Genomic DNA, 72,089 nt, shown 5'->3' with positions numbered 1-72,089 from the left:
TAACTTTTAAACAAGTATTTTAATTAGTTTAAAGTAGTCGTATGCTAGCATGTCGGATGGAGCATCACTGACTGGCTTAAACCACTATGATGGCATAATGTGCATTTATACAACAATTATAAAATAATGCATTGACATAAATGAAATTTACTTTTGATACTTAAGTACTTTTAAAAACAATTACTTCTGTACTTTTACTTAAGTAAAAATCTGTTTTTAGAACTTTCACTTATAACGGAGTAATATTTGACTAGTAGTTATTTTACTCAAGTAATAGAGTTGTGTACTTTGTCCACCTCTGCAGTGCAGAACACAACATCATAGGCTATATGAAATGAGTCCGTCTCTCTGTAAAACTGCACCTGTCACAGAAGCATTAAATATCAGATCAACTGTTTATTTTAATCGCAAAAAAACGGTTTACACTAAAATGATAGAAGTTTTCTTTTCTTTAGTTTCTGTTTTTAATTTAAATGATGCATATCATTTACATCAAAAAGAGTAAAATTTGACTTAAAGGCACAATATGTATGTTTTTTGGATTACAATATCCAAAAACCACTAGAACAATGTTATATATTTTGTTGACTTGTGTACTTACATTATCCCAAATGTTTCCAATAATGTTTAAAGGAACTGTATGTAAGAAATGTATTTCAATTAATCATAAAATGGCCCTGATATGTCACTAGACATTAAGAAATCATGTTAATTTCAAATATTTATATCACTGACAACGGTTGTCCGGCCAAGATATTGTCATTTTAAAAGTGAAGTTGCAGCCCTCAACTGATGTTGATGTTGACATGTTGTGTTTTGGCCTGAAGCGCCACCCTCCGCCTATCTACCAATCACGAAGTCAGTAGTGTTTCTGCATTCGGGTTGCCCGCTCTGCTCTAGTTACCACAGCTGCAGCTACAAACTTTTTGGATAAACAATGTCTAACTTTACGAAACCTAAACGACCTCGTTATGAATCAGAAAAACGTTGTGACAGTGTCCGAAATAAAACAAGGATTTGAGATGCCTTTGAAAGATAGAGACGGCTGAAAACGGAGAATAATTTGAAGACTGATGCCAACGTTGCTAATTTTCTCCTGGACAGGTAAGGTTCATCTATGTTTGGCTAACTTGTACTTAATGTAAATGGACATTTCAAATATTCATGACAGTCGAACAAAGATATGCATGTTCGTGCAAAGTAACGTTAGGTTGGCGCAGATGGAGGAGGTGGGTCATTGAATTGAAAAGGTAACATTAAGGAATTGTTTGGTAAATAAAAACGGCGAGTCGTCATTGCTAACATTAGTAATGCATTATCAGAGCCCGTTTCTCTGTCATTATGCTGGGACGCTGAGGAAAACAACATTAGCACGCCTATTAGCACTGTGTAAACGTATTTGAGACAGTAGCCTAACGTTACCTCAGTAAAAATGATTCCTCATTCGTTCTTCGCATATATAGTGGACAAAACATGCTGCAAGTTGACCTGTATGACCATTGCTAATGTTATTTAGCTTTGCTGTAATTTTACTATAGTATTTTTTCATGTGGGAATGTACTGTCACATACGAGCGTTCATATTTATGATTATATTTGGCTAATCGCCATTAGTACATTTTTGCGATTCATAATTACTTCACAAAACATCGCTCTTGAAGCATAAACATAATTAACAGAAAGAAAAAAAACTTACTGTGTACGACTCGTCACTTGCCATTGAAAGCTCCGTGTAGCAGCCAACGTTCCTGCTGGATCCTGCAGCCTATCTGGCAACCTCGAGTCAGGGGGAGGGGGAGAGGGGATACACCGCTCTACAGTAATTTGAAAGTGATTGCAGTACCAGTTTTGGCCACAGTCCTACATACAGCTCCTTTAAATCCAGAGAAATAAGCAATTTTAACCAAGACACGGACCGTGTCTGTGCACCTATCAATGACATCATACCCTTGATTTGTTTATTTTGTAAATGGAACTGTGTTGAGCCATATAACAATGATTAGTCTTATTATTTAAATCTCGTTTTCTTGATTTACCGCAAGTACCATGTTTTACCATGCCTAATATCAATCTATCTTACTGCAGTGTGCAACAAGTGTCTCATAGTAGCCGCAGAGCGAATGCACAGAGTAGCATTATAACATAACTTTCAACACACTCAAATGTATTTAATATGATAAAACAGCGCTGTGTTACCCCACATACGCATGACCGGAAGAGTGTGGCATAATAAAAGCTGCATAATCAAGCTATGCCTTTGTTTTGAATAAGCGACCTCTAGCAGCGGAAAATTACATACATATTGTGGCTTTAAAGCAGGGGTCTCCAAACTCGGTCCTGGAGGGCTGCTGACCTGCAGAGTTTAGCTCCAACCTCAATTAAACACACCTGAACCAGCTAATCAGTGTCTTACTAGGGCCTTGTAAGACACTGATTAGCTGGTTCAGGTGTGTTTATTTGGGGTTGGAGCTAAACTCTGCAGGACAGTGGCCCTCCAGGGCCGAGTTTGGAGACCCCTGCTTTAAACCATGAATGAAGTATGTTGTACTTTTTCTGAAATTACCAACCATCTGGCAAGTTTCACCAATGCCACTTTGTATTTATTTATTGCTTGTTTGGGGGGGGGGGAAATCCCACTCAGTTACATCATACTCAATGATGTAATGTAACTTTTAGGCATGTTTACAGCAGTGAAAGAATATTTTACTGAATTCAATTAACTACAACAGTAAAAAAAAAACAAGTGCATTATCTATTTACCTTTTCATTTGTTGTTTTACATCAGCGACAGTCTAAAATGTATGAAGATGTCAAGCTAAGTGGTCCCTTTAGCAACAGGAGCCTATAAATTTCAGGGCTTAATTTCTCTCGCAAATAAAGTTTTCTCTTTAAGTGTTGAGAGAGTCGAACCCTTCAGTGTAACGGTAGTGGGAATCGAAAACCAGAAGTTTAAAGCAGCTCCTGAGATCCGCCTCAGGCAGCTCAATTCGACCTGAGGTGTTACATCACCAACAAAACCTTCGATTTCTCTCCCTACACACCTCTCCCTCTTTATTTTGCCCTCTTTTTGTAACTCAACGTGGCGCCTCTGTCTGATTTGATGAAGTGAGCTTTGAGGCATCCGGCGCAAGACGTGCAACAAGCAGCAAACAGCGTGTAAACTAATGTCAACAGAAGCCCTCGCCGCCACTCCTCACCTTCACACTGATGAAACACGCTGAAACTGCACCTAGACTAAACAGACAAGCTCTGCTATGTTTTGCACTTCGTCTTCTTCGTGGGGTTACGGTCATACGGTTTTGGTGGTGTTTTCAGGACTAAAGAAGAGTTATATTGAGACATTATTGCATTCGAAGCGTCTGATTTGACTTGTTTTTTATTTGTTGTGCGTAGTGAAACATCACAAAGGTCTTTGGTGTGTCAAAGAAATCCGCTCACAAGTCAGCTCAGTGTGCACTTGCTTATTCCAAGGCTCCAGACTAAAAGAAAATGACAAGGGAGCCATTGGGCCCAAAAATGAAACTTTTAACGGCCAAATTTCTTACTTTACTGAATTGCTCTATAAAGATGGTTGTTCAGAAACACTTCAGTTCAGTGAGTGCATAGCTTAGCTTTTAACAATAGTCAATGCAATAGTCAATGTATTTTTACCATATAACCTTCACTCATTTTTACAAGAATATTTTTACCTGCTTGAAAAAAGTTAAATATTAAACATGTTATACATCTTACAGTTTTACTCTTAATAGGATAAGTTCCCCTTACAATTAATCAACCTCGCAATTAGACTTAATTATGCTGAACAAACATTAACCAACAATTTAAGCAATGAATATTAATTTTATTTAAATATTGATATTTTTAATATACATCTTGCATGTTGTCATATGAACAGTCAGTAAACTGTTCCTAAAACCCAAAATAAACATTGCGAACCAGTTCCTGGTTCATTTCAAATCGTACTCTTCAAAACAAATCGGAGTTCAGCGAGTAACGGCTCTAAAAACAATTCACAGGCCATTTCGTATATCTTTTCATTTAAAAGAACCGATTTATAAGGTAATTAATTTGTTCATGAATCGGACATCGCAGCTCGCGCTGTTGCATACAGGGAACTCAATCAATTGTGCACTTTAAAGATGTAAATAATGAATTCATTAAATTAAATAAGTTATTAAATAAATAATAAGCCACCTCACAAGATGATATCTGACGCAAATGCATATTCACACAATTTTTGCAGACTAATTGCATCTTTAGTGCATGTGCGAGTGTTATGTGAACAATGAACTATCCATGATGCCCATTTTATAAACAAATGACTCTTTAATGACTAGATTTTAAATTGTTGTCACAAATGGTTTTGTATTTTTTGCAACCATTTATTTACAGTCTGGAGCCCTGTTATCTGAACCAACGGTTCCGCTCAGGCTAAAATAAGGCTAAAATCCTGCTATTGATATAAATGCGTTTTTAATTGTTTGTACTTGCACAATGTTACATGCACTCCGCATTAGTTATTCCCACTGGATATATTTGCAGTTTTCTTCTCCACCCCCTTTTTCTGTACTCCAGTAGAGCAGTATATCTTTCTCTCGTCCCCTGCTTTGCCCTGACCAGAACATGCAGTATTGTGTCTTAATCAGTTCTAGGCTAATTCCGACCTAGCAAAGTCGCATTCCTCAACATGTCCAGCTACGTGTCCCCATGCACCTTCTACCAATCCACGTCCCCCCCAACTACACAAACTGCGAATGTCTTGTTGCTGTACTTAATACCCAGGGGTCTCCACCCCTGCAAAGGTACCACACTGTGAAACAACAAACCCCATCAGTAACCAGCACACTGTACTGTATGGCCGCCCCACCCCGCTCACGTAGATTCATCTCGTCTCCTCGCGCCCAGCCCTGATCATCAGCGGTCTGCATTACGGTGATTTATCGCTTCCCGCGCTGCGGAACAGCAATAGATCACGCAAGCGGCGGGGGGCCTGGGGAGGTAGAGCGGGAACATGGGACACAGGGGCCTGCAGAAAAACCCACCTATGATGAAGTGCTCTGTAACAAACAGCAGCGCCCCGTAGTCACTCTATCAGAGCAGCCATTCCACGCACCCTTAATGCAGCTTCATTACGCACGCCTCCGTTTTGTACGCCACTATGTTTTGTTGACCTGTGGTTTCTTCCACACGGCAATCTTTAAATATTTAATATGCATACCATTGCAGGATGTTGTCTGTTTCTCCTGTGTCTCTAGTTACTTTTTTCGTGTTTATTCATGATACATTGTTTCTTCTTATTGCACAATATTGTGTTAATAGATTGTGGGAGAACTACTGTTGTCCACTGAGGCTTTCTGTACTGCATTCATTGACTGAGCGCATCTTAAACGACTCCTATACAGCGAGTCTGATGGATATGGAAACTCTGTGGGATTCTCATGCCATTCTCCTTAGCCTATGGGGGGCTGGATCACACAAAGCGTGATGCAATTAAACAACACAATAGTATTTGCTAACAATTTTTTGCACACTAGTCACACAAGGGTATGAGACTACGGAAGCACATTTACCATTGTTTGGTGAATTTTCACAGGTGAAATCCAGTTATTTCAATCGGAATCTACACACTCAGGAATTTCGCGTGAGGGCACACGCAGATTTCACAACAGCTTCAAGTTGATCACACAGATTCACCATGTTGACCAACAGAAAGCTGCTTGGTTTGAAAGTGACTTCTGTGTGAGCTTCATACATCACAGCCCTATTGACAATAGACAATGAACCCTTTTTGGTGGCATAATTTAGCAGTTTTTGTGAAAAATGTAAATAAATAAATAGACAAATTGTGAGATATAAAGTCCAATAAAATTATAAGACATACATAGCCACAAATAGAAATTCACAATAAGTCACAATTCACGAGAAAATTGTTGGCTGTCAACCGATTAATCGCATCAAAAATAAAAGTTTGTGTTTACATAATATATGAGTGTGTGTGCGGTGTATAATTATTATGTATATTTGAAAACACACTCATTTGTGTATATTTAAGAAACATTTGCATGTATATACTGTACATTTATTTATATTATATAAATATATGATATATAAATATAACATTTTATATACATGCATGTGTGTGTATGTATACATACATAATAATTATATACAGTACACACACATATATTTTGTAAACACAAACTTTTATTTTGGATGCAATTAATTGCGATTCATCGTTTGACAGCCCTACAAAAAACTAAAAACTATCTGGTACTTACAACTCTGACGATGTCACTTTGTTCAGAAAACACCTGCAAAAACATAAATGTAAGAAAGAAAGTAAAGTTTGTCAAGACAAAAGGTGATTAATAAAAAAGTACATGCAAAAAAAACAATTGTAACTAAGACTGGAAAGTACATCTTAAACAACAAATTCTTAGAAGTAGAAAAATTACAGTTAGAAAACCCCCAAAAACGTACCAAATTAGAATGGGATGAAGGTCTGTGCCAAGTGCTTGAATGCTGTAGGAAGAAAATTTGGTTCAGAACAATATCACATTTGAATACAACATCAGTTTGTAAAGCCAACATACTTCAGAAAAAAGAAAAGCCTGTATTTGTAAAACTGCTGGTACAGAAACCACAATGGCGCTCTCAGTGGACACCTGTTCTCTTACTCTGAGATGGTGGAGTCTTCAGCCCTTTGACATGCTGTAAACTCTTAGTACAGATGGGATTAGGTTATTTAAAATGCAATATGCCTATCCCATCACCGTATGGCCTGGCGAGCAAATCGCCCACCTTGCGTATGGACTGTAAATCGAGAATAAAGAGGGGACCCAACATCTGTCTCCCTCAGACGAAAGATGGTAGAAACCTGTACGCATGACATGACCATTGTTAGTATGTGCAGATGAGGCGGCTCAGCTAAATTGCTAACAATGAGTGGAGCAGAAATCCCCTCATACAGGGGGCCAAAGGCACACAACACTATTATCATAGTCATTTAAATAAAGTAATCTCATTTTCTGCATCAGCTAGAGGGGCGACCAAATTTACTGACATGCATGTGTGTGTGTGTGTGGTGGCAGATGAAGTGGTAACTGTGTTGGAAAGGGAGGTTGGAGGTTTGGGGTTGAGGGTTATGTGGGATTAGTACTCTTGAACCATTCTGTAGACATTTCCATCTTGTGATACTGTTAAGGGGTGTTTCAGTGTGTGTGTGTGTGTGTGTGTGTGTGTGTGTGTGTGTGTGTGTGTGTGTGTGTGTGTGTGTGTGTGTGTGTGTGTGTGTGTGTGTGTGTGAGCGAGTGGCGCTGAGGTGTGAAGGCGTAATATCAGATCTGACAACAAAAGGATAGTGGAGGTGGAAAAAAAAAACACAGACGCAAGCTGTTTCTATTCTTCTCGTCTTCCGGTCCAGTGGAAAAGTTGATGAAGTTTAAATGAAGCAGAATTAGGAGATCAAGCGGGCAGGCGCGTGCTGATACTATCCGTAAGCCCTCTCCCACAGGATTCCACGGAGCCAGGAATTGAGCGCAGGCCAGCTGACTTGGATGAAATGGAGAGAAAGAGCGGGGAAAAGCTGGGAACGGAGGGAGAGCGAGGGTGATGGAAGGATGAAGCATTCTCTAAATGTGATAATCTCCAATCACCTCTAACATCAATTCTGTCAAGGCCTCGGTTAATGAGCTCACGGCTGCCGGAGCGTCATGCCGCTCTCCCTCGTCTCTCTGATTCCCCCACCCTTGCTATCATCACTGTTATTCTTTTCATTTAATCCTCCTCTCTTCAGCTGATTTGAGCAGGAGGGATGGGAGAAGCCTATTACGCAGGCCTTACTGCTCTCGTCTATCTAAATGCTAACGACGTGAGCACCTTACGGAGGGAGAGAAATGTGTTCGGAAGAACGGGGGCTAATCTGATGATGACTTGAGCGCTCTTCCGTTGCGTTTTATCAAATTATTTGCGGCGACGGAGGGAAGGCGGCGTGTTTTCTTCCCCGCGTGCTGACACTTTCTCTCGGAGGTCACTGGCCCTCATCAACACGCTTGTTTCCACTCGAGCTACTCTGGCCCTTCTGCGGCGGCCGAATCGAGCGCCTTCGTTTTTCAACCAGTTCTCACCCTCTCATATTCGTCTCTCTTTTAATATCCACTACTTAGATATTGATGGAAAAATCACGAGTGTCTTTTATTCCTCTCGTCATTTCTACATGGACTTAGACGGGCTGAATTGATTGGCTGTGGCTGGTGTAGTGGGTTGGAAAGCTTGGGGTAAAAGCTCTGGGTCACCTTGCAACCAAAGCTGTTTTTCTTTTTCATCCAGGAGTCACTGTGTTCGCAAACACATGGTGTTATTAAGGTTAAAAAAGGCACCTTTTTTTTACTGAATCATAAACTTTAAAGCATTTCGAGTGAGTAAATGACATGAGAACTGCATATAACAGAATAACAAGTACACAAACACCCTTCCATGCTACTTGTAGACTTAAAACACAAAGAAATCAGACGGATTTCTGTCGGATCCTAAAAATGTATTATCTTCGAGCCTGAGGGCAATAAATACATCTAAAATCTAACTCCTCTCTCATAGCCTCATGGGATAGTAAAGTATCCATCCATTGCACATATCAGAATCTAGGCAGAAACCGTAAGATATATCAATTTATTTATTTTTCGTGCAAATTTATTTTAAAACCAAAACTGAATAAAAAAACAGAGAAGCTATTAGTTTTTTTCTATCCTCTCATTGCATGCATTATTTCTCTGTTATTATTTTTCAGCATGCCAAAACAAAGGCCTGCAGTGGAAGATGTCCTTTTACGTCCTTTATTGTAAGTTTGGCTGTCCCCAGTGCACAATTCCTCCTCTCCACTGAATCTCCTGTATCAAGGCTGCGTTTGATGATTTCACACAGGCCAATAAAACCGCAGTCAGTAAGATAGCGACTGAACTATCAATCTTTGTAATGCAATCGGTGGATGGTGCACCGTGTGTAAATGTTTGCACAGGCATTCATCCAGACCTGCCGTCAAACCCATTGCATTGAAAAGAGGATCTATCCGGGGCAGCCAGGTCCTTCTCTCTCTTTCTCTTTCCTTTCTTCCTTTCTCTCTCCCTCTCTTTTTTCAACAGCAGCATGGTATTGAGCCTGATGAGCGTATTGTCTTTTACAGCTCTGTGCATTTTTCATATAGGCTCTGCTTTTATGTTTCATCTACGCCAGCTCAAGGGAGAACAGCTGTGTGGGCCCTAGATCTTCTGTAACTGACAGAGAACTCATTTCACTGGAAGAGACGGGTCAGGATGTAGTGAGGTTTTTTTTTTACCGTGCTACCTGCGGGATCTGATACAATCGGATCTCTCTGCCTTCGAAAAACCTCAACCAGCACCATGCACACAGCCAGATAACTGGAATAATAAACAGAAAAATCTGATCTGTGTCAACAGAGACTCTGGATTTGTGCAATATTTTTCAACGTGTTGGGTCCAGTTTTGACAGCATACATTTTGAGTGGGGCAGTTTAGAAGACACCTAGAAAAGATGCATTTAACATGACCTATAAGGTACATAGTTCGGAGCAATCATGAAAAAAGAACAAATGGAAAGTAGGCAAATTAATAAAAGGATAGACTTGAATATGCCATGATAAATGCTGCCCTGTTTTTTCTTTTTTGTTACTGTTAAAATGGTAAAACAAAACAAAACAAAAAAATCGAAATTAAATGGCAGGTTTTGACATTAACAGGGTTTTCACAAATCCAAAACATCCATACATACAAACTGTAGAAGTTGAACACACTTTGGTGTTCAGCAAAATTAATAAATAAGTAATATGAACATGAGCTTAAATTAAAAATTAAAAATATAAAAATAAAAAATAAAAGTAGAAACAATATAAACATGGTAATGCAATACAATGAGGCATTCTTTCAACCTAAATTACTCATTAATTAAAATCTTATATTTAAATATATTGCATTGAACTAAATAACCATATTATATTAATAAAATATATTATATACTATATATATTAAACACACACACACATATATATATATATATATATATATATATATATATATATATATTATATATTATATATATATATATATATATATATATATATATATATATATATATATATATATATATATATATATATACACATATATACATACATACATACATACATATATATATATATATATATATATATATATATATATATATATATATATATATATATATATATATATATATATATATATATATATATAGATATGTTAATGTTAAGATAATGTTCTTAAGAATTTTCTATTCATCAAAAAATCTAGAGGGGCAAAAATCCCAAAATTATTAAGCATCAAAAATGTTTTCAACATTGATATTAAAAAATGTTTCTTGAGCAGCAAATCAGCATATTATAATGAATTATAGTATTGATGCTGACAATTCAGCCATTCATCACAGCAATAAATTACATTTTAAAATATATTAAAATATAAAACAGTAATTTTAATGTATTGCTGTTTTTACTGTATCTTTTATCAAATAATTGCAGCCTTGGTGAGCATAAGATATTTATTAAGAGACTTCTACAAAAACATAAAAAATCTTACCGACTCCACACATCCGATCCTTATCTAAGATGACCAACATTATCTATCTGAGCCATTTTGCTAAGTGTACATCATTTATGGCACTTTCTTTTTAGTATAACTACAATCAAACATACAGGAACATTTAAATGTTACATAGCTGTATTGAAAGCCATATATTTTTAGTATGAAACCACAATAATTGCACATCACGTATCTGTACTGTTGCCCCTACAGTGCCAAATGTAAGTTACAAATGACCAAAAGATCAAACAAGTCTCATTTGTTTGAGGAGTAATACCTCCCTCTTGTGTGTTAAGAGCGCAATTGCACTGAGATACTTGTTTGCTCTCTTTCATGTTAGTTTACCTGTTTTTCCATTAGCGAATTCAGAGTTGCAGAACACATGAAGTGTGATGATCCAACCAGGCTTTGTGTACATCAACGTCATGGCCCTGATTAATATTCCTGGGGGAAAAAACAACAACAAAAAAAACATTAAAAAAGGATAAAGGAAACAACATAGCATTTTGTTCTACATAGGAACAGTGTGACTTGTGTAGAGCATCAATAGAAAGTGCATCTATGATGCTCCTGTTGTCTCCATCGAACCGTGTTCAGAAGCCCGTGAACAGCAGATGATTTTATATGCACCAGAATTGATTTGCGCACTTTTATAGACCTCAAAACCTTGGAGGGATTCTGTCAGCAATCATTAAGGTGGTACAAGACAAAAACAGAGGATCACATGAGAGAATGTGCGATTTACTGAGGAAGAAAGAGAAAAAGAGCTCGAGTGAGAAACCGAGATAGGTAATGCATCAGGCGTGTTTTGTAACTCATCCTCCGTGACTACATGGAGCTCAAGAAAAATCTTTAGCTCTGAAGGAAAAGGTCAAATCCGAGGTAGCCGCTGGTGAGGGAAGAGCATTTTTTCACACATGAGAAGGCAGCGTAAGGCCCTAACAGGCTGCTAGCAGTCAGTGATGTGCACTTCTCCCAGCTTGGTGCTTTGTCAATGTGCTGTGACTAAGCCAGGGGGGTCCCATATCCTCTCTCCTTAGCCTAATTAAAAGAGGATTAGCCGCCATGGAGTCCCAGACCACTCCAGCGAGCAGCGCATCCGTTCCCCTTACTTTCTCAGGATAATCGCACCTCTAGGATCGACAGGAATGGTGAGAGGGGCTGTCTGGATTGACGCCCAGAAAACGAAGGGCGTGAGAGGAATGACAGTAAGCTCCGGTCACTTTGACCATGAGAACATGACTCGTCCACACACCCCTTCATCTCCTTAAAGCCCTCTATTAATATTGAGTGTTACAGTTTAAAAAGGGACATTTATTAACTGGCACAACACACAATGTACTTGAGAACAAATTAACACTCATTTGTGTTTCTCCAACAAAACAGAAAGAGCATATGTGGAATGCTCATCTTGAAAATAACAACATGCTATTATACATGCAAGGGATATTGATTCACTATATAAAATATAGAATGAAAAAAAAAAAACAATGATGCCTATACTTGAGAGTATATGGTGCTGTGTGTCTCAGGGCAAATCGTTATGCTTTAGTCATGTTTTCATAGTACATATCAAATTTGGTCCCAATGTAGTGGAAATGTTAAAAATGATATTGAAGAAAATTTATGACAAAAATATGTACTTTGTATGCACAGGGACCCATATTTGCCATTAAATGATAATATAAGATATTGATTAATCAGTAGAAATCAATCATGACTGAAGACTGGAGTTATGATGCTGAAAATTCAGCTTTGCCATCACAGGAATAAATTATATTTTAATATATAAGAAAATAGAAAAAAGATATTTTAAATTGTAATAATATTTCACAATATTGCTGTATTTTTTATTAAATAAATGCAGCCTTGGTCAGCAAACAGATGAATATTGAAGCAAAATGGTATATATAAAAAAAAAAAACTATATTTGAAAATTCAAAATGAATTCTTTAAATACCTGATTATGAAGTGATATATAATTGTATTTTTAATTTGTTCATCACCTTTTCTCAATTGCTCTATTACAAATTTCCCAGAGCAAGGATATGGAACCAAATGTGATCTTCTCTGCACTAGCTATTTTGGCACTTAATTTTGCAGCTTATCTGTTACCGTCTCGCGAATTGCTTCTTTTCTTCTCAATGAATGGGAATGAAAAGTTATGAATAGGAGCAATACCGTATGCACACACATCACTCCACAACACTAGATGGCAATAGTATTCTTGTTTAAGTCAAATATTGCTTGCAATTTGGGATCCTCCTCTAAGGGCGCAATTGGGCTCAAAGTCAAATGCTTTACATTAAAACCTTTCCCCCCGTGTTACCAAAATGATCTAAAAGCCTAAACATATCACTTCCACGCGTTGAACCCAATATTACTTTAAACTCAAATTAGTTTTAAACTGCCTTACCCTAATACTCACAAATGACTGTGATTGGTCGATGGGTTGTTGTTGACAAACGATGGATAAATATAAATCGGATGGTTATGTTAAGTATATAGAAACAATACATTTTACATCTACTGTAAAATATGCATTTATATACTCAAATGTATACCTAGATAAGTACTTGGGAGAGGAGACTGGGCCAAGTGAGTTCTTTTGGCGCGAGTTCCTTGTTTCGCTTCTCTGATTGGTGGAGAATTATCTGCAGAATTATGGGTTATGTAGTTTTTCACCAGGAATTCCGCTGTTAAACACGATTATATAAAATGAGTTGAAATAATACGGACTGGTAGTTTCAACAAAATCATACATAACCTTTAAAGGTCTGTCTTAAAAGGTTTGAAAGTTATCGTTAGAAACCAATTCCCCTTTGGAGAAAATGAAAGGCATTTTTACGACATCGAAACCCACTACCCACTTCCGTTTTTAGGTCACAGACCAGCCCAACCCCTTCCATTCAAAGGGGGGCTTAAGCGCACGTAGAGTCCGACATGTCCCGTGGAGAAAAACACTGCTGACAAGCGATCTCTCACTTGAAGTGTTTAGAAGATCTACTCCATATCAACCCTGAATAAATCAAAGATATCTCCTACAATGGAAGATGGCAGGGAAACAGCTGCAATGAGAGAGCAAGAAAGGAGGGAGCGACAAATAGGTTGGCTACTACTGAATTATTATTATTATTTATTGTCACGTGTTTGCACCGTTATGCGTGTTGGATATGCGCTGCATTCAGTTCACGTAAAACGAATAAGCTATGCTAAATCGTATATTGCCTAAAAATAAAAAAGCATTAGAAAATATATAAACATTGGAAGTACGTCCATGATTCCCCTTCTTTTTCTTCAAGGTCTGATATTATTGGTAGTGCAGCATGGGTGTGTCTTTCTTTTTCTGTGCCAAACTGGGAAACAACAGGTGCTCCAACCCCAGCAACATTCTTCTGACACCCCACCAATAACTTATGTATTCATCAAAACAATGATCTGATGTTTTGTTGTTTATATATATATATATATATATATATATATATATATATATATATATATATATATGATCTAGTATAGTATGGTATGGTTTGATATAATAGCCTATAGTGTGATGCAGTATAGTATGGTGTAGTGTGTTTTATGGTATGATATGGTGTGGTATAGTAAAATATAGTAAAACAATAATGCATCTGCATTGCTTATAGATGTCTATAATTATTCTGATTATTTGTGTTGGGCAACATTTGGAGTTGCTTGTCATCTTTATGTAAAACTAAACACTTGGTCAACACTGTGTCAAAATATAACCATTGATTTATACGGTATTATTACAGTATATAGACAGTATGTTTATGACAGTATCTTGTCAAAATGCATGGAGTTTAAGATTCAGTTCAGGAGTTTATTCAGATCATGTGGCTGGTGGTCAAAGATCTCGACTGTAATGCAAAGATAGTGAGGTCAGTAGTACAAAGTAGGGATGATTTAATCATTCTACAATTACTGTGATCACTGTCTTGCTCAATAATCATAATCATTAGCATTCAATCTTGTTTTTCTCTGACTGTCCCAGCAGTAAATGTAATTTCCCCTTGGATGTATTTATCTGCTAAAAGACACATTGTATTCCTTATTAGGAAAAATGGGCTTGTAGACTAATAGCTTTAGCCTAGGCCACGCAAACAGTAGCCTTACAGTTACATTTCTCTATAGATCGATGGTGTCACACAATTGATGATAATCCAGGTAGGTGAGATTTGGAAGCAAAGCAATGGCACTTTTAATTGTATTTGTTTGTTAATTTTGTTTTAACTGTAGGGAAGCGTTCATTTGCTATGGCTTGATTTTATTGATGTGGGTAGAATGGCTATGAAGTGTTTTATTTATGTTCTTAATGTTGGTAATGAGCTGCAGAAGACCCTTTATAGATACATATGTAAACTACCACTCTAATGCATGCACTTCAGCTTGAAGCTAAAATATTGTGTTTTTGCATGTTTGAACTCATCAGTTTTCTGAGGTATGTTAGGGTAATGTGCATTTGTGTGTGACTTTTGATCTCTCTTTATTGTATAGTAATATAATGCAAGTTTATGCATGGGCGTATTTGTTTTGCCTTCCAGCCTTGGAGAACACAGACAGTGACATTGGCTTGTGTGGATGGATCCTGGTGCTCTTTTCCATTCTGCTCACGTTGCTGACCCTGCCTCTTTCCATATGGATGTGCATTAAGGTACTTAGCGGTGTCCTTTAATTAGTGTGATGTCGTACAGCTTGTGGTCAAGTGCGTTCATTCCCAAGCAGGGATGATCCTCCAGAAACCACAGCCTTTTCTTTGAATCTTTGTATATCAGAGTTTCCAAGGTCATTGAAAACTTTTGAAGTCTCTGAAAAAAATTGAAATTTAGGGGAAGGCTTCTGTATTCTGGGGCGGGCCAATACTGATAAGCCAATAATTATTTTTATGTTTTGGCATTAAATGGGCAATATTACAATTAAAATAAAATATGAATGAAAAATAATAACTAGTGCTGGGCAATCGATTAATCGCAAATTAATTAATCGCATCCAAAATAAAAGTTTGTGTTTACATAATATATGTGTGTGTACTCTGTACTGTGTATAATTATTATGTATATATAAATACACACATTTAAGAAATATTTGCATGGATTTTCTGTATATATAGTGTGTGTACATGCATGTGTGTGTATTTATACATGATAATTATACACTGAACACACACATATATTATGTAAACACAAACTTTTATTTTGGATGCGATTAATTGATTGCCCAGCATTAAAAATAACACTAAAATGAGACGTTTTAGATGCTACAAGTGAATTTAGGCATCACAACATTATAATGTAATGTATATTCATTTTGAGTTTTGCTGAAGATTACATTTAACAATGTTATTAAATTGTTAACGTTATTAAAGATTAAGTGAGCATTAGACAAAGGTAATCTAAATGTAAAAATAAGGGAAATGAGCATTAAATGCAATTAAATATTGAGTATTGATAAATTGACTGATAAATACTGTATTTCTGATATCAAATGATACCGAAATATTAAAAAAAATCCTATCAGCCAATATGTTGTGCATTCCTAAAAAAATTATATTAAAAATTATTCATCAGCTAGAAATTGCCCTTCATCAGTGCAATCTCTATAAAATAATTGTACAATCCTTATTTGGAAATCATGAACTGTTGGAAAAGTCATGAAAATGAATTGGTCAAAGTGTGTGTGAGAACCCCGTTTTTATTTCCTAAATAAATTTGTTTTTGACAGCCGGCCCACCAAATTGTCCAACTCTCTTTTTCATGGGAAGTGAGACCCTTATCTTTATCATCTTTATCTTTAAAAGGAAGATGACGAAAGCAGGATAAAGGTTGCCATGCAACATCGAAATTGTGAGGCCATTTTAAACTGCTGTAATTTAGCTCTTTTAATGAGATAAAAATACTTCTTGTTCCTACAGATAGTCAAGGAATATGAAAGAGCAATTATCTTTCGCCTGGGGCGCATTTTACGAGGAGGAGCCAAAGGACCAGGTAAAGGAAAAAATCTACATAATTTGATCATTCTGATTTAATCAGTGCTGGTGGTTTAATCGTATCATGTGATAATGATCATGTCTGTAATCAGGGATCACACTTTTGTTGTTGGGTGTGTGTGTGTGTGTGTGGTTAAATTAAATGTGACACTTTTTTCACTCTACTTGTTTGCATTTGTGCTGTGGCCGTCCACCACTATCCCTGGTTGTCACAAGGCAAAACACGCTTGCGCTGTAGAGAAACAGAAGTGATCTCTTTTGCATTTCTGCTGACCCGAGTAAACCACTTTTTTTCAGTGTCAGGATAATTTATTTGAGGACGATATACTGTACATACACAAAAATGCACATTAAAAAATGTTACCTTGCTCACTCATGAGCAAATGTAATAGAAAAATTTATTATATTCAGGAAATGGGCATATTACCCAGTAAGCACATGTACATTTCTGAGACGTCTGTATAATATTATATTACCTGGAAAGCATCACGTTTTAAATAAGCATTTATTTCAAGGGCAGATAATGGTCTTCCATAGTGATCTTCGCAGTTAGATAGTAATAGCTATATAAAAAGGTACTAAAACCTAAGGTTGTAATGTCAGGTTAGTCACATACCTCATACTGTGCTTAAGCCTTCTAAGTCATAAAAATCATTTGACCAGATGACTGTTAACCATCCATTTTGTTTGTGGCCCTGCTGCCATGAGGTCATGATGTCACAATGAGAATTCTGGTTCAGGTTCCACACAGCACTGTGATTATAGGATTTTCATGGAGGTTGATCTTGGCAACTGGGTATATCTCAATGTTTGGTAACTTAAGCTAAAGTACACACTGTATTTATTGATAATCCTCCTCAACTATTCTTTTCTTCTTCCTCTTCCTCCTCATCTTTTTCTTTTTCTTTTCCTTACCTTCTTCTTCTAAAAGATTTCAGCAAATTCATTCAGCTCAGACCATTTTAACAGATGGACCATCAAACTTTCTTTTAGAGAATAATTCAGCCTTTAGCTACGCCCACATTTACAGCGAAATTTTGTGGGCAAAATCTAGTCATTTGAGTAGGAATCCGTGCGATCAGGACTTTCATGTGAAGGCACGCATATTCCCCACGCAGATTTCGGTCTTGTTCAAGTAGGTCACACACATTCGCCACATTTACCAACATAAATTTTTTGAAGAAATTTCAGATTAAGGTTTAAAAAAATTTCCCTTTAAAGGGATGGTTCACCTCATGTTTACTCGCCCGCAAGTTGTGTCAAACCTTTATAAATTTCTTTGGAAGATATTTTGAAGAACTTTTGTAACAAACACTGGTCGGGCACCATTGACTTCCATAGTATGGAACAAAAATACAATGGAAGCCAATGGTGCCCCACAAAATAATTTTAATTTTTTGGGTGAACTATACCTTTAACGTACATTTTTGGAATGTTTTCCATTCAAAGTGTAACCAGCAATGATGACATCATTGAAATATTTACATACTGCGGTTGCAATTGGTCTTCTTTCTTGTGTTTATTTGCATACTGAATTGTGGCGTTCTTAAATGTAAAAAAGGCGGTAGAATGTTAAAACCTTTGCACAGGCAACAGATGAAAAAGTTCTGATGCTACATTTCATTTACGCAAAATCTAAGCATACCTAAAGCAAAACTATTCTTTCACTGCTTTAGCAAACACTGACATTTCCTTTAGGATATTTAAATCTATGCGTTAAGTTATTAGATAATGACACTACTCAGTGGCTGTGATTGTTGTTGGTGTCTGGTGTATGCTGTGTTTTGGAATATGAATCTGCAGGGCTTTCCTTCCAGGAATGAACTTATGAGGGTAGTGTCTATTATTAGAGTTAGTCAACCTACTTTAACCCTAAAAGTCAACAGAGGCGTTTCATTTAGTAGTTCTTTTTTGAGGCAATAATTCCTTCTTTATAACTAGCTAGATGTCATTTATACTATAGTTTAGGCCTGAAAAGTAAGCTTGAGTTCTTGGTTCTCTTTGAGGCTGCTGGCTGGGGTCTGTAAACAATCTGCAGTGGCTCCTCCTCCATGGCTGTATTTAGGGTGGAATGTGAGTGGAATTTTACACAGTAGAGTATACAAACCTCTGAACACAGACTAACAAAACCTCAAGACTGTTTGGAAAACCTTCCATTTTAGATTGTAAACTGCAGGGATGACAAATGAAACACATTAACTACTACTAAAGCACCAGCACACACCACACACAGACCTGCTTGTCTTCCTCGTCACATATTGCCAAACTGTTCTTATTGTTCCTTTTTTCCTTCACAGCCTTTTGATTCCATACGCAGCATTTTTCTTGTGCCCATGGCTGCTTTTTAATTAATTTATTTTCATTTAAAAGTTTTTACAATTATTTTACTAACTAACTATACTATATGTACACTCACCGGCCCCTTTATTAGTTACACCTTGCTAGTACCGGATTGGACCCGCTTTTGCTTTCAGAACTACTTGAAGTCTTCATGGCATAGATTCAACAAGGTGCTGGAAACATTCCTCAGAGATTTTGGTCCATATTGACATGACCGCATCACAGTTTCTGCCGATTTGTTGGCTGCACATCCATTATGCGAATCTCCCGTTGCAGCACATCCCAAAGGTGCTCTATTGGATTGAGATCTGGTGACTGTAGAGGTCATTTGAGTAATAGAGAACTCATTGACATGTTCAAGAAACCAGTTTGAGGCGATTTTGAGCTTTTGTGTCATGGCACGTTATCCTGCTGGAATAAGTCATCAGAAGATGGGTACACTGTGGTCATAAAGGGATGGACATGGTCAGCAACAATACTCAGTATTGTACTCATATTTTCTTTTTTGGACCATTCTCTGTAAATCCTAGAGATGTTTATGTGTGAAAATCCCAGTATATCAGCAGTTTCTGAAATACCCAGACCAGCCTGTTTGGCACCAATAACCATTCAAAGTCACTTAGATCAACTTTCTTCCCCATTCTGATGCTCAGTTTGAACTTCAGCAGATCATCTTGACCATGTCTATAGATAGTCTACAAGCTTAAATGCACTGAGTTGCTGCCATGTGATTGGCTGATTAGATATTTGCGTTAAAGGTTTAGTTCACCCAAAAATGAAAATTCTGTAATTAAAGGACAACTCCGGTGAAAAATGAACCTAGGGGTAATTAACACATGGTCACCGAGTAGATCGTTCTCTGGGGATGCGTTTTCATGAAAATCGAATGTAAAGAGTTTTATCTCTAAAGACAGATTAGCTTATAACGCTAGTATATGGGGCATAGAATAAGTAAAATTAAATCGCTAGTTTACAAACAGTTTAATAAGAAGATGCTTTATAAAGACAGTACATTACGCGTATACAGACAGGAGCCATCTTGGAAAACAGTCTCGACAAGTCGAGAGGTTCTGACTGTTTTCCAAGATGGCTCCTGTCTGTATACGCGTAATGTACTGTCTTTATAAAGTATCTTCTTATTAAACTGTTTGTACACTTACAAAGTTCTCAATGCTTCGGTTTGCATGTAGGGACCCTCATTATGCTACCGTGTTAGTGTGAGGCTATTTTTGAGCCTTGTTGTTGGTATTAACTATCGATTTAATTTTACTTATTCTATGTCCCATATACTAGCGTTATAAGCTAATCTGTTTTTAGGGATAAAACTCTTTACATTCGATTTTCATGAAAACGCATCCCAGAAAACGATCTACTCGGTAACCATGTGTTAGTTACCCCTAGGTTCATTTTTCACCGGAGTTGTCCTTTAATTACTCACCCTCATTCGGAACACAAATGAAGATCTTTTTGATGAATTCTGAGTGTTTTCTGTCCTCCATTGACAACTAAGCAACTGAAACTTTGACGCTTCAAAAAGTTCATAAAGAGATAGTAAAACTAATCCATATGAATTTGGCGGTTTAGACATGATCGCTTTATATGATAACAGGTTGAATTTAAGCTTTTATTCACATAAAAATTAATCAGTTGTGGTAAACCAACGGAATCTCAAGCATGTTCGCTTGACTTTCTAAAACCAATGAGGTTTATTCTAGCATGTTACACAGCACATTTGAGCTTCCGCAAGAGGTTTGTTTGTCAAGCAAGTTTGTCCGTTCTTGCTACCTCGCTTAATACATCTGAGATGATTTGACAGATCCCAGATCTTTTAATCGTGATAACTGATCTCTGGCTAATTTGGTTCTTCAAACGAATTTGTCGTACGACAAACTCGTACGAAGAACGGTCCCCAGGTTCGGTTAAGCTTCTGTTTATGTTCACTAACTAATGTTTATATGTGAATGAATAACCTAAATTCAAGCTGTTCATTATATAAGACGATCAAATCTGTTCCGAAAATTTGGATTTAACCACTCAATTCATATGGATTATTTTTTACAATCTCTTTATGAACCTTTTGAAGCGCCATATTTTCAGATGAGTAGCTGTCTATTGAGAGTACTACTTCATTAGTTTTTTCCGAAGATGAAAATACAAAAAACATAGTATAGTATATGTTGATTTATTTACATCATTCAGAAAACCTAATCCTATAAACTGATATTACTGTTCTGTACTGTAAATCATTCAAGCAGATGCAAGTGCGATCATTCATTAAACACGTGAATGCTGTCAGCTGAGCCCAGTTGGCGGGGAGAGTGGTATTTGGTAGATTGCCAGTTGTGCACTTATTGAAGATTAGGTCTGTGTTTCCAGGAGTTACTGATTATTATTAGTGTCTGCTGCTGTTATGTGACTTAAATATTTTGTTGTATTTGTGTGTTTTGCCTCACACAGGTCTTTTCTTCATCTTGCCGTGCACAGACAGCTTTATCAATGTGGATATGCGCACCATCACCTTTGATATCCCCCCTCAGGAGGTGAGATCACATGCACAAACATGAATTTTCAACTTTCTGCCTTTTTTTTAACCCATGACCAGAATCAACTGAAGTGTTGCCACAGTTTAATGTGCAGGTTCTATGAGCAAGCTTTTTATAGGTTGATAAAAAAAAGTGCAAATAGGTGGTTGGAGCTTGTTCTGCAATTCATGCCACTTGTGGTGCAGAACTTACATATTTAAATGACAAATATTTAAATCCTTTAAAGACAATTGTCATATGCACTACCAGTCAAATGTTTGGAATAATTATGATTTTTTTCATAAAGTCTCTTATGCTCTTCAATGCTTCATTTATCTGATCAAAATACAGTAAACACTGTAATATTGTGAAATATAATTACAATAGAATAAAACATTTTTTTTAATTTTTAAATACATTTTTGCTTCTTAATATTTTTCTGGAAACTGTTATACATTTTTATAAAGTATTTATTTATTTCCTTTTTCTTTTCTTTTTTCTTAACCCAAACTTTTGAAACTTTTGATAGATCACGGTTTCCAGAAAAATATTAAACAGCACAACTGTTTTCAACATTGATAATAAAAAGAAATTTTACTTGAGCATCAAATGCATATTAGAATGATTTCTGAAGGATCATGTGACACTGAAGACTGGAGTAATGATAAATTTGCATCACAGAAATAAATTATAATTTTAAATATATTTTAAACATACATTTTAAACATTATTATTTATAATGTAATATTATTGAAAAACTATACTAAATATAAAACAATGCAAAACTATACTACTGGTTAAATGTTTGGAATAATTAAGATTATAAGAATATAAGAAGTTTTATATTTAGTATACTTTTTTAGTAGTATGGTTGTTTTTCTTGTGTTTTGCAGAATATCACCCTGTGGTGATGTTTTTGATTAAATAGCCTGTGTGCTTCCTTATAGGTTCTGACAAAGGACTCTGTGACAGTGAGTGTAGATGGTGTAGTCTACTACCGTGTTCAAAACGCAACATTGGCAGTGGCCAACATTACCAATGCTGATGCGGCCACTCGTCTGTTGGCACAAACCACCCTGAGGAATGTGCTGGGCACAAAGAACCTGGCAGAGATCCTGTCTGATCGTGAAGAAATCGCCCATAGTATGCAGGTATCACACTAAACACATACAAACATTGTAAAAACAAGAGTTTCACCCAAAAATGAAAATCGAAGCTTAAAGGGTTAGTTCACACAAAAATGAAAATTCTGTCATTAAATTACTCTAAAAAAGCTCTTCATTTGTGTTCCAAAGATGAATGAAAGTCTTACAGGTTTGGAACAATGGTGAATAAATGATGACAGATTTTTCTTTTTTGGGTGAACTAACCCAAATATGACCAATCTCTCGTCAAATTGGTTTTGCTAGACATGATTCAAGCAGACATGTCTTCAGGCAGTACAGTCATCGTAGCTCAGCCGAGATGCTGACATATCTAGCTCGACTTCACTGCTAGCGCCTTCCCCAGTTTGCATGTGTCCCCATGTTCGCTCATTCCATCTGACATCCTTAAAAAAAATATGGTGAACATTCTTTATGGCAGGCACAGCGCTCAAAATCCTGAGGAGCATGAGGCTTTAAGGAATCTCTGAGAAGTGTTTAGAATTTACTCTTTTGTTTTTTCCTCAGTCCACGCTAGATGATGCCACAGATGACTGGGGTATTAAAGTGGAACGTGTGGAGATTAAGGATGTGAAACTGCCCCAGCAGCTCCAGAGGGCAATGGCTGCCGAGGCTGAAGCGTCCAGAGAGGCCAGAGCTAAGGTAACGTGCTTTTGATGTGTAAGGGCTAGGGGTCAGAAAGAGGATGAACATTTTTATATTAAACCAAATCAGGACGGTTTAATGCCTTGCTTAACATTATAAGTAGAGTTCAGGGGAAAAATGTAGTAATTAAAAATTAAATCACATATACTCAACAATGGCAGCTATCTTGGCTTCAACAGGCCTTACTTGCCCTTGGCCAACGCATTTACCAAGATAGGTAACTGTTGCCTTGGCAAATTCACATTTAGCCAAATTCAGAGTTAGAGGCACTTTGCTCAACCGTTCCAAAAACACATTTAACTTTTCAAGGTGTTCTTCCCTAGTGTCAGAATATAATACAACATCATCCAAATATACCTCATTGGTCACTTCTGACAAAACTTTGTTCATGAGCTGTTTGAACATAGCCGGTGCATTTCGCATGCCGAAGGCCATCACAGTACTGCAGGAAGGAATCAGGAGAGACAAATGCAGATATCTCTATATTTCTATCATATTTCTTCATTACCCACTGTTGCAATTTCCTGATTAGTCTTGGGGAATGCAACAGAAAAATGGATGGTGGTGAGTGCATGTTTAACACCATGAAACCACCCCATCTCCAGCCCCAGAATTGTTTCACAACAATAACCCAAATAACCACATTATTTTTCACAAAAGAAGAATAGTTATTATTTATTTCTTAAAAAAAAAAAAGAGGGTATCAGATTCATAAGGGGGTATTGCCAAAACATCAAACATAATCAAACTCCTCATTAACCAAACTACCTAAACTAAAGAAAAGAAAACTTGTGTACAGCAAAATAAGCTAACTTCCTAGCTAACATAAACAGGAGAAAAATAAGTCCAATTAAAAATAAAAATGGCACCCACCTCCCTACTAAACCTACAATAAAGAAATAAATGATTAAAGTAGTAAACTTTATGTAAAACAAAAACAGAACAGATGAATCAAAACATACAATAAATTATCATAGCAGTTAACACTTACTTCTCCCTTTTAAGTCTCAATCATAGAGTGTTATCGGAGAGAAAAAAGGAAATTACCTCATTTATGTTGAACTTATTGAATTAGAGTTTAAGATAGACAGAGCTACCAACTACTTGCTTTAACACAACATCAAGTCTGGGGTTGCAGATGAGACCTCAAAGCTTTTGCACACAGTCAAGCCACGACCAACTAAAATACTCTCCTTCTCCTCCCATCATCCAATCACAACAGGGTATTGATTATTGAAGTTAGATCGCAATTACTAATCCAACAGAGAGAGAAAGAAAAATCCCTTACAGCTCTGGATGTAACACCACACGCACAACAAAATATAGTCTAGCATAATGGATAGATTTAGCTGGAAACCCATTAATCGTCTTTTCATGTACATGCATGTACATACTGTAGACCAAATTATTATTGGACTGTGAGGGAGCTGAATGTAAACTTTCACTGTTCTGTGGCAAGACCAATACTCTCATAGAAATCCGGAAGTGACAACTCCTTTCCTGTTTCCACTTATTTATATTTTGATTTATGTGAGAGTCTGTATTTTGGCATTTCCAGCTGTATGCTTGGTTACCCTCTTCTGTGTGGAATCGAAGTTGCCCCCCTTAAAAATATACACATGCTCTCAGAAGAACATGGGAAAGGAAGTTTAATGAGTTTATTTTTGGTGCACAATTACTCTTCAGTGCTTAGTTCAGATACAAGTATGTTTTCTTCAAATCAACCCCCCCCTGCCTACATCAACCACACAGCGAGAAGCGGAAAACCACTGTCCTGGTTAGTAAAAGTACAAAAATGCGTAGATGTATAGCAGGGACTTTTATAAAAAGTAATGTACAGTAGTGTACATATTGTAATTGTAAATATTTTTATTTGAATCATTATATATTGTTCGATCTATACATTTTGTGTTAAAAAAAAATTTGTTGACATTTTAAGATTCCTATTTTTTTCACTTGGTCCAATGTACAATCTGGGTCATAAAGCAAAACCATTTGAGCTGATTAAAAGAGCTGTCTTAAAAGAGAGGCAAAGAGTGGGCGTCAGTTTGAAACTGGAAGTTTGGTGTGGTATATGCGGTATTCGCGAAAATCAAGACGCACATGTTTTTTCCTCACACCTCCTCCTTGCTCTCTGTAGGTGATAGCCGCAGAGGGAGAAATGAATGCATCACGGGCACTGAAGGAGGCATCTCTGGTGATCGCAGAGTCTCCCTCAGCTTTGCAGCTTCGCTACCTCCAGACCCTCAACACCATCGCAGCTGAGAAGAACTCCACTATCATTTTCCCTCTGCCCATTGACATGATGCAGGCCTTTATGAAGCACTGAACTAAGAGCCACATAAGGCCACCTATGCGCACACACACACACATACAGATGCATCCATGCAGAAATTAACAGACTGACGTTACATAATATGCACTCATGTGAGTATAATGTACAGCGGGGTCCTGAAGTCTGAGACCACATTCCAATCTGCTACTAAAAGCTACAGTAAGCGATTTCTGAGAAACACTGTTGGAATTTGAAATCAACCCAAACAAACACACCCTCCTTTCATTGCTCCACCCCCAAAATGCACAAACACGAGATGCAAGCGTGGATGTTTCTTTATCATAGCTGAAGTGAAGCAAAATGGTGCTTCTCGAAAAATGAAACGAAGATGACGAACGACAAGGAAGAACAAAAAATTAACATCAAGTACACAAGAGTATATACAAGCAAGAGTTCATTGTTAGTCGCCAGCAGCACACCAGCTCCAGACAAACAATGATACTCAACACTGCTACAACAACAGCATATCTTGGTTCTGTGAAACATAGCAAAACCAATGTTACTCACATATGGAGCAGAAGCAACGCAACCTCTGAATCCATTTTCAGGCCTTCCCGCTTAGGTCTCTCCAGCACTGGGGTGCGTTTCCCATACAACGATGTAACTCGCTGCTTAACTACCATGGTAGGATGCATCGTTGAAAAAATCAACTAGTCACGACTTTTTCCCGAAACGCATCTATTGTACAACAGCAGCATGTCTTACTTGCTCACAGTACTTGCTTTGCAGCAGCAACAATAATAACAGCAGCAGCAATAAAAGCAGCAACAGCATAGCAGATCTATTCCGCCAAGACCAAATATTAACATTGTCATACCCATTACCGTGCTAAACACTCTGAGAGTTATCTTGACAGAACTTCTTTTAATGATTCCGCTTGAGATCGAATTAATGCTCGATTTATTGCTGTAAATTATGGACATGGCATCTGAGGACTAATTTTTTTTTTTTTCTATTATTTTGCTTTATTTACAGATTCAATTATAGGCTTGTTCTTATGTTCTAAAGCACGTATGCACACGCACACCCGTCAAAAATGATGCTTTAAATCTCTTCATAAACTAAAAGATATAAATGACATTTGTATATATTCGAAATAAAAGATATAGATTGTACTGAATGTCAGCTTGCTTATTTTGCTCGAGATAAGAATTTATTAAGTCCAGATGTCATGCAAACATGAAACTATGCTGCTTATCACAGATCGAGAGCTCAACTTTGCAATGCTGTTTGCGAATGTCCGTTGGAACTATGCTTTCAGGAAACACTCGTTGAACTATGCTGATGTGACCATAGTTGGCTTTTGGGAAACGCACCCCTGGAAAGCTTTTCTAATATTAATGCGGGTCCTAAAGCTCTTGCTTGATCATAAACCTCCTTTGTCCAGTTATATTTCTCTGACCGTGTCTCTTTTGTAATGTCTCTCAGCCATCTCCCTTTCTACAGTCTTTCTTCAAATCCCCCTCTTGCGCTCTCTCTCTCTCCTTCCCCATTATGAGTGGACGCGCCCCCTACTGCTGATGTGACGCTCTGTCCGATCCACTTTCAGTAGCGTTTCTCAGAGGTCACTTACTGCAGCTTTAAAATCCTGAACATTTTAGGATTTTGGAAAATCTAAAACTAAGAAACATTACATGAAAAGAAGAAATATTGAAGTTTTGAGGTCACTAATCCAATAAGCAAATCAGATATTCAAGATGCGCTTTCGATCATCTCAAATTATGCTGGAGAACATGACTATCAAATTTGTGGAGTTCATGCAGCTTGAGTGCTGCTGTTAAAGCAAAAGACAGAATACATTTTTCAATTTTATCCCTTTTCTAGTATAACATATATTACAAAATGCAAAATAGTTTTGTTGTGCAAAATTTCAGACTTTTGTACCCCACTGTACATACGCACATACACGCTTGCAGCCGTTTTTTGATGTATGATCTATAGATGTTCCTAGTAAAAACTTACCGGATGTCTGAAGAAAATCTGATACAGCTAAAAAATATGAAAGTGATAAAATATTTTTTAAATAATTGATTCCAAAATCATTTTATGCCCCTGTGCAAAAATAATTTTAAACTTTTTTTTTGTGTGTGTGTGTGTGTGTGCATGCTTGTTGAACCAAAAATTTGGACTTGGAGTGAATAAGCTTTGCAAATTGAAATTAAAATTGCTTACAATTTTCTTTGGTTGTTACATAGTACAGTGAAACAGGCCAGAGATGGTTGATCTTTAAGACATTGATTATTCCAGTGTGTGTGGTTTGCCTTTTTTGGTTGATAGTTTATGGAACATCTCCTGGTCATATGAGTGCATGTGCTTGTGTGTGTTTCACACTTGTGTGTTTCGATCTGCTTGATTGCCAAATAGATAACAAACCGTCTAAAGGGATATTTGGATAGTATCAGATGACAGCAGTGCTTGTTGTGCCTATACCAGTTTTTCTTGCTTTCTCAAACCTTTATCAATGCTTACTTTTAATGTATAAAAGCCTTAAGCCATATCCATTTTAATTACTGAATCAATATTTACAGGTTTACATGATGTTGGTTGATTTTTAAAACCACAATGCATTACAGATCTAGTGTTTATACATCTATTTCCTATCACATTAATATTTTATCAAATCTTTTATCTGCCAGACATTTTCATGCATGTAATATAATATTTTTTATAATATCGGACTGCAGCTGAAAACAAATTAAGGTTATAGAGGTCAATGTTTGTGTTTGTAATGAATGTATTTGCTGCTTCAAATGTCAGAGGATGGAATTACAGACTCGTCAAAGATGTGAATGACTTGCAGTGCTGCTTAGTACTATATTTCTCAAATATTTGTGTTATCACCCTGTATCAATCACAATTCTATATATATAATTCTTTAGTCTTTAACTGATATATGTTGAATATCTGTAGTTTTTGCCAGCTCACTTTTATGTACATTGTAATATCGAATGTTTTTTGTTTGCATTGCACACATATTTTTCATGTACGATTGTCCCATTCTCTTAATAAATCATACTGTTTAGTGTCATCTTTCTCATGATTTAAAGGTCCCATGGCATGGCATTTTTCTATTATTTTATAGTGTTTCCTGAGGTGTACTTATATTGTTAGTATGATTTTTACATCATAAAATGTCATAATTTAGAAATAAAAGGCATTTTTTCTATACTGCTGTTTGCCCTGTGGCTGAATGCCCTGCTTCAAGAGGCGTGTCTGCTGTGAGACTTCAGTAAAAACTCCCACTGTTGTGATTGGCTGACATTTTTGCATTTTAAATGAGCGGAGGGGGCGTGGTTTAACGAGGCACGAGCAAGCACGAGTCTGCCAGAGACGGATGGACCTGTGTTCACTTCTCATCAGTTCTCTCAGCATGTCTCAGTTCAGGGTGAACTGTTGTAGTTACTAGAATATACTTCAGGTTATTAGTTTATTTCTAGTCGGAGGGGCTGTCACTCATGTCAGAAAGTTAGTAACTTTAGTAAATTATGGATCAGCGCTGACTCGAGACGCGAACCGTTTAGAACGATTCAGTCCGATTTGGTGAACTGGTTCGGTTCACTAAAAAGAACCGATTCAAAAGAATGATTCGTTCGCGAACCGGACATCACGGAGACGGAGCGATTGCTAACAAAGTTATTTATAGTAACTACTACTGAGTTATGAGAGCGCTGTCTGTCAGCGCGAGTTTATTGTGCTTGTATCTGAGAGTTCTGAATAAACACGAGTCCCAGTCACGCCGAGTCCGTCTTCATCATTATATGCAGCAATGTACCATTACAGCGAGATGAACGAGTTAGTAAGTGTTGAGTATAGCATTATTTCTAGATATGTTCCAATCATATGATAAGCGTCAGTGACGCGCATTGAGTAACGTTACACAGCGCAAACAAAGACACAACGATAGGCCTTTATCACACTTCCTATTTCCGGAAAGCGAAGCAGTGCACCTCTACTTCCGGTCCCATCGCGACTCAATCAAAATGCGGGTGTAACTGCAGCGATCCCGTGCTCTAATACTAAATAATGACATCCTTACCTCAGATTTGACCATTTCCTGACACTAAAAGAATAGAGGAGAGCATGGGTGAGACTGATATGGTGGGATGAAGTTGTATGTTTGTGTGTTGTAGGCCTATGCATTTCCAAACTGCGGATGTTTACGTCTCATATCGTCAGCCTGCTGAAATGTTCCCATCCAAATGTGCATTCTGAATAATAAATTCATTTCTAACCTGCCGCAGTCCAGTGATTGTCTTCTCATTAACATTAACATCAACGTTTCTCTTGCCAATCATATTTCATACCTGTTGTTACATTTTTTAATTAATTTGACTGATAAACACCCTTACGAAAGTTAACCATGGTTTTATTATAGTTTTTTTTTTTCGTGGATTGACTACCATTTGTATTAGTTTTACTACAAATACCATGATAAACTACAATAACCATGTTTTATTTTATTTTTAATAAAAACCATGGTTCATTTTCTTGTAATAAATAGATGAATGAATGCGCGGTAACTGCCTTAAAGAAAGTAAACAATGTTAAGCATTTAATTAATCTTAAACAGTAATACGTTAACAGCGTGACTGAATTTTGGCATAAATGTGTGAATTACATATACTGTAGGCTACAGTGAAATGATTGTCATTGAAAAGTGACAGAACAATGACTAAAATATTAATACAAATCAATATGTTCATTCAGATCTTATTCGTCAGGTCTCACACACACTTAATCGCGGACACTATTTAGACGTGCACTGACACCGTGTGGTGAAATAATCACGTATGTTTACGACCCTCGGCTTATGTTGGATTAAAAAACGACAAGTTCAACAGAGTTTGGAAAATCCTGAACACAGTAATGATCAGTTTATCTCTTCTCCTGTCTCGGAAAATGTCTGGATTTTTAAATCATCCTCCAGATGCTTATTTTAATTGTCATTTGTTCAGCTAGGTGTTCACAGCACATTGAAAACATGCATAACCGGAAGAATCAGCACACTGCTTCGACGCGCACTTCCGGTATTCAATTCCTCTGTAATCCAGTTTATTGTGGGGAAAGCTGGCTAGCCTAGCCCAGATATGCTCACGCTTACCCTCCTTCGGCTTAATCTCACGCCGCGTTTGGTGCCTCCGCTGTGGGCCAGATGCAGTAACTTACTGGGGGTCGGGGATGTTGAAGGCCGAGCTTCGGTGTGTGTGTGGTTTATCTCTAAAGACGTGACTCTGCTGGTGTTGAGCAGAAAAGACTATATGCACATTTAAGAACAGATAGACGCGACGAGGACGTACAAAAACACTGACTCACAAGATAGAAAACACCTTTCTGTCGGGAGACAGAGAAGCGGCAGCGTGTGCACGAATAATAAATAATTATCTACACATCAGAAATCACTGATCACAGATCAGAAGGAACTGAAAAAAGACTTCTGTTTTCATTTGTACATCCAAACACTGAGAAACTGCCAGCATTCACTCGTTCACAACCCATGATCTCTCGAGCGTTTGCATGGGCGTGCCAGATTCTCTGGGCGGAGGAAAGGGAGGTAACCGTTCCTGCTTGGACGTCAAACCAGGAGACTTCAGGATTGGCTCGTCTGGCCTGTCATTTTCTCAAAGGCAGAGAGAGACAGCCAGAACTCGGTTTTACACCGATCAACATTTCTATCCACTTGGGGACAATATTCAGGCTAGGGGAACTCATATTAATGTTGAAAAACCTCATAAAATGGAAATTTCATGCCATGGGACCTTTAAAAGTACAACTCTTTGCTTTTAAACAAAGTGCTATTTTCACAGAAACCTGTTAAAATCATTGCATAAATCAATATTTGAAGAACACTCTGGAAACCTTTTTGGGGTTGTGGTTCTTTATTGTATAAGAAGTAAAACTGGGAAATCATTTTTATTTCAGGTACAGAAGGATTTGCGAAAGCAGCATTGTCTGGAATTACCCTTATAAATAATTTGCTATGTGAGTGAATGCATTTTGTGGGCTTTTGGACACCATCTTTAAGCAGTTAACTGACCCAATATGTTAATAATTATCTAATTCAACAACCCCACGAAATAAACGGCAGGCCATCTTTTTACATTCAGTCTTTCCATTGCATATGTAAGTATAGTAAGGCCTCATAGAAAAACAACCAGATATGAAACCAATAGCAAGAATTGCTCCTTTTCCACTCCGGTTTAACCCTCAGAGCCCGACGGCATCGCCCACGACGTCACACGGCACCTCCGATAAATATCTATATTATTTCATGAAACTTTTATCGATTTTCTTACCGTTTTTTCCAGCAGAAAGCTAACGAGCTAGCCATCACGGGGGTGTCTTTGTAGCCTTTACAGAAGGTTTTCTATCCAGCCTGGAACATGTGCATCTTTTTGGAGTTGTTCAGCAATAAATCAAAACGCTTACATCCAAGATATATCCACTTGATTCCATAATTTATAAATTTTCCGTCATTTTTGCCGCAAGCGCGATGCTAGCTGCCATTTTGGATGAGGGGTTGACCAATGACAGGCTGATCCGTCATCCACGTTGGTGTGCGTCATTACGCATGAACCACAGCTCTTTTATTGTGAAGAGAGAGAGACGCACGGCTAGTGTTGAGGATAGAGAGAGAGAGACGCGCTGCAGTTTTTAGTAGTTTTGTGGAGAAAGTTTGAGGAAAAAGTTTGAGGAGAAAGTTTGAGGAGAAGTTCCTGATAGGAACTGTTTTGAGGCTTGGCACCAGTAAATATCCAAAATCCAAAGAGGCCAAAAGCGCCTGGACTTTTTTTGGAAAAATGTAAATAGTTTTGGTTCTGTATAAGTTATCATGTTTATTCCTGAGTTCCAGGACTCTAAAGACTTGAACAAACTGTTTTCCAGAGGAAATATGCTTAGCTTTTATTTATTTGTGTGTGTTTTCAATAAATATTTGAGTGATTCAATTTCCATTTTATGTTTTCATTTGTCTTTATGGTCCCATAACTTATTTTACATTCAGGTGACATCAATGCAACACAAATATACTGACAGAGCAACTTGTCTTGAAAAAAAAGAGGTGTGTCAATTGTCTGTGCACAACAGGGTTGATGTTTTACAAGCTTTTTTAGTAAATAACACCAGGCGGAAAATTAATTGTAAAAATACCCTTAGGTCTTAAAGGGTTAAACAGTCTTAAATAATAATAAAAAGCACTTTTAACAAGTGCACTATACAGGCACTAATAACACTATAATGCAGATTTGATTATGGCTGGGCAAGAAATGAGCTGATATCATCCTTAACGTACGAATCCTAAACTTTGATATTTAAAATCTAAATTGAATGTCACGGCAGTATAAGTTTCTTTGAAAAAGTCTTGCAGCGCCCTCTGCGGTAGAGGGATGTCATTGCTCACTTAAAATCACCATGGCTGTGTTTGGAATTAAAGGGATAGTTCACCCAAAAATGAAAAAGTTGTCATCATTTACTCACCCTCAAGTTGTTCCAAACCTGTATGAGTTTCTTTGTTCTGCTGAACACAAAATAAAATATTTAGAAGAATGTTTGTAAAAAAGCAGAGAGAGCAACCATTGACTACCATAGTATTTTTTTCCCTACTATGGTAGTCAGTGGTTGCTCTATCTGCTTTGTTACAAACATTCTTCTAAATATCTTCTTTTGTGTTCAGCAGAACAAAGAAACTCATACAGGTTTGGAACAACTTGGGTGAGTAAATGATGATAACTTTTTCATTTTTGGGTGAACTATCCCTTTAATAAAAGTGTACTTGTATTGTGTAGTACTACATCGTTGTAGCATGACCTGATCACAATGCACATTTAATGCAGTAAATTGTGGCCATTTTGTATATATGAAATTTTGCATTTTTAAGCCAGTTTTGGGTTAAAATCATATTTTAGCTTTTGTCAGTCTAATTAATAATTAGACATAAAAATGTTTGTATTACTGATATTAAGCTCTGGAACACTCAAGAGTACATCAATGTTCTAATAGTTTTTTTATATACTGTATATTAATATTTTGAATTGGCTTTTATTTTTATATAATATTTTTAAAATAATTGTATAACTTTTATTTTTATTCAGTGTTCATTTTAGTTTAATTTTTTTGTTGTTTTTGTAATGTGCTTTTGTCATTTTCACAAGTTTTTGTTATATTTTAAATTTATTAATTTTGAGTTTTTACTTATTTTTAGATAGTAATTTTAATAATTCAACTTAAATTATATGAAAACTAGAAATACGTGTTTATCTAATATTTAAGATTCAAGATTTTATTTTAGCTTTGTTTCAATTAGCAACATTTTTTGGATTGTGCATTGTGGAATACAATGTTACACACAGTATGGTTATCTAGGTATGCATACAAAAACTACTGTATACACACTATATACTACAGAAATATTATAAGTAGTATGCTAGTATACTATTTCAAACACAGTCAGTGACTGAATTCCTGAGTGTAGGATGGAATAGCTATGAGGTGAAAACACCTCATATCTAGACAACAGTTAGATCAGTATTTTGGTGGCTTATCTTGTATAAATTCAAAACACCAAACTAGTGTTGCTAGTCAAATCTTAAAACTGGACACATAAAAAAAAGGGTTCTGGCAGATTTTGATAAGAATGTCCTTGTATATTTTCTGATACAAGCTCATGCACTTAAGGTGTACAGACCGAAGACAACAACCTAAAAGCTGAAAACCTAAAACAAAAACAAACAAACAAAAAATCTTTAAAAGCTTCAACACATTGTTAAACACATGAAGAAAACACTTAAATACAGAAGCAACAAGGTAAAGAATTTTATGAGGTTCCATTTGTGCCAAAAATGAGTCGGCTGCTTTGTGCATTGTATATATTTGTCCTTGTCTACAGTCATTGCCTATTTGTTCAGATAATATATATATATATATATATATATATATATATATATATATATATATATATATATATATATATATATATATATATATATATATATATATATTCTGTGTACCACATTATCCAAATTGTGTCGATTTTTAGAACACACATTAAATAATCTTTAATTCCGATTTTCGCATTCGTCTGAACAAAAATGACATGGTAATAATGAAAATGACAGTAAGTGGCGCTTATGGACCAGCAAAAATATAGCCGTTTCCCAGGTTACCACTATGGACAAAGCAGTGTTGCGCTTAAAACACTACTTTATTGGTATTATATAAGGTAATATGCAGTTGAAACTTTTCAGAAGACAGTCCTCTTCAGAGATACACAGGGTCTTTCACTGTTCTCTTCACATGAGAAAAAGAAGACGCCAGTAAGGACGACAGAGAAAGACAACAGACCAATATGACATGAATATCAACATATACTAATTTATCTGAACAAGTAGACGAGGACAAATTAATAGTATAAACTTAAAGCATTCGACAAATTCTCGGCACAAATGGAACCCCATAGAATTTGTGACCTAAGCCCAGGGCATTAGGGTGCTTGACTTAAAAGTTGCCCTTTTATACTGACCCAGGACCAGCTTTGGTTTTTGAATCCATGATTAAACCCTCATAGGCATCAAATTGGTGTATCTAAGGCTACGTTCAGACTGCAGGTAAATGTGGCCCGAATCCGATTCTTTTATAACAGTGTGAACGGCACAAACCGCATGGAATCTGATCTTTTCGATTCTGATTTGGCCACTTCCATATGTGGTCTTAAATCCGATACAGGTCAGATTCTTTGCAATGCGACCTCAGTTTGAACAGTCATATCGGAGTTCATGCGACTTTTACGTCACTCTAGATCAATAATCGTCACAATTCTGCGCTCATGGGAGTCACTTCAAAGATTTTACATTCCCAAAGTTATCAAGACAGTTGTGAAAGGTAGTCACTAGTCAGTGAAGGACAGTGATGTTTCACTTATTTCAGTGACAGCTCTACACAAGCAGAACATCATAAATGTTTAAAAACTATTTTTTCGCATTCCGTCTTTGTTTTTAATATTGTCTGCACATAAATTCGGCAGATCACACAATAAATAAAGCCGTAATGTCTTAATCTAATGTTCTCCGTGTTTACTTCCATATGACAGCGTGCTGCGTGACGTCTTTTTATCGCTCTTTCGTGCATGCAGGTCAGTTTAGGATCATGATTTGTTCCCACTGGAATCTGATTTTGGCCGCACAATTAAAACAACAATGTTAACAGCTATACAAAAAAAATCTGGATCTGAGCAATAAATCGGAATGAAGCATTAAGGCTTGCAGTGTGAACGTAACCTAAGGGCAACTTTGATCAGCTTGCGGTAAGGCAGTGGGGTCTAAAGGTCAGGGGTGATAGCTCAAAGTTCAGATCTCTAGCTCAGCCATGGCCCGCTCCAGGGGGTCAGTGCTCCAGTAATCATGGTCCCAGCCCAGGAACCAGCCAGTGAAAGTGGGCGGCTCAAAGCCCTGTTTAATCTTCACAATAGGTGTGCGAGAGTCACGGTTGGATGGGTCCGTCGCAATGTATTGCGCAGCTGGAAAGAGTGAAAATGAAAAGTTTAAAACATGATTCATAAAAGGATGCAATCTGTTTTTGCCATTTCAAAACCATTCTGCCATTTTTTCATTTATTTTTCTTTCTTTCTCTCTCACATTACTGCCACCTGCTGGACTCTACATGGACCACTGATACTATTACTGATACTGATAGAAAATATGCCTCATGACCTATGCTCATGACATACACTACCATTCAAAAGTTTTGGGTTTTTCACAAAGAAATTAATAATTTTTATTAATTTAATGCATCCTTGCTGAATATAAGTGACAGTAAAGACATTTATAATGTTACAAAAGCTTTCTATTTTCAAATAAATGCTGTTCTTTCTACTCACCAAAAAATCCTGAAAAAACATTTATCACGGTTTCCACAAAAACATTAATCATTAGGTGACAGTAATGTGGAGTGATGATGATGATGAAAATTCTATTTAATTTTTAAAATATATAATTATAGAAAACAGTTATTTTAAATAGTATCAATATTTCACAACACTTGAATGGAAGTGCATTCATCTCCACACATATATATATTATTTCTTTACATCAAAGCAATTAACCATATATATTCCCAACTAATTAACCAAAAGAAACCACCATTATGTTTTGAATTAAATACTGACTGACAGTATTAGGTAAATTCTCTGTATTGCTTACTGTTTATTAGCAATAGCATGTGAAACAATAGGTGTGATTCCAAACACATCACAGTACAGTAGAATGCTACATTGTACAGTAGTATATGAGTGGTAGTTTTACCAAGAATAAATATTGGCTGTTTTGTCAAAAATAAATATTAAAAATCAAATGGATATACAAGAGTGCATTGCATTGTGGGATACAGTATTCCATTAAGTGCTCTAGGTCATTTAAATATTCTACACATAGGAAAAATTTGCATACTAGTATAGTAGGAGTAGTATGGCAATATTCTATTTACTCTTTATACTTTATGGAGTGAATTATAATTATGAAAGTCTAAAGTGTTATAATGAGTCTCACCTGAAGACATTGCCTCAGTCTTCTCCTCATCATGAGCTTCATTACCGATCCACACAAACACCTGCAAAACACATTAAGAATTATTCAACTTCTGTGATGTATTATTATTTCACTAAATGTCGGTTGCATGTTATTGAATTAATAAAATAGTTGCAAGCAACATAAACCAGTGAAGGGTTGGGTCAGACACCCTTGTCTCTTCAACATACATATAAATCCTTCTTAATGATTTTTATTACCTTTAAAAAATGAATAATCAATGATAATCGATTTTATGTAACCCTTTCTATATTTAATAAGTGATTCAATAATAGGATTTGAACCCTATGTTTGCGGTGTAGTGTTTAATCAACTTTTTCAGGTATATTCTGATTCCTGCTGACCAAAAGGGCCCTGACGAGGGCCATTTGTGACTTCACCCAGTTTACAGAATTGTACCTCTTTTCATTTATATTTCTTTAGAGAATAGAGTGAATGTTATCTGTATTTCTTTCTGAGGAGAGAATGTTTTATCAGAATGTTTTGGTAGTGTGTGTCCTGTTGATAGTGAGCTCAGGCCTCTTTGACCCTGAAGATGATGCGATTCCCTAGTGCTTGTGTGTGTGTGTGTGTGTGCTACATGTTCTGTGCAGGTCTGTTGGAGCTATTAGACCATTCTGCCTACCACCCCAGACCTACAGGCGCCTGTTTACGACCTCCGAGGTCAACACCTATCCAAATTGTGTGGCACCATCCTCCTGACTAACGCTGACACGCTCTTCTATCTATCCATGTGTGGCTAATAGTTTAGGCTATATGTGTTTTTAGCCAATCAGGAGTAGGCCATCTGTTAGCAGTGATGTAATCAATGCCCTTGTAACTGGTATAATTGGGGCGAAAATTGTGTGTAAGGTAGAGTCTGGCTTGCGACCTCCTCAAGAGACTCTGACGCTGGCTCTACCGATGAAACTGCAAACTATTCTTCAGTAAATTTTCTTCATCTGATTGAACATCCTGATTCCTGGTCTTCTTTCAACATATCTGGTTTCTGGGTCTAAACTGTTACCCCAACAGTTTATGGTAGAGAAGTGGCGAGCAATCATTCCTTGGTGACACCCCTGGCAAACCAGCAAACAAGGTAGGAAGCTTTTATAGGGCTGTCTGAATGGAAGAGATTGGAAAAGGGGAAAGGGTGAGCTTCACTCCAATTGGAGTGAGGATTAATTATACTAAATTTTAATTGTGTAAGAAGTCGCTTACAACGTCGTTAAGGTTAACGGTAGCAGACAGTGCAATTGAAGAGTACTCAAGAAAGGGATCCCTGTTGGACATTGGTGTAAGCACTTCCCCACAGAAGTACGTCCCTGGATCGCTGCGGAGGTCCAGTAGGCACCGAAAACCGGCTCGGTCTCTTCCATCTCAGATAGGAGATCCCCGAATTTAGAGAATCAGGCAGTGAGGGATTAAATTATTAGTTTAGAAATCAAAATATATAGATACAGGGTTGTTTGCCAGGGATGCATCAGGAAAGATCCCAAGTAATATATATTATGACCCAAATTGGCACTGAGCAGTATATGTGACTTGGAGTCTGTAAAGCATACTTTGTGGTTTCATTGTGTAGAAGTCCAGAATTGTTGTTAACAGATTTTCTGCTTTAAAAATAAGGGTTTTTTTGTCTTACGCTGCTAAAGTTCTCTATAGTGGTTTTCAACTGTGACCAAAAATGACTGATAAAATAATAATTTTATTCCTGTCCAAAGTAATGAAACAGAAGAGAGCACACGCTGTAAACAGCTCTGCTCTGACGCTCTCACTTCAAAGAAATATGCAGAGCTAATTAAAAAAAATGGTCAGTCAAGGCTTTGATTTCGATTGGAAAATCACACAACAGCTTGACTGGTTACAAACAAAAAAAGAGGCTGAAAAATCCAAATTTCGAGCCGTCTTTGCCTATTCATGGATTTGGAAGATGGGTGGTGTACCTATAACCCCTGAAAAGGCAATCCCTAAAGTGATTGACGAGTGGTACACCCTTATTTCCCAATGTGATAGGATGGCTAAAATAACTGGAATTGAGATGGGTTATGATCTGTGTAGTTTGAGCAAAGGGATTGAGGTAGTTTGTGAAAAGGCAGAGAGTGCTGTGAAATATGAAATCATGTCTTCTGCTCCCTCCACCCCCGCCATCTCTTCTCAGACTGTGCAGGACGCTGCCGCTTTAGGCCCTGCCTGCCAGATTGATAACCAGAATGATGGGCCCTATGCGGAAGCATGCAGACTGCTGAATGTGGCTGTTGAAACCCCTCCTCCTTATAACCCCCCAGAGCTTTCTTCCATGCAAGCAAAACCTGATCAGAGATCAGAGGTCAGAAATCTTGAACTGACCCCCATGGACTCATTTAAACCCAAGGGTGCTGGCTGTGAGGATGGTCAATGGATCAGGCTCACAGCCACTGAGAAAAATAATTAGTTTGCAAGGTTGGAACTTTTTAAGTTATATAACCCAAACTAAAATCTGTGGGACAAATTAGAGGCAGTTGCTAGGCAACAAAATGGCTGATATACAGTCTCTGGTGGAAGGGTTACATTTACATTTACATTTAGTCATTTAGCAGACGCTTTTATCCAAAGCGACTTACAAATGAGAGCAATAGAAGCAACTACAACAGTCAGAGGCTACAGTATGCAAGTGCTGTAACAAGTCTCAGTTAATCTAACACAGAACACAGGATTTTTTTTTTTTTTTTTTTTTTTTTTTTTTTTTTTTTTTTTAAATAAATTAGACAGACAGAAAAATGAATAGAATGAATAGAATGTTAAGTGCTATTCTTGATTGGTCAGGTGCTGCTGGAAGAGATGCGTCTTTAGATGTTTTTTGAAAATGGCTACAGACTCTACTGGTGGGTTAATTCCCACCAGTAAATTGCGAGCCGTTCAGGCGGTCCATTTCCAGCCCAGAGTTCCCACAGACTGGCCTGAGTTCTGTGAGGCCTATACAGAATACAAGCGAAAGGTGAAAGATATTCTGGGTCGGGGTTCATTTCCCTGGACCAGTGTGACCCAGGTAAAACAAAAACCAGGTGAAAGCCCCTTAGAATATATTGAAAGTTTTCGTGTGGCATATGAAACGTACTGCGCTGTAAACAGCAGTATTGAAGACCATGATTCTGCCATAGTGAATGAATCTACCACAGGCGGGCTGAACACACAATACAAAGACTTATTGATGAACAGCTCTGTTGATATTAGGAGTTGGGAAGACTTGCTCCGTTGGTGCTCTGTAAACTGGAGCCGTTTGCAAGCACATGATGATCAAAATGTGGACAAAGCATCTGCTGCTTCAGTGGAAGCGGAAACCAATCCCCGAACTAATATAACATGTTTCAATTGTGATGAGCCGGGTCATTTTTCCAGAGAGTGTCCCCTTTCCCCCACAAAATGCAGAAATTGTAAGAAAGAAGGCCACCTGAACAAATTCTGTCGGGGTAAAAGGCAAAATCAAGGAAACAGGAAATCAAGAGGTGACAAAAATGAACCCCCCCAGACTAAACCCTTGTCTGAGTCAGAAATTGACAAACTGAGACAACTGTTAAGTGACGAATAGGGGTCAGCGGCCTCCGGTTCATATAATTATGCTAATACCCGCCCAGATATTGATCTTCAAACTACTTCTGAAACTTTGTATATAGAAGGTCTGAATGGCAAATGTTTGTATCATAAATCTGTCTCTGTCCCTCTAACTCTTGCTGATTCTGAAAATGTTGGGTAGAGAAAAACACTGTAGGGACCATAATCGGTGTTGACATTTTGAAAGAACTCGAAAATGATGTTTTGCTTTCTAAAGATAAGCTAGTGCTTGGCTGCAATGAAACAATTCGCTTATCTCAAACTGGCCCCCACCCTGAGCAGAGATGCACAGTGGCTGATGCTGTCAGTATGACTGAAACTCGTCCCGAGTGGAAATTTTTAATTTCTAAATTCCTTTTGGGCAAAAGAAAAATTTGATTGTGGTCTTGCCCAGATTCAGCCACTGAGCCTCCCAGGTCCCATGCATGTAGCCAAAAGACAATATCCTTTGAGAAATTAGGCTTGAGAGGGAGCTGAAAGTGTTGTAGATGAGTTATACAATCAAGGAATCATAATACCATGCTCCTCCCCCACCAACTCAACCATGTGGCCTTGTCGAAAAGCCAGATAGGAGTTGTCTGACTATTGACTATACAGCTTTGAATGCAGTCTCTGAGAAAATGCAACCCCTGGTGGCCAATCCCGCAACTATCTTACATGCGATAGGATCTGAACACTGTCATTTCACTGCTTTAGACTGTTTCTAACGGTTTCTGGACTTGCCCCTTAGCCAAGGAGGACCAAGAAAGATTTGCTTTTACAAGCAGGGGTCGTCAATGGACGTGGAGTTGGTTGCCACAAGATACTGCAACTCACCCAACCTGTTTCATCAGGTACTCGCCTCATTCATCGATCCGGTAAGAAAGACTATTGAAAATGATGGATCTGTTGTCCTGCAGTATGTGGATTTTGATTGCTAGCCCAACCAAGTTCAAACATTTGACTGCTGAATGAACTGTTTTAAATGCCCTGAAAAAACGGGGGATTCAAAGTGAACTAGCACTGTGGTCAAGCCATTTGTAACTTCACCCGTACCTCTTTTCATTTATATTTCTTTAGAGAATAGAGTGACTGTTATCTGTACTTCTTTCTGAGGAGAGAATGTTTTACCAGAATGTTTTGGTAGTGTGTGTCCTGTTGATAGTGAGCTCAGGCTTCTTCGACCCTGAAGATGATGCGATTCCCTAGTGCTTGTGTGTGTGTACATGTGCTACATGTTCTGTGCAGGTCTGTTGGAGCTATTAGACCATTCTGCCTACCACCCCAGACCTACAGGCGCCGGTTTACGACCTCCGAGGTTAACCCCTATCCAAATCTGGGGATTGTGCGACACCATCCTGACTAACAACGACACGCTCTTCTATCTATCCATGTGTGGCTAATTGTTTAGACTATAAGTGTTTTTAACCAATCAGGAGTAGCCCATCTGTTAGCAGTGATGTAATCAATGCCCTTGTAACTGGTATAATTGGGGCGAAAATTGTGTGTAAGGTAGAGTCTGGCTTGCGTCCTCCTCAAGAGACTCTGACGCTGGCTTTACCGATGAAACTGCAAACAATTTTTCAGTAAATTTTCTTCATCTGATTGAACATCCTGATTCCTGGTCTTCTTTCAACATATCTGGTCTCTGGGTCTAAACTGTAATCCAAACACCAGATATATGAAAACTCCTTGTTATTTAGAACAATTCTGTTAATATAGTCAGTTTACCTGATCCCAGGTGTCAAGGATCATGACATCATCTGTAGCCAGGTCTTCTTGGGTCATTTCTCCAGGTACTTCTTCAATCTGCATGGATATCAGCGCATCCATATTGAGTAACTCTTTATCATACCACACTGTCAATATTCTCATTCAAATCAAGGCAGACAAAAAACCTGTGTGCGTTACTCACAATGAAACGGCCAGTTTTGTTTGAGCAGGCGAACAGACGTGGCGGGTGGGCATTCATCCTGTCCTTTAGCCTGGCGGACGTGCGGTAATCTGCCTTTCCTCCCAAAGAGTCCCAGAAGCTGCCTGCAGAGTGACACAAGTATACATGAACTTAATTATGAGGATCACATTTTTAAAGAAGAAAATAGCACAAATAACATAATATCCAAATATTAAATTAGTTATTATAAATAAGAAATGGTCACTCATGGTTTACATAAGAGAATGAACTGGGAATTAAATAATAATAATAATAAAAACATACTCTCATTTCCTTTTTTATTTTCATGCATACTAAAAGTAAAGTTTTTTACATGAAACGGAAGTTGCGATTGTCTTTTCTTTCCAATTGTGATGTACATCCGAGTGAAATTAGTTCTCGAACAAAAAAAAATGTAGGACGGGACTTGATTTTGTCCATCAGAAATTGATTGGATCATCGTTGTTTGCTATTGCTGTGATCTCACGTGAGTGACAGGTTGTTCAGCCCTCGCGCCAGTAAACACATCATCAGAAAAGAGAAGAGATGTCACTGCAAGTGTGACGGGGAAGTTATTTTGATTAAAGATTATGAGGGCACCTGAATAAAAAAATAAAATAATGATGTGCACGGATATATAATTTATAATAAATACTGCAATAATGGTGACTTTAAACCTTGAAAGAAGCTTCAGTCCCATTGAAATTGTATGGAAAAGAGTAACCATTTCATCTTTGTAATTTCTCTCTTTGTGCCCACGGAAGAACGAAAGTCATACAGTTTTGGCACAAAATGTGGATGAGAAAATGACACAGTTGTCATTTATGGGTGAACTTTTACTTTAAAGAATTCATACGAGTTCTCACCATCCTCTGCTCCTTCACCCAGCTCAGAGGATGACACTCCAAGGATGTCACATAGCTGCTGCGCCCCATGTTTCTCTGTATCACTGGCTCCTCGTCCCACCCATATGAAAGATGCAGCTGGGGTCACCAGGACGAAGGCATCATTGGAGTTCAGATTGGAGGACACTACATCAATCTGGAAGAAAACAGCGGTTAAGATAAGCAAATATTAAAGGAGGATATTTAAAACTTCCCACCGATTCTAAACTTCAGATGCTGACCTCCACTGCTCGTGTGCACCCTGTGGAGTTTGAGCGCACTTGGAACAGTCGAGTCTCAGCTGGTGCCGTCTGACCACCTTCCCTGGAGGTGCCGCCATTGTGCACCACCATGGGCTGCCCTCCGAACAGACTCATCAGGTGAGCAGGTTCCTTACCCTGGACCACCCGAACCTGAAAAAATATACACAGCGAGCAGACATTAAACAGAGATAAACTGTAAGTCATTCTTCTGCAAAATGAACAGAACAAAATCGACAACAGGACAACACTGTCATATTGGACCTATTGGTTTTTCAAGAGGCTTTGGTTGTGGATTGCGTTTAATTCCACAGGGTGGCACTGTTGAGCTCACTGTGTGGAATGTAGAGCTAATGCCAACATTCCCAGCATCCTTTGTGGTCAGCATGATGACAGTGGGCTGTTCAACTTTAGGAGAAAGCAGAGCTTTATCAATGGCCGAACTAAAGGAGTTATTTTCTCCTCCTGTCCCAAAAAAATCCTTACATTTAATGTTCCCATGATACTCTGCTGAATTATACGGTTGTATTCATTGCAATGTTAACTAATATTGGTTCTTTATATTTCTATGAAATCTTAGCTCTGCTGTTTAATATTTTTGAATATTAATATTATAAATATTAAAATATTTAATATTTTAAATCAAATTATTTTATAACATTATAAATGTTTTTGTAATTTTTTATCAATTTAATGAAACCTTGTTGGATAACGATATGTGTATGTATATCATTTTATATATATATACATATATATATATATATACATATATATATATATATATATATATATATATATATATATATATATATATATATATGTATATGTATATATATATATATGTATATGTATATGTTTGAGTGGTAGTGTATACTAGACCAATACAGAGATGATGGACATTCTCTGTTGTCTACTGCGTTTTACACATAAACTACATTAGCATGCTAAATGTGCTAGTTAGGTCTACTTAACTGTGCATGACAGCATGCATAAATCCAGATAAACATATAAATCACACTATGAATCAATTCAAAAATAAATGTGAATGCATGATGGAGCATTTCTGTTAATGTTCACATGCTCACTCCCACAAGCAATCTGTAAATGTGGAAGACAGTTAGTTACTTGTGCAAAAATGACAAAATAACAACATAGAGACACAAAGACACAAGTACACTAGTGGAGGCGCATATAGGGATAGTACATGTCAGTGTACAGAGCCTTACAAAAAAGCGTGATAATATTGGTACATATTGATCATGCACAATGATTATGCAGACACCAATAAAATCCGTTCAAAAACCCTCTGCTGAAGCCTTGATTCTTTTAGCTGTATAAATTCAGTTACATAATGGATGTTATGCTGCTACACTGTGGGGGAAAAATTTGAAGTATTTCCTTTCAGATTTGTATCTGTTGTTTGTGTAATGCTGTATAAGATTAATTTGGCTTTATCAACGTGACTCAAAGGTTGAGTAAAAAAATGCTGTTTGCTTGTATAAGTGGCAGAGAAGAAGGCTCTGGACAGGGACATGCTATCCCGAGATATGGATACCTGAGTGGTGATGGGAGCACCAGCCATCTACAGCAGGATGTCGGGTATGAATAACGGACAGGAAGGAAAGACATAGAGGTGGAAGTTGGTTTAACAGATGGAAAAATCAAGGAAGGCCGATGCAATAATGGCAGAATGTAGCTAAGCTTTCACAGGCTACAGTAGGATTAGGAACCAGGAGCACCCGGATGCTTGAACTTAGTCAACATGAAATCAAAATGAGCCTTATTTACTTTATTTACCATGATTTATCAGCACATGTAATTTAACAACAATGACAACAACAAAAAAAGTCATAAACTTTCGTCAAAATTACGGATATTAAAGTTGGCAAGAAACGGAAATTGCATTTGTCTTTTCTTCCTTACTATGTGTTTTGACTGCTTATTGAACAAGAAAAAAAAATGTGGGTGGAACTTGATTTTGTCCATCAAGAATTGATTGGATCATTGACGTTTGCTAATTGATGTCTAATGTGTCATGATTTTTGCAGGGGAAGGATTATTTTTCCGCCCTGACACCAGTGCACACATCAGAGATGTTGTTACAAAGAGGATAGGAAGTTCATGTTTTTAAATAAAGATTACGCTACATTAATTTAAAAAAAGAGATGATGTGCATTAATAAATACTGTATAATAAATGGGAATATTCCATAAAAAAAATAAGAACTGCCAATTTTGAATTCATGGCGACTTTAACATTCTGGCCAATGCCGATAAGATTATCATTATTTTCATGTTGTATCTGATATCTGATAAATGGACATTATTAAAATTCTATACTATTTTGTCCAAATGAATTAAAAATAAAACACAAAAAATAATAAAATAAAATCAATCATTTTAAATGGTACAAGTGAAGTTTGATAGTTTGTAAGATTTGCTAAAAAAAAAAAAATACATACAACAGTGTTTTTCAAGATTAATTTTAAGTGAGTTTTAGGTGATGGTAAAGTTCTTTTTTCTTAATATTGTTGAATTTCTGAGAATACTGTTTCACTCAGAAATGTGCCACATCACAAATGTAAAATGATTTGTGAATGCTGTTTCATGTTGACTTATTAAAAAAAGAGAATTACTGATGCACTTGTAACGGAATAGCCCCAAATGACAATTTTACCATGAAGTAACACTCTTTATCCACTGAGCTTTATTTGTTAGCATTACCTGCACAGGTCCACCTCCAAGCTCATCATCCAGTTGGGCGCCCAAGATGGCAGAAGCCCCAATCTCATCTTGAGAGGAGTCCTTACCCTGCCTGTGAGAGACATCACACATCAATACTCAGGACAACCTAACTGAATTGTTAAATTAAAAGTGTATATGACATGACAGAGCTTTAGATTGACTGTGTGAGATCAAGTCATACCAGATGTAGATGATGTGACCCTGTCTGCCTCCATGGCGGTAATTGTACAGGATAATGTAACTGTCTCCGCCATAGAACTGGCCATAAGTAGAAGGGTCAACTGGAACCTTGTCAGCACCTTCAATACGCCAGATCTAGAGTATCAGGTGACACAAAAATCTAAATATCATCACGGTACCCTCACTGTATTTGTATACACATGCTGTGTAACTTCAGGTCACGTTACATGCAGTGTGTGCTCACTCGCTGACCTGTTTCTCTCCATTGCCATCATCGATCATTCCGTGTTGGGCGGCCATGGCTGGTGAATCATGCAGTGTAGAAGCATCAAACGGCACCTTTTCGATCTTAGCGATGCTGTTTGAGACATAAGCAACGCCCAGGCCGTCTGTCTGGTCCAAATCACGCCAATTTTTGAAGAACTGTTTGAATAGAGGCGTCTCGCCCATCTCTGGGAGAATCTGAACCTGTGTGTGTTTTGGGTAACCCATTTTCTTAATAAACTCCTCTGCTGTCTTCATGGCAACCTTTCTCTCTTCCACATTGGCATCTTTGCCTATAAAATGAACATAAGTGTGTCAACAAAGAAGTCTAAAAAAAGGAAAAAAGTCCCTTTTTGTTTTGTCAATGCCATTTACCTTTCCAAACAAAGATCTTGCCATCTGAGCCGTGATCCAGGATGAAACAGTCGCTTGATTCCAGTGCACTCTGGGAGAAGGGGTTCTCAGCGGCCACCAAGGCAATGGTCATGTCTCCACTGGCATCAGACACCTGAAGTACAAGAAAACGTCAAAAAAGCTGAATGCATTTATGATCTACAAGGGCTATTTATCATATTGGCATGGTTTAGTTCCAATGGCTACCTTGTAGAGTTTGGCCATCTTCCTATTGGAGGCATCAGCCTTGATATCATCAGACACTCCTTCAGGCAGGTCTGGTTTTTCTCCAAGAACCTGCCATCAGATATACGGATCATATTTTTAGCATATTTCTAAGTTGATTTCTTAGTTGATTTTTTGTCTTTCTTACCTCCAACATCTTTTCTCGTTCAGTCCCTTCATCGCAAACATACACGCGTGCGCGTCCACTGCGTTCGTTGTCACGAACGCCCTTTGCAAGCTGTGTAGCTTTTAACTTCTCAAAGCGGTTACTCTTTGAGCCACACCACTGGTAGATCTCCTGTAAAAATACACAGAGCAAACAGGGTTATTTTTGAGATTTTGATGATATCAATTCTCCCTCACTCTCTTCGTATGATACTCACATTACCCAAGTCCAGGATGAAGCAGTCTCCCTGGTTAAAGCTATCCCAGCTGACTGGCACTTCTGTTGCTCTGACAACACGCCGACCTTTGACCTGTAGCACCCGCTGCACTGTAACTTCATTGGTGACAACATGCTTGAATCCAGACGCTACTCCACCTTTCTGGAGCAGAAAGCAGAAAGAAATCAAAAGCGACATGGCATTTGACATCAGTTTTGTATCTGGTTAATTCATTTATATTTGAAAATATTTTTTAATAAAAAGTATATTTTTTTATTAAAAATATGCAAAAATGTATTCACAGCACAATCAATGACCTGAATACATATCTTATCATGAATATGTTACAATTTCTTAAAATTAATGTGGATAAATATTTGTGGAACATGAAGACAAATATGTCAGTGTGGTAAAACAGTCCTATATATATATATATATATATATATATATATATATATATATATATATATATATATATATATATATATATATATATATATATATATATATATATATATATATATATATATATATATATATATATATATATATATATATATAGGACTGTTTATATATTAAATATATAAATATTTACTGTTAAATATTAAATATATTTAAATATATATATATATATATATATATATATATATATATATATATATATATATATTTAAATATATTTAATAATATATAAAGTTATTACATTACACATTACATAAAATGACTGTGAATTAAGGAAAAATATCAACTAACTTTAACTATCAAAACTTTAAAAAATTCATGACATTTGTAGAAATTTTACTTTTGTGTCTTTACTTTAAAATGTGTTTGAAGACATAATCATATTTGAACATCCTTATTTGTCATTATTTGTAAACTTCAGAGTCTTTTTCCATTTGTCCAGTCAACGATTGGACCACTCACCATGTACTGCAGCCCCTTTTTAAAATAGCCCAGGAAAGCTTTGGACTCATAGCCCTGAACTTCACGGTACTGGATGGGCTTTCCACCCAAATAGTCATCCATCTGCACTGTGAAAATGGCAGCCGCCCCACTCTCATCCTGCGTGCAGAAGTCACCTGCCAATTGAGGAAAGAGCATCTATAAGAAATGTAGCTGATGCATTTGACATTAAACCATCTAGCTTGTCTTGCAAATTAGGCAGAATATTTACTTTGCAATGGCACTAAAATAAATGTCAGGAATTCAGAATCTTTTAAGCAAAACATTGTCCTCTTACCTAGCCAGAAATGGAGGTCGTACTGTAGGTTACCAGAACGCTGCTTGATAGTGTTGAGGACCAAATAAGCGTCACCGGTGTAGAATCCTCCATAGAGGTTCTCAGGAACTGCCACCAAATCAAACTTCTCAATTCTCCACACCTGGAGCCCAGGCTCCTTGCCTGCTCGCTCAAACTCAGGATGGTACACCATGCTGTCTAGAAAAGAAAACCACACACACACAGAGACATTAGCCCCTTTCACACATACAGTCTTTACTGGTAAATTAACATTTAGAGCTCATGTGTGATCTCTAACCCTTTCAAAAATACTGGTAAATCAGTTTTGGTAATTTTCTGGCATGAAAAGTTGTAACAATACCAGTAAATTACCGGTATGATCCTACATGTGAACAAAGAATAGGTTATGAAGCTTCTTTTGGGCCGATCATAAAGCTCTGTTGTTCACTGCTTTTAATTGTTTTTCTATGTAAACATGCGCTAGACGGATGTCAGACCACTGCAACCCGTTCTGGGTTTAATGTGTGAAAGGGGCTGTTTATTCAGACTAACATAAACGCTTTTTCCCTACATTTGCGAAAGATCTATAAAATCGTTCCCTGAATTTCTCGAGTTCACAAATAAAGATCTTAAATCCACATTGGAAGCTGCAAAATAAACCCAGTGAACTGAACTATAAAAATTCAGTGGCTGGGAGTTTCCTTCTGTGGTGATAGACAATTGGGCTGGATGCAGGAAAAAGGAAACACTGTGAGTGACAGTGCCAACTGTGGACACAGCCTGGCCAGATCATTCATGCCACCAGCCCACACTTACAGTCACTTACTAGCTCTTAATGTGGCGAGAGCCTCTGAGATGGTCACCGTGTCAGCTAAGCTTACCGCCCACTTGAGGGGTGGAGACATGGTGAAGTTTGGAATGTCTCGGACATGAGTCATTCAGAAATTAGACGGTAGCATTGTAAGTCTTTTCACAGACCACAAGACATTCCTCAGAGAAAAAAAAGTCCACGAAAGGGAGTGGTGTTTACTAAGGATCAATATTCACCAATCATCCATCAGAATTAACTCAGAGATGTTGTTGCTTGTGATTTCTTAACATTATGAAAAACCACAGGAGGGGAATGTACGCTAATTATTGGTTCCAATGCCAAACAATCTAAAACACTTAAGTCATTTTCATAAGTCAAAGAATGGGCTAGGGCATGTAATGCAAAATTTTGGGGTAAGTATGAATGTTTTTTTTTTTTCTCAAGGATGCATTAAATTAATCTAAAAATCAATTATGTTACAAAAGATTTAAATTTTATATTTCAAATAAATGCTGTTCTGTAAAATGTCAAAAAACAAGGGATGTATATTAAAATCGTGAGCCATACAAAAATTATTTACATTATGGCTGACATAAAAATTCTATATCATTTTGTCTAAACATATTTTAAAAAAATTTTAAAATTAAGATTTTACAAAAATATAAAAAAATTAAATGTTAAAAGTAAATTTAGGCATCACACCATTACAATGTGTGAAAAATGGATTTTCATTTTCAAAGATTGACATTTAGTGAGTGTGGCAAAGGTAATCTTAATTTATAGTCTTGGATGTAATAAAAATAGGGGATATAGGTGACTGTGCTCAATTAAAGGCACATGATGTGTGTTTGTATTAAAATATCCAAAAACCACTAGAACAATGTTATATATTTTGTTGACTTGTGTACTTACATTATCTCAAATGTTTCCAAGAATGTTTAAATCCAGAGAAATAAGCAATTTTAACCAAGACACGGACTGTGTCTGTGCGTTGCCTATCAATGATATCATACCCTCGAAACCCTCGGTTTTATTTTGTAGAAAACATGGAAACACCAAAGACACTTTAATGTATTATGTGTTTTATTAGACAGGTGAGCAACTGTTTGAATACATTCATCGACAGAAAACGAATCATTGTTATATAGCTCAACACAGTTAGTCTTATTGTTTAAATCTTATTTTCTTGATTTACCGCGAGTACCATGTTTTACCATGCCTAATATCAATCTATCTTACTGCAGTGTGCAACAAGTGTCTCATAGTAGCCGCCGAGTGAACACACAGAGTAGCATTATAACATAACTTTCACCACACTCAAATAATGTATGTAATATAATGAAACAGCGCTGTGTTACCCCACATACACATGAGCAGAAGAAGCAAAAGCGCTCATCTGTGGCATAATTTCTGCTCCGCGAAATCAAGGCGTCATCAAGCTACGCCTTTGTTTTAAATAAGCGACCTCTAGCAGCGACAAATTACATATTGTGGCTTTAAATATGTAATATAAACTGATACATCAAATATCAACAGATTAGAGATATCATGATAAATGAAATCATAGCTATTATGCACACATTTTCTCTCATTATCTCCAAGAACATTAAACCATAACTCGACCATATTTTCTGATCTTATTTTCCAAAAAAAAATGCCAGGCCCGGAAATTAAACATTGAATTAACCTCTTAAAGGGTTCAACCTCTTAATAGTTCACCCAAAAATTTAAATGTCATAATTTACTCACCCTCAAGTTTTTCCAAACCTGTATGAGTTTCTTTGTTCTGCGGAACACAAAAGAAGATATTTTGAAGAATGTTTGTAACAAAGCACATAGAGCAACCATTGACTACCATAGTATTTTTTCCCTACTATGGTAGTCAATGGTTGCTCTATCTGCTTGGTTACAAACATTTTTCACAATATCTTCTTTTGTGTTCAGCAGAACAAAGAAACTCATACAGGTTTGGAAAAACTTGAGGGTGAGTAAATGATGACAGAATTTTATTTTTTGGGTGAACTATCCCTTTAAGATCTGGGACCATTTTTGGGATTTCCGCCTGGATTTGGCCTTCCCAAATTGAAAAGCTTCCCATACACACATACAGTGGTCTAAGTTCAAAATGTTGGTGTCATTTTACAGGAAACCCTTTGAAGTTACATAAAACACTGCTAAAAGTGATACACATGTAAGAAAAGAGATGCTTTTTTTTTTTTTTTTATAAATTCAGTTTTGAAAGTGTGTAACTCACAGGTATTACAGCTCAGACAACCTAAACTTACATGTTTATCACTTTTAGCAGTGTTTTATGCAACTTCAAAGGGTTTCCTGTAAAATGACACCAAAATGTTGAACTTAGACCACTGTATGTGTGTATGGGAAGCTTTTCAATTTGGGTAGGCCAAATCCAGGCGGAAATGGTACCAGAGTAATTTAGTGTAAATACGTTACTTTGTGTAAAACAAATGCCAAAGTGATGCATATCTCCAGAAAGTAGAGACTCTAAGCTTTCAAATGGTACCACATATGAGGTCAGAGCTCCTCCACAGACATTTAAAATTGAAAGTATATACATGATGATGTAATTCCGGAACCTACAGGGTCCGCAGACTTTAAGTGGTTAACACTACAAAATACAGTTGTCACAATGCATTCATTGACACCTCCAATATTAGATCAAATCGCTATTTGGTAACACATTCTTCACAAACAGGCATCTATTTTAAACCGGGGGCCTGCTATGAAACAAGCACTTGATGATAAACTTGAACAGACACGCTGTCTCCATTTGCTCTACATCAGCTGTTGTCTTATCAGCATGTACACCAAATGCTATGTCGTGTGAACTAGAACTGATCTCCAAATGTTTTTGATGTGCCTAAGTACCTTGTATCTTCTGAAATTGTGACACAAAGGCTAATTAAACAGAACCTTGTTTCACCCAAACGACTGATCTCAGTGTGTAATTTACTGCTCCAGGTTATCTCTTGAGACTTGCATGAAATATTTAGCATACAACGGCCTATTCTGAGCTAAACACATCTTGTCTGATGCAGCTGATGAGTTTGCCGCCAGTCTGCTAACCCACAGGAGACTATAAATAGCCCAGGTCATGTGACATTTGCTTATGGGTCAAAAAGGGAGGGAGATGTTTCTGGTAAGCGCCAAGCGGCTGTATACAGTCGATCCCTCTGAATTGGCCTTAATATAGTTTTACAGAAAGCAGAAAGATGCATGAACACAGATGTGCAATATGCATTTGCTGAATTCTAAAGTATGCAACCAGTAGACAAATAAAATGAAAATTCTACCCTAAAACACCCTATCTATTTTGTAAATGCATTTTATTGATCTTACTGTGAACGATTCATCCATGCATACAGTTCATTTTTTTGACAGTAATTGTTCAACAAAATGTCACAACCAGAACTTCCGGAACTTCAGAATTGCCTCCATCCAATCAACTCAAGTCATCATCCTAAATTATTTAGTTAATAATACGTTTATAATAAGTTTATAATATAAGTTTATACAATTTTCATACGTTTTTGCTTGGATGTACCACCCAATATGGAAGAAAATACCCAAACTTCCGGGTTATCATGATTTTACGGCCACAAGAGCTGAAGAGCTGAGTTTGACACTGACTTCAGAAAGCATGGTAAATCGGGCATTTCTTCACCGTTTTTAGTGTCAGGAATTCTGACTGAAATCTGAACAAGTTCAGACACAGTGGCTCTCGGAAGATGTTGTCAGAAAGAATATAAATCTTTAGTAGAAATGAATACATGTAATGGTCCTAAATCTGTTAATGACCAGTATATAACTCCAACTTGAATTGAACCTAACTACATGGGTAGTATAATGTATTTTGATCCTCAGTCTGAAAGAATAGACTAAATCATCTTCCTTTTTCCTGGAGAAATGCCTGAATCACATGAACTCCTAGAGTGAGTCAGTTTTTCCATCTAGATATTTCTTCCTACACCTTTTACAAGCCCCAAAGCTATTGAGATAACATCTTAGCACAGAGTCTCATTCAAAGTCTTGTTTACGCCCTTGACTGCACCCTGTGTTTACCCAAAGAGAAAACAGCCTAACCAGTGACTGTGACTGTGTTTTATAGCCAGGCCCCATATTACAGCACAAAACTCTGAGAATTGTTATTTAGTATACCGATAACATGCAGGAGTTCAAAGTCTGGGCTATAAAAGGTGTCCAACCGTTTCTATCAGTCATTTCAGCATAATGAACAATTTTGTAAATCTGTTATGAACCTGATCATGGTAGTCAAGTCACTTTTATTTATATAGCGCTTTTTACAATGCAGATTGTTTCAAAGCAGCCTCACAGTGGTAGACATGAAAAAAATGCAACAGAATTTGATTCGGCTGTATAGCCGCTCTGGAGAAAACGGTGATGTTATCCAGCTCATTTCAATTATCATATGTGACAATGCGGGCAGATCAGTAATTAGTCACATGACAATGCTAGTTTTGTAATGTTAAATGACTTGATTACATATCACTTGCCATTACAAATGACAACAATATAAATATATTTATAACTTGAGTAAATTGCATGAAGTATATGCACTGTCACCTACTCTCACAGACCTCTGTTATTCTTTTAATCACTAGGTATGTGTGTGTGTATAGGCGTGTTCGGATTAGAACACCCATGAAAAAAGCTAGTATCTTATCAGTCTCGGTGCAATTTATCTACCTGGTTACAGACTGCACCAATTAAACTGTATTGCCCCCCCCCCCCCCCCCCCCAATTGTTTGTTTACACATATGTACACACACACACATTGGGTCTCATTCACTAAGCATGCGTACTCACAAATTTGTGCGTGAAATCTGCGTACGAACGCTTTGTGAATCAGGCGGAGATTTTTCATGAGAAGTTCTCCTGTGCGTAAAAATACGAAAGAATCCACGCAATTATTAGTGAATGAGACCCACTGTGTTTTCATGTTTTATGGGGACTCTCCATATAGACGTAGGCTAATGGTTTTTATACTGTACAAACTGTAGGCCTATATTCTATCCTCTTACACTAACACTACCCCTAAACCCATCACACATAATTTTCTGTTTTTCTATACTTCACAACTAATAAAGTATGTACTTTAGGCATGCAGGTGCAAAGAAATCATGTAAATTAAACAACTTTTTTGAATACTCTAAAACAATACAGATTTGTTTGATGCTTGCCAAGTAATAAGATAAAACACTATTATACTGTATTATCTGTATACTGTATTATGGGTAATAAGATAATACATTAATATATCATAAACACTGGGAAGGTTGCTGCAGTTTTTCACAAACACTGAACGGTGTTTCCTGAGGTGATGCAGAGCACTTCCTTTTTGTCTAAAAGCATCTTTACCACAAAGTTAATGTTTGTTTCAGTTGTGTGTGTTTCTATGGTAACAGGTCATAAATGTGCACAAAGGGGTGATGATGAGTAATCTAAAGTGGAACTATACAGCACATGACATGTCATCCTCATCCAAATATTTAAGTTCCTGTAATGACCATAGCCCTTTTTGACAGAACACATTATCACTAAAAGTAGTTAACAATATGTTTGCTTTAGTTATTAAGTCATATCAAGTCTTTCTGAGAAACCATTGAAGGCTGAAAGCAAAAATTGCTCCACTCTGCTTAGGCTAAAGCAAAGGATAAATCGATCCAAATATCAATAGTAGGCCTACTCTTCCAAATGCATATGTGACAGCAGAACGTCCTGCAGACTCCACACTTTCAAAGGTCCCGTTTTGCCGCATAATTAAAAGGCGCATCCCAGAAATCAGAATCTCACCATATATGGCTTTGTTTGATGCGCATTTTCAGCGCCCGATACGAAAAAAGCAGTTTTGTCAAATATGCGATATAATGCACGGCCTACGCATGATGAAACGATTGCAAACTGCAGTGTGTTTGAGTTCTTGGCGTGTCCCGTAAGAGAGTATCACTCCATTACGCACACAGAGACGAATGTGTTTAAAGTAACAGTTCAGCGTTGTTTGCAGTGAGGTAAATCGTTACATTCAGCTGACTACATTAGTTAAAGGGGAAATCAATCAAATATATCAGACTTACCTATAGATGAATGACCGGAGTCTGTCTACAGCGGAGCTACAGTTTAAATGGTATTGAAGAATGTTATGTCTGGGCAGGGCAACACCCCTCTGTTTCAGACGGACTAAATAATCCTCATCGGACAGGGGGTGATCCTGGCATTTAAACCACACCCCTCTGACAACGGGACAAGGCAAATCACTGCCACCTACTGCGGCACCTAGACACTACGCTCATTTCCCCACAACAACTACAAAATGTTTACCGTGGCAACCGTAGTTTCCTCCAAAATACCACAGTTACTACAGTTATTGTTACTACAATAAATATTTATTCATACTACTCACATACTGTAAAAATGTTTATAATCTGTAAATGTTTATTCTGACTAAACGAAACTGTGACCTAATATTTTTTTAATGCTATTTTCATATTTTTATTCTTAGAATTTGTCTTACTATGTTCTTGTTGTGTTTGTATTGTATATGTGCACTGGAAGCTTCAGCACCAAGAAAAATTCCTTGTGTGTGCAAGCACACATGGCAATAAAGCTCTTTCTGATTCTGATTCTGAATAAATGTAGTATTGCTCACTTCTCTGCAAGTTACTTTCCAGTCGGTTTTTCCAAGGATTTTCAGTGACTAAATACTTTGTGAAATTACATGGTCATATTAAAGGCCTACTCTTCATTTGCTAAACAATATAATAATAATAATAATAATAATAATAATAATAATAATAATAATAATAATAATAACAATAATAATAATAATAATAATAATTAGGTAATAACTATATATATATATATATATATATATATATACACTCACCTAAAGGATTATTAGGAACACCATACTAATACTGTGTTTGACCCCCTTTCGCCTTCAGAACTGCCTTATGTGGCATTGATTCAACAAGGTGCTGAAAGCATTCTTTAGAAAAGTTGGCCCATATTGATAGGATAGCATCTTGCAGTTGATGGAGATTTGTGGGATGCACATCCAGGACACGAAGCTCCCGTTCCACCACATCCCAAAGATGCTCTATTGGGTTCTATTGAGATCTGGTGACTGTGGGGGCCATTTTAGTACAGTGAACTCATTGTCATGTTCAAGAAACCAATTTGAAATGATTCGAGCTTTGTGACATGGTGCATTATCCTGCTTGAAGTAGCCATCATAGGAAGGGTACATGGTGGTCATAAAGGGATGGACATGGTCAGACACAATGCTCAGGTAGGCCGTGGCATTTAAACGATGCCCAATTGGCACTAAGGGGCCTAAAGTGTGCCAAGAAAACATCCCCCACACCATTATACCACCACCACCAGCCTGCACAGTGGTAACAAGGCATGATGGATCCATGTTCTCATTCTGTTTATGCCAAATTCTGACTCTACCATCTGAATGTATCAACAGAAATCGAGACTCATCAGACCAGGCAACATTTTTCCAGTCTTTAACTGTCCAATTTTGGTGAGCTCGTGCAAATTGTAGCCTCTTTTTCCTATTTGTAGTGGAGATGAGTGGTACCCGGTGGGGTCTTCTGCTGTTGTAGCCCATCCGCCTCAAGGTTGTGCGTGTTGTGGCTTCACAAATGCTTTGCTGCATACCTCGGTTGTAACGAGTGGTTATTTCAGTCAATGTTGCTCTTCTATCAGCTTGAATCAGTCGGCCCATACTGGATGTTTTTCCCTTTTCACACCATTCTTTGTAAACCATAGAAATGGTTGTGCGTGAAAATCCCAGTAACTGAGAAGATTGTGAAATACTCAGACCGGCCCGTCTGGCACCAACAACCATGCCACGCTCAAAATTGCTTAAATCACCTTTCTTTCCCATTCTGACATTCAGTTTGGAGTTCAGGAGATTGTCTTGACCAGGACCACACCCCTAAATGCATTGAAGCAACTGCCATGTGATTGGTTGATTAGATAATTGCATTAATGAAAAATTGAACATTTCTAATAATCCTTTAGGTGAGTATATATATATTAAATATATTAAATATATATATTTAATAAGCTGCCAGTACTTAATGCATCATGTTTCCTTCTGAAGCATCAGTGAACTTTGAACCTTTTTTAATAGTTGCTTTAATAGTTGCTTAGTCCCTTAATTTTCCTCAGTGTGAAAAGATGGATCTCAACATCATACAGTCACTGCTGGAGAGGGTTCAAATATGCAAAATATACTAAACTAAATGTAACATAGATCCACTGGAGGCAAATGTTCAGAACCCATGTGCAGCATTTATTTATCCAAACATAAATCCTAACATAACTCAAAACAACAAACAAAACTTGGCTTGACAATAAACTTGGCTTGATTAAACATAACAGACTTGAGAACACTCACCACCAACAGGTACAACGTTAATAACAGACCAAGACACATGGCAAACATGAGGGCTAAAATACACACACAGACTAATGACAAGACAAGTGACACCTGTGAACAGTGATGAGACAATGAACCAATGACAGGACAAGACACAAGATCACATGAGGGCATGGGATTCACATGACACTGAAACATGACAAAACCAGGAAGTGCATGACAAGACTGTGAACAAGACACTAAAACAAAGCAAGAACATGATAAACTAAAACATGAACCAAGAACAATGAACATGAACCAACACCAAGACACCATGTGACAGATCCCCCCCTCTATGGGCGGCCCCTGACGCCCAAACAACACCAACACATCAATAACCTAACAAAGAGTCTTAACAAAAAGTCTTGGGGGGCGGTCTTGGGGGAGGGATGGGGGGCCAGGCCCGTGCAGGGGCACCGGACCCAGACATGACACGGCCGGGCCTGGGAGCGTGGGCGGACCTGGACCCTGTGGCGTGGGCGGACCTGGACCCTGTGGCGTGGGCGGACCTGGACCCTGTGGCGTGGGCGGACCTGGACCCTGTGGCGTGGGCGGACCTGGACCCTGTGGCGTGGGCGGACCTGGACCCTGTGGCGTGGGCGGACCTGGACCCTGTGGCGTGGGCGGACCTGGACCCTGTGGCGTGGGCGGACCTGGACCCTCAGGCGTGGGAGGCCATGGCGGCAACGGCAGTTCATCAGGCCATGACGGTAATGGCGGTTCAGGGGCCCACAGAGGCGTGGCCTTCATGGCCTCCATGTACCCCCTGCCCCCCCCCAAAATTTTCTTGGGTGGGACAGCGGGGCCGTGGGCTGGAGCCTGGACGGGGCCGTGGGCTGGAGCCTGGACGGGGCCGTGGGCTGGAGCCTGGACGGGGCCGTGGGCTGGAGCCTGGACGGGGCCGTGGGCTGGAGCCTGGACGGGGCCGTGGGCTGGAGCCTGGACGGGGCCGTGGGCTGGAGCCTGGACGGGGCCGTGGGCTGGAGCCTGGACGGGGCCGTGGGCTGGAGCCTGGACGGGGCCGTGGGCTGGAGCCTGGACGGGGCCGTGGGCTGGAGCCTGGACGGGGCCGTGGGCTGGAGCCTGGACGGGGCCGTGGGCTGGAGCCTGGACGGGGACGTGGGCTGGAGCCTGGACGGGGACGTGGGCTGGAGCCTGGACGTGGGCTGGAGCCTGGACGTGGGCTGGAGCCTGGACGTGGGCTGGAGCCTGGACGTGGGCTGGAGCCTGGACGTGGGCTGGAGCCTGGACGTGGGCTGGAGCCTGGACGTGGGCTGGAGCCTGGACGTGGGCTGGAGCCTGGACGTGGGCTGGAGCATGGACGTGGGCTGGAGCATGGACGTGGGCTGGAGCATGGACGTGGGCTGGGCTCACTGGGGTGGAGAGTACTGTGGGAACGTGGAGCTCCTCATCCACCGTTCCCACAGTAAAAGATGAGCCACTCAACTGAAGTGCATAGTCAATATATCCAGCTAGAGTTCCTGGAGAATTGCTCTCTGGCATCAAATACCTTAAAAGGTCATTAAGTCCATTTAAGAAAATACCCTTGAGGGCAACATCATTAAAGTTCACCTGGTAGCAAAGTCCACAAAACTCCTCCACATAGTTCTCTATGGCTTGGTTTCCCTGGCGTAGACGAAGCAAGGATACAACTGCTGGGTCCATTTTGTAGGTCTGTTATTCTGTAACATATAGATCCACTGGAGGCAAATGTTCAGAACCCATGTGCAGCATTTATTTATCCAAACATAAATCCTAACATAACTCAAAACTTGGCAAAACAACAAACAAAACTTGGCTTGACAATAAACTTGGCTTGATTAAACATAACAGACTTGAGAACACTCACCACCAACAGGTACAACGTTAATAACAGACCAAGACACATGGCAAACATGAGGGCTAAAATACACACACAGACTAATGACAAGACAAGTGACACCTGTGAACAGTGATGAGACAATGAACCAATGACAGGACAAGACACAAGATCACATGAGGGCATGGGATTCACATGACACTGAAACATGACAAAACCAGGAAGTGCATGACAAGACTGTGAACAAGACACTAAAACAAAGCAAGAACATGATAAACTAAAACATGAACCAAGAACAATGAACATGAACCAACACCAAGACACCATGTGACAGATCCCCCCCTCTATGGGCGGCCCCTGACGCCCAAACAACACCAACACATCAATAACCTAACAAAGAGTCTTAACAAAAAGTCTTGGGGGGCGGTCTTGGGGGAGGGATGGGGGGCCAGGCCCGTGCAGGGGCACCGGACCCAGACATGACACGGCCGGGCCTGGGAGCGTGGGCGGACCTGGACCCTGTGGCGTGGGCGGACCTGGACCCTGTGGCGTGGGCGGACCTGGACCCTGTGGCGTGGGCGGACCTGGACCCTGTGGCGTGGGCGGACCTGGACCCTGTGGCGTGGGCGGACCTGGACCCTGTGGCGTGGGCGGACCTGGACCCTGTGGCGTGGGCGGACCTGGACCCTGTGGCGTGGGCGGACCTGGACCCTCAGGCGTGGGAGGCCATGGCGGCAACGGCAGTTCATCAGGCCATGGCGGTAATGGCGGTTCAGGGGCCCACAGAGGCGTGGCCTTCATGGCCTCCATGTACCCCCTGCCCCCCCCCAAAATTTTCTTGGGTGGGACAGCGGGGCCGTGGGCTGGAGCCTGGACGGGGCCGTGGGCTGGAGCCTGGACGGGGCCGTGGGCTGGAGCCTGGACGGGGCCGTGGGCTGGAGCCTGGACGGGGCCGTGGGCTGGAGCCTGGACGGGGCCGTGGGCTGGAGCCTGGACGGGGCCGTGGGCTGGAGCCTGGACGGGGCCGTGGGCTGGAGCCTGGACGGGGCCGTGGGCTGGAGCCTGGACGGGGCCGTGGGCTGGAGCCTGGACGGGGCCGTGGGCTGGAGCCTGGACGGGGACGTGGGCTGGAGCCTGGACGGGGACGTGGGCTGGAGCCTGGACGTGGGCTGGAGCCTGGACGTGGGCTGGAGCCTGGACGTGGGCTGGAGCCTGGACGTGGGCTGGAGCCTGGACGTGGGCTGGAGCCTGGACGTGGGCTGGAGCCTGGACGTGGGCTGGAGCATGGACGTGGGCTGGAGCATGGACGTGGGCTGGAGCATGGACGTGGGCTGGGCTCACTGGGGTGGAGAGTACTGTGGGAACGTGGAGCTCCTCATCCACCGTTCCCACAGTAAAAGATGAGCCACTCAACTGAAGTGCATAGTCAATATATCCAGCTAGAGTTCCTGGAGAATTGCTCTCTGGCATCAAATACCTTAAAAGGTCATTAAGTCCATTTAAGAAAATACCCTTGAGGGCAACATCATTAAAGTTCACCTGGTAGCAAAGTCCACAAAACTCCTCCACATAGTTCTCTATGGCTTGGTTTCCCTGGCGTAGACGAAGCAAGGATACAACTGCTGGGTCCATTTTGTAGGTCTGTTATTCTGTAACATATAGATCCACTTGAGGCAAATGTTCAGAACCCATGTGCAGCATTTATTTATCCAAACATAAATCCTAACATAACTCAAAACTTGGCAAAACAACAAACAAAACTTGGCTTGACAATAAACTTGGCTTGATTAAACATAACAGACTTGAGAACACTCACCACCAACAGGTACAACGTTAATAACAGACCAAGACACATGGCAAACATGAGGGCTAAAATACACACACAGACTAATGACAAGACAAGTGACACCTGTGAACAGTGATGAGACAATGAACCAATGACAGGACAAGACACAAGATCACATGAGGGCATGGGATTCACATGACACTGAAACATGACAAAACCAGGAAGTGCATGACAAGACTGTGAACAAGACACTAAAACAAAGCAAGAACATGATAAACTAAAACATGAACCAAGAACAATGAACATGAACCAACACCAAGACACCATGTGACACTAAAATTCGCACGATCTGAAGGATTTTTCTGAAGAACATTGGCCAGTTTTACTGCTCAAGAAAAACAAGGGACTCAAAAACAACCATCACAAAAAAAAACAACAAAAAATAAAACAGCCGTGGATCATCCAGGGAACGACACACAGCATTGAGAATCAATGGTTCATAAACTTTTTGACAAGGTCATTTTAATAAATTCAGCTATTTTTTGTCTTGTGTATATGTAAACATATTTTATGAAAAATATCTTATTCAGGACAGCACTAAATAAAAAATAACATGCATTTTGTATGATCCCTGTTATTTGTTAAAATTATTCACATTTTCACTGATTCTGCACAGATTATGTGTGAGGAATCTATATATACTGTGTATAATATTTATAATATATAATTAAATATAACAAAAATAATAAACATTTAATATTATATATAATGTATATACAATATAATAATAATAATAATAATAATATACAATATATATATTATTTATTATTATTTACTTGTTTTTTCAAAGTAAATGTTGCAGTATGTCACAATTCCACAGTTCCAGGATCACTTCCACTGTAACAATTTCTGAGGATGTGCAACTGAATTTAGTTACAATTTTATTGACTAAAGAAGGGGCAGAGGAGGGTGTGGTATCCAGTGGATGGTGTGCTGGAGCCAGTTCAATCCACATTATAATTTGTATTATTGATATGTTATTATATATTATTGTCTTTTACAATATTAATATAGTCAGTCTCCCTTTGGTGGTTGGGGGAGTACAAATACGGTAATCAATATAGTATAAGGGAGGGAGAGAGCAAAGCAGTTTAAAAATGTTGCAAAATCCAAGTTTATTTCTGCTGTGGTTGCAGTATTATATACGTATGGGACCTCAATTTAATTAATTGTGTGAATTAGGTAATATTGTACATTTAGACATGAACCTAAAAGTGTTGATTTCTTTTGAATATCACTTCAACGCCTTTTGTTTTGTCTTTAGCCACTAGATGGAGACATTCACCAGCATGTCGGATCTTTCTGAAAGCTGCTGAATTTGCCTGAACTTTTGATCCCTGACCTCGACGATGACCCTGACTAGCATGAATGCCTCTCTATAGTTTCTGTCTGAGGATAAATGTGGCATGAAAACTACATTGAAATGAGCCAGTTTTCTCAACAGTCTCTTTTAGTTCCTTTTAGTCTCTTTTGGCCATAATGAATCACATTGGTGGGATCTTACGCGGGTGAACTTGTTCAGAATGTTCACAAAACCGTTCGAAACGGCTCGTTAGAGATTCATTGAACCGAGAACCGTCTCCGATTCGCAGTGAGCAGAAAACCGATGAGTGAACCGATGATGTGGCTACTAAAATAGTTGAATAACAGAAATGTTGATAAATAAAAGAAAATGTACTCTACTGATGATAAGCTTATGAATGTATTGAATGAAGGTTTTATTAACACATACAAAACAGAGTTAATTTGAATAAATATAATTTTTAATTAACACGTTTTTCAACCTATGTGAATTAATTTTTTGTATTTTTAGTAAACAAGTATTTTTACCAATATTATTTTATTATTGTTGAATGTAAATTCTATTTAGGTTTTAAATAAGTACTTTTTTATGAGCTGAATCATGTCCATAACAAATACGCAATTACATCAAATTACAATAAAAACAATAAACCAATTAAAATGAAACCTAATTAATAAAAAGTAACAATGGTTGGAATGCCACGCCAGGGATCACGTGATGACGTTTAACCACATGACGTAATAGCAGAATCGATTATTGATCCGAACAAGATCCAATAATCTTTTACGAACAGTTCCAAAGAAGAATGACTCCGAATTCCCAATCCCCATCACTAGGAAAGGATACCGGCCAACCCAACTTGAGCCAATAATATAAACCGTAAGAACATGTGGGTAAAGTATTTATGGAAGTAACTATAAAAGATTATAGACGCGCATTATCGTAAACTCCTCTTTCTGCTGAATTCATTATGAGCTTAGTACAGTATGATTATATAAACGTTTTGCTCTTCCCTCGCGTTAGTGGGAACGGAGCTCTGGCTCCAGTAACCGGGCTGTGGCGCCAAAGTATGACAGACAGCGTCAAAACTGCTGTTGAAAACCGCGGGAAAATGAAAGGGATCTGAAAGAGCCTCTTTGTGAAATCCTCCGCTACTGTCGCCTTATTGTCTGTCAGATTTGCCGATCTAGCGACGGTGTTTGAAACGTTTCATTCTTGGGAGCAAATCTTTGATTTAATCTTCGAGCCTCCACCCACTGTTTTTCCTTCTCAAGGGAGCAGTAATGCTTCACTGAGGCCTCTCTTAATATCTGTGGTGTACCATAAATGAGAAGACCAGACCAGAAGAGCATTATAGATTTGTACGCTCTAGAAGAGCTCCTTGTGTACATTAGAGAGTCTTTAAGGAGCCTTTTTTCATTTATGTATGTATGTGCCTGTACGGCATTCTCTTTCATTGTATAAATATGGTGTTCTTTAACCATCAACACTTTTCATGGAGCTTAGTCAGCTACATCAGACTGCTTTAAATCATCATGCTCTCTCTTTTTCAACACAGACCAGTCTTATCTTGTGTATAAGGATATCTTACATAAGACAGGAAATCAGAGGACAGGTATGGCTTCCACATGAAAATATTGCTTTTGGCACTTGAGGTTACACAGAAAGCTCTTTGTTGCGCTCCAAGAAATACCTCACAGAGGCAGGCCGTGTTTATGTAGAGGAATGGATAACTTCAGGTTTGTGTTATTCAAAAACAATTGGTTCAAGTGTGGCCTGTCAGCTGAAATTATGTGTGTTTGGAGAATTATGTGGTTTGCTTAAGAACATCATATATTACGTTTAAATTACACATTTTAAGTGTCCTTAATGCTGACTGGACTGTGAATGTACAGTTGTGTATGATATTATTGAAAGTTGGCTAAGTTAGAAATACTTTACTGTTTCTGTGATTTGTTAAACTGCATTTTATTTTGATGTAATGAAGTGTAACAGATTATCGAAAAGAAAAAAATGGCACTTCAAGTTCTATCTATTGTTTGTTGGTTGGATTTTGAGATGTGGCCCAGTATGTAAGTCCCTTATGCAAAACAATAACAATGGCGTAGTTTGATGACGGCGTGAATGCGCGTGGAATCATGGGAGTTTGTCGTCTTCACCTCCACAGCCGATGGAAAGCAATGGGACTGAAATCATGTTCATGGGTGTTCATAACGTTACTGGTATGACGTTTAATGTCTGCCTCCTTTTCCCCTGAACTTGAAATTTGTTAGCTACGTTTGATAACTTAAATTCATATTATTTTATTTTATTCTAATGAAACAGCCACAAGTGCTGAATTACTACTCATACAGGTCCCTTTTTTGAAAATTGTAAATTATGGGATAACACAGCACTGTTTTACATGGTCAAAACAATCATATGAAAAATACATTTGTTGAAAGTTATGTTATTACGTCACTCTACTTGTTACACATTGCAGTACGCTAGATCGATATTAAAATATAATAATACAAGCTGGAGGACTTCTGTGTAGTATTGATAAATGGCATGCAATTAATTGTAAAATATATTGTTTGGAAAAGTTGTTTTGAACATGTGATCTGGTGTGTTTAGAGTTGTGAGATCCAGTCGATCAGCAGCGCTTATTAACCACGGCGAGAGCAGCCTTTCCTCGGCTAGTCCTTCTGGCGTTTGCCGCTGGCTCTGATGTCTCTGTAGGGGTTAAACACGAGATATGATTCGTCTTGTGTAGATCTAATGTAGTGATGCACCGATCATGATTTTACATTGCCGATTCCGATACCGATTTTTTTCAAGAAAACTGGCCGATTCCGATACAGATTTCCGATTTGTTTGTTTTTTTTACACAATAAAAGAATGAAAGTATACATGAACAAGATGTTTATTTGGTATTTAACAGGCTAAATTGGCTTTTGGCTAATGAAAACAAGTGCGCAATCTGAAATTAACATGAAATTTAATTTAGAAATTAAAAGGCTGAAAGGTGAAATTAAAGGCAACAACTGCATATTCTGCAATCCAAACAAAGATGTTACTTAAATCAGAATTTGTTTTTAATTCAGTGTAAAGAAGTCTTTACCAGTGAAATTAAATAAAACCAAAGTATATAATTGTTCCAAAATGTTAAATCAAATAATGTTTAGTGCAACGAAAAAAACGAAGATGCTACAGCAGGTGCTTTTTAAATCAAATTAAGTCAATGTAATTTTAAGGTTACCTAAAAGGTAACACTTTAGAATAATGGTCATTAGTTAACATTAGTTAATGTATTAACTAACATGAACTAACCATGACTTACTGTATTTGTTCATCTTTGTTAACGTTAGTTAATATAAATACAGCTGTTCATGGTTTGTTCATGTTAGTTCACAGTGCATTAACTAATGTTAACAAGATTTTAATAATGCATTAGTAAATGTTGAAATTAACATTAACAAAGATTAATACATGCTTTATAAGTGCAATTCATTATTAGTTAATGTTAACTAATGTAGTTAACTAATGATCATTATTCTAAAGTGTTACCGAATAAAAATGATCATCCTATAGGCTACTGAACTGATAGTATTTCATTTCAAAAGTGCATGCATGTTCTTCTTTAGACTACAAAAAGAAGTATTTCGGCTTTGTCACAAGTTAGTCTGTTTCGTTCTCATCCGATCCAACACGTGAGAAGCTGAGTTGAACAAACGCTCACTATCTGCGCTTGTGCAGGGCGCGGAGAGGTAAGCTTGCGCAACTTCAGCTCGCGCAGGAAAGCGGCTCTTCATTGCCTTCAGCGTATCTCATCTCTTCCCTCAGTTCTCCCGTTTCGGTTTGTAACACACAAGTGACATGTTCGCGAATGATTGCAATATAGGTGTATGTGCACGCGGGCGCACTTCCGGAAAAATCGGCAGAAAAATACAAAGAAAATCGGCCGGTTGCTGATCGCACGCTAGAAGCAAAAACCGGCCGGTTCCGGTTTTTGGCTGGTCAACCGGTGCATCCCTAATCTAATGGCGATCTTTGGTGTCATGAATCTATAATTTGTTCCCTGGCAAATCGTTTAGGCTGAGGGCAAAGTGAAGTTTCATTACTTTATAGTTTTTAGGCTATTTAACTTTACGTTACCGTTGTAGCCTACTAGCGCTGACTTTGTATGTTTGACTGAATTGTTTGCTTTGATTTCTTGTATAGCTTCTTATACCTTTTACTTATACTTTTATAATGGCCATTATTGATCATACATAAACTTACATTTAACCTAAAGAGACTGGGTTATGTTTTATGTCATATTTCATTTTATTACATTGATAATCATATATGCACACTTGTCTGAACCACATATTAATATATTTAATATTGATTTAAATGTAAATGAAAAGAGGCAGGGTTGTGTTTCATGCCGTATTTCGTTTTATTGTAGACTAAAATATACATAGAGATAACCGGCACCTTCTCCACCTTCAGGTCTTGCTACTCGCTTGTCATTGGTCAGCTGTCAAAAAGGCACTTGACGTAGGGCTTTTTTTTAACAGAAAAGTTTAACTTTTTTCAACTTCAAAAGATGCGCTGAGCTGCAGAAAAAGACGTTAGCGTTTAAAAAAGCGCTCTTTACATTTTTGAAAACACGGTTTACTCCATAGCATTATAATGTAAAACAGTCGCTGGCAGCTTCAAAAAAGACGTCAAGTGTGAACACAGCCTTACATTTGGGATAATAAAGTACATTTTTCCAGTGGTTTTTAGATATTTTAAACAATCTTACATTAGGGCTGCTTGATAATGGCAAAAATCATAATCACGATTATTTTGGTCAATATTGAAATCACGATTATTTAACACAATTGTAAGACACAATAGGAACAAAGAAACTAATTACAAAAAACAAAAAAAATGACAGAAAATACAACAGAACAAAAATATTAATTAAATAAACAGTGCTTTAGGTTTTTCAGGAAGATAACAGTGGTATTCAGATAAATAATAGCATACAATAGAAAATGAATAAAGTAATCAAAAGTAAAATAACACTGCTGTATACATGAAATATAGACTAATCCTTATTTAAAGGGGTGGTAAACCACGATTTCACTATTCTAACTTTAGCTAGCGTGTAATGTTGCTGCTTGAGCATAAACAACATCTGCAAAGTTACAACGTTCAAAGTTTAAAGCAAAGGGAGATATTTGCTTTTAAAGAAATCCATTTCTAAGAACTACAGCAAACGGCCAGTAGGCGACTACAGACATTCCTCCAGGGTTGGTGACATCAACAGGCTCAATATTTACATAAACCCCTCCTCCGAGAATATTAAATAGGGGGGGCGGGGGCGCCATTTTGTATCGCGGCGCTGTTGTGGTATAGTTAAGGCCTGTTCACACCGGGACGATTTTCGCACGCGTTTATCGCCGACGTTTAACGCCTCGGGACTAAACAATGGGCGCCAATGTGAGTGTTCACACCGACGCGCAAAACGCCAGGCGTAAAAGCGTCATTTTTTAAAAAACGCCTCGGGTTCGTTTTTTTATTTTGACGCGGCGCGTAAAAAACTGTCCGACCAATGAGATCGGCGCTTTTGTTCACGTGCCTGGAGCTACTGAAGTGACAGTAAAACTCGACTTTGTGGCGCTCAAGCACAAAACGGTCTTGCCGAGCACACATTGATACGACGAAGAAGTAGTAAGTAGACAAAGAAGAAGATGAACTGCTAATGCTGCTTGCCAGTTAGCAAAAAGTGTGTGAATGGTTTTGTCCATATACATAATATGTCTATGGTTTTGGCAAGCACGTAAATACTGACTCTCTTCTTCTTCAGTGTGACAAGCGAGTGTCAGAGGCTTAAAGTGCCGCAGCACCATCTTGTGTACCGGGAGCGCATCGACTGAATGTGCACGTTCACTCAGCGCAGCGCCAGTGAAAATCGCTTGGGTGTGAACACTCAAGACGCGCCGAAAAACGGCACGGAAAACGCTGGCGATAAGCACGCGCGATATTCGTCCCGGTGTGTACAGGCCTTTAGGCTGGAGTGTTGTTGCCGCGATGCCGAGGAAACGCTGTTATATTTATCCGGATTGCAGGTCTGGGGTACTTGCTTTGTTCAGCCTTCAAAGGGACAGGGGTGCATTGCAGAGCGTTTAACATACAACATGTTATATGCACGTGTGTATGAGACAGAAGGGAACAGGCGCGTGCGGGGCTCCCGCAGCACATCTCACAGAGGAAAACGTCCACAATGTTCGCGAGTTCAAAACAGGATATGCACAACGTCAGCTGCGTGAGACAAACGCGGCCAGTGTGTGAATGCACGACGCGCGCGGGGCTCCCTCCTGCAGCACATTTCACGGAGGAAAACTTCCACAATGTTCGCGAGTTCAATACAGGATATGCACAACGGCTTGTCCTGAAAGCTGGATTTACAAACAGAAGCTGTTTACGGGCCACAACCTGTAAGTCTGATTTATTTTTCATCGATGTGTTTTCCTGTAATAGGTTGTACATTGTAGCAAGGAAGTAAACAGATGACAACACTGTTCTGCAAACCAGTCTGTTAAATGCTCATTCATACTTAACGTTATCCGACGAACACCTATCGTTACAAACACCTAACGTTAAAATCTCAACAGCGAACTTGGCATTAGTGTAAATGATTCTTTGATTAGAGCTTTTATGTATTATTTATCTACAGGCTTGCTAAACATGGTTCTGTGTGTGATTTGGCTAACTTACTAGTAAAGCCAGTGTTTAGTGTTTTGGGTTAATAGTTCTTGCGACAGATATTTGGCTATAATCGTTCTAAAAATAAAAAAGTATCAGTGCCATTCAGTAGCGATCACTATAGATCCGCAGTCTTTACTCTTGAGGACTGAACAGGTTCTGCTCGATCATCTTCACTAAAATGTTCTGGGTCCGATTCGGGCTCCGATTGGTATGGTTTTATTGACGAGCCTCCAGGTAAGGGGCGTGACGTTTCCGACAAACGTGCACTGCGGTTAGCGAATTACAACTCACTGGGCCAGCTAACCAATCTGAGCCCATTGCGTATTTTTGAGGGACTGGCTTCATACAACCCGGAAAGCATCAGACCGTTTTACAAGGAGGGACAGAGCAGTGTAGAATAAAGGTCAAATATATGAAAAATAATGATTTTTTTTTTAAAAACGAAGCATGAACACATGTTACAGTGCACCCCACAAACACAATCAAGCCTTCAAAACAATGTGTTTTACCACCCCTTTAAAACAACAAAAGTTATTCAATGAAGAGTGATTTCAACTTTTGATGTTTGATTACCAATAATGACGGCAGCATTTTTTTTAGGCTGCTGTCACTTTAAATGCTGCACGTGAGACCCGTGGGATGGATTTTTCAGTCCCGCTCCCGCAAAAATATGTTACCTTCTCCCGCCCACAAAATTCATGTTTTGTCCTGCTCCCACTCGCAAAAGCCCACATAAAAGTATAAATAGATTTTTTCTCTATGTCCATGAAATAGTTTAAAGTAATTTAACATAAAAGCAAGTTTGTGCATGGTTTGGCATGGCAGAATGCACGCAAAGTGCTCCCTTTAATAATTCCTAAAAAGCTGACATCTCAGTTCGGTGTGATCTCACTAAGCTCCGTTATCAATGAAGCTGACTGCACAATGAATCTTTCATAATGTCTACACATTTTCCTTGTTGTAATCTGTTATAATCTGGATTTGCCAGCATGAAGAATTTAGCACTGAACAAAAACTCACTTTGAGCGGTGAGTGGATTCTATCTTAAATGCATCTGATTGGCCATTGCGTTCAAGAAATCAACACATATGTCTGCGATTGGCTACATTGCACAACCCTGCAACAACATGTTATAAACAGAAACTCTGCCCATGCTTGCGCCTGTAAATTGTTTTTATTTTGTTTTAGTTGTTGTTGTTTTTGTGCAACAGATGAATAATCTAGTGCTGTCAAACGATTAAAATATTTAATCGCGATTAATCGCATTAATGCCATAGTTAACTCACAATTAATCACAATTAATCGCACATTTTTATTTATTCTAAATGTCCCTTGATTTCTTTTTGTCCCATTATTTTTTCTTATTTTAATGCTCTTATCAACATAGAAAAGTGGATCGGCTTGCTTTGTTCAAATGTTTGTTTTATTGAAAACAACATTGGCATACTGTAGTGTTCGATTTCACACCAACATTCTCACTTGAAGCAGTCATTCACACTTGGAGCAAATAATCGCTCACACAATGTAACACTGTCCATCAATAAAAGGGTGAAAAAAAATACTTTGTTGCACAAACAGCCCCTTCAACAGCCCTTTCTAAGGGATCAAAACAGGGTGATACAAAATAAAATTACAAAGTGCACATGCAAGGTAAACTAGGACTCCGCCTATAGTGCAGTTAAACCAGGGGTCGCCAACTAGCGGACTCCGGTCCGAATCCGGACCGCGAAGCCTTTTGACGTAGGCTAATGAAACAGTTAACGTTGCAATGCTCACTGTTGCGTTCAGACCCAGACGCGCGGTCAAGCATGCAGGTACACCGGACGCGAATGACGCGACATGCA

The 72,089-nt window shown here is 38.3% G+C and overlaps 2 protein-coding genes across 6 annotated transcripts; one reads left to right on the top strand and one right to left on the bottom strand.

Annotated features, from left to right (window-relative positions):
* The first annotated feature begins 13,534 nt into the window (after nucleotides 1–13,534).
* Nucleotides 13,535–28,667, top strand: stom (stomatin). 2 transcript variants are annotated; one of them, XM_079835309.1, is made up of 8 exons: nucleotides 13,535–13,734; nucleotides 14,783–14,815; nucleotides 15,193–15,302; nucleotides 16,560–16,632; nucleotides 21,432–21,514; nucleotides 22,444–22,647; nucleotides 23,167–23,301; nucleotides 25,445–28,667. In XM_079835309.1, exons 1-8 carry the CDS (start codon nucleotides 13,674–13,676, stop codon nucleotides 25,631–25,633), a joined length of 888 nt encoding a protein of 295 aa, XP_079691435.1. In that variant the 5' UTR covers nucleotides 13,535–13,673; the 3' UTR covers nucleotides 25,634–28,667. The 2 variants fall into 2 exon arrangements, with proteins under 2 accessions (XP_079691435.1, XP_079691436.1); XM_079835310.1 differs by lacking the exon at nucleotides 14,783–14,815.
* A 6,151-nt stretch (nucleotides 28,668–34,818) lies between these two features.
* Nucleotides 34,819–56,322, bottom strand: gsna (gelsolin a). 4 transcript variants are annotated; one of them, XM_079835434.1, is made up of 18 exons: nucleotides 56,195–56,303; nucleotides 54,927–54,995; nucleotides 49,268–49,465; nucleotides 48,952–49,106; nucleotides 48,028–48,189; nucleotides 47,793–47,942; nucleotides 47,627–47,716; nucleotides 47,402–47,534; nucleotides 47,015–47,319; nucleotides 46,764–46,897; nucleotides 46,562–46,652; nucleotides 45,394–45,420; nucleotides 43,821–43,991; nucleotides 43,561–43,735; nucleotides 42,677–42,798; nucleotides 42,493–42,570; nucleotides 37,174–37,234; nucleotides 34,819–36,146 (listed from the first exon to the last, which is right to left on the bottom strand). In XM_079835434.1, exons 2-18 carry the CDS (start codon nucleotides 54,982–54,984, stop codon nucleotides 35,977–35,979), a joined length of 2,280 nt encoding a protein of 759 aa, XP_079691560.1. In that variant the 5' UTR covers nucleotides 54,985–54,995; nucleotides 56,195–56,303; the 3' UTR covers nucleotides 34,819–35,976. The 4 variants fall into 4 exon arrangements, with proteins under 4 accessions (XP_079691560.1, XP_079691562.1, XP_079691561.1 ...); XM_079835436.1 differs by lacking the exon at nucleotides 54,927–54,995 and having other exon boundaries at nucleotides 56,195–56,322; XM_079835435.1 differs by lacking the exon at nucleotides 45,394–45,420 and having other exon boundaries at nucleotides 56,195–56,310.
* Nucleotides 56,323–72,089: the final 15,767 nt, after the last annotated feature.

The sequence above is a fragment of the Gobio gobio genome (assembly GCF_949357685.1).
Source record: "Gobio gobio genome assembly, chromosome: 14".
NCBI lineage: Eukaryota > Metazoa > Chordata > Actinopteri > Cypriniformes > Gobionidae > Gobio > Gobio gobio.
Note: the sequence above shows the minus strand (reverse complement) of the source record. Positions and strands in the feature narration are given on the sequence as shown.

Excerpts from the sequence above, each read along its gene's own strand:
- stom (XM_079835309.1), top strand. The coding sequence starts at position 13,674 with ATGGAAGATGGCAGGGAAACAGCTGCAATGAGAGAGCAAGAAAGGAGG. Across the intron at positions 15,303-16,559 it reads CCATATGGATGTGCATTAAG|ATAGTCAAGGAATATGAAAG; the intron begins GTACTTAGCGGT and ends TTGTTCCTACAG. Across the intron at positions 22,648-23,166 it reads AAATCGCCCATAGTATGCAG|TCCACGCTAGATGATGCCAC; the intron begins GTATCACACTAA and ends TTTTTTCCTCAG.
- gsna (XM_079835434.1), bottom strand. The coding sequence starts at position 54,984 with ATGAAAAATCTCCGCCTGATTCACAAAGCGTTCGTACGCAGATTTCAC. Across the intron at positions 48,190-48,951 it reads AAAAGGGGCTGCAGTACATG|AAAGGTGGAGTAGCGTCTGG; the intron begins GTGAGTGGTCCA and ends TTTCTGCTCCAG. Across the intron at positions 47,943-48,027 it reads TCATCCTGGACTTGGGTAAT|GAGATCTACCAGTGGTGTGG; the intron begins GTGAGTATCATA and ends GTATTTTTACAG.